The sequence below is a fragment of the Brachyhypopomus gauderio genome, unplaced genomic scaffold (assembly GCF_052324685.1).
Source record: "Brachyhypopomus gauderio isolate BG-103 unplaced genomic scaffold, BGAUD_0.2 sc97, whole genome shotgun sequence".
Taxonomy (NCBI): Eukaryota; Metazoa; Chordata; class Actinopteri; order Gymnotiformes; family Hypopomidae; genus Brachyhypopomus; species Brachyhypopomus gauderio.
This window is the reverse complement of record NW_027506918.1, coordinates 547,530-619,060: the sequence shown is the minus strand read 5'-3', so window position 1 is coordinate 619,060 and position 71,531 is coordinate 547,530. Positions and strand designations below refer to the sequence as shown.

Genomic DNA, 71,531 nt, shown 5'->3' with positions numbered 1-71,531 from the left:
ACGGTAGCTCGCGAAATCACTGCAGCGCACACAAGCGGCGAGGGTCTGCGCGGCGAAAATGACGTAATCGCAGTGGCTGCGTCCGTGCGCGAGGGTGTCGCATGCTGTCGATTCGCAAGGTCGTGCACCTCTCGAATTTTGTAACTTCGCGCACCAGTTAAACTTAATTAAGTTAAATATTTATACATATAGTCGAAATAATTCGCTTTTTTATTCACATTATTTAATGGTTGTTTATTTTCAAAACGCCCAATCTTAACGTCTTCACATTCTCTCATGTTTCGTCCTGGAATTACAAGAGGCTCGTATTTGTTAACGTAATACAAGAGAACTGTTCAGTCAGACAGATATTTGTTGTGAAACGAAGTAGTTACAATTTCAAGCATTTTCAAGTACATTAGCCTAAATTCCAGCACTTTTCAAACCTTTATTACTTTATTCATTTAATATCCAGGACATGTTTTCTTTGAAGGAAGTTTGTTTTTATCTGTTTGCTTGTTGAAAAATGTTTTGACTTGAAATTACTGACAGATCCATAAGAAAATATTGCTTTATTCATTTAAGCATTAAATAATATACACTGTATTAGGTCTTGGTTCAATAGGCTATGTGCAATCATTTCAATATGTTTTAATAAACATTGAACCAGTCCGGCCCTCGGCTTGTAGCAAATTTGGTTTTTTGGCCCTCGGTGTATTTGACTTTGACATCCCTGTCCTACACAAACAGCTCCACCCCCCCCCCCCCCCCCTTACCCATCTGTACAAGGAAATTAACTCTGGTATTTACTTCTTTCTGCTTTATTTCTGAAAGGAGTCTAAACTCCCTCTGCTGGATCAAGGTCTATATTGACTGATTCTCTCCTGTGCTACTGTGTTTATGACAGAAGACCTAAATATGAAAGTGATGTTTGGGCAAAAGGAGACATTACAGACTGTAACTAAACTGTAAAAACTAAGGCAGTGTTAGCTGATGTTGCCCTGATTCAATAATGTTTGTGAACTGGCGCCATCTGGTGGAATTATCGTAAAGGTTTTCATCTTTTTGACTTCTTTACACAGTCCCCTCCTCCCTGTAAACAGCTGCCCGTTTAAGCAAGTAAACCTTGGACTACCACACCTGTCTTGACTCACGTCTGTCATAAATGTTTAGATAATCTCTAAACTCTGGCATCAACTCCTTATACTCGCTAACCTGGATGAAGAACTACACTTAGCCTACGGAATTGACGTTTGGGCAGAACGATCTATTACAGCAGCTGTTGGAGGAAATGGCTGCTACAAACCTTCTGTCAGAAGAAGAGTTTTCATGTCCTGTGTCCTGTGACATCTTCAGGGATCCTGTTATACTGTCATGTAGCCACAGTGTGTGTAAAACCTGTCTGCAGCAGTTCTGGGAAACCAAGGGATCTCGAGAATGTCCAGTTTGTAGGAGAAGATCTTCTAAATCCAACCCTCCCCTTAATCGTGCACTAAAGAACCTGTGTGAGTCTTTTCTAGAGAGCAGGAGTCAGAGATCTTCAGCAGGGTTTGAGGTTCTCTGCAGTCTGCACAATGAGAAACTCAAAGTCTTCTGTCTGGAGGACCAACAGCCTGTGTGTGTGGTGTGTCAGATTTCAAAGGCACATAAAACTCACGACTGCTGTCCAGTAGATGAAGCTGTGTGTGACTTTAAGGTATGAAACATACTATATATATATTTATCTGTATTATCTGTGTTCCTCCATGGTTTAGATCAGGGGTGGCCAACCTTTCAGACACAAAGAGCCAGAAAAAAAAACTCATTACGACCAGGAGCCACAGGTTATGAATTTAAACAAATATGTGCAAACAAATATCAGTACAACAGCAACCACAACTGATAATGACCATTTCATACCTGTCTTGTAGATAAATTTAGTGAGACTTTTGGCATTCTATGTTTTCCACAATCCTTTTCAAATCTGGTTTGTATTCAGTTGATGCTACTCGAAGCAGTTCTTTCACATGTGTATCAGTAAGAACAGAGCGGTGCTTTGATTTCACATGTTTCAGGGTAGAAAATACTGTTTCACAAACATATGTTGAGCCAAACATTGACAGTAGCTTCAGTGCAGCTTGTTTTACATTGGGATACTTCTCCATAGGAACAATTTTCCAAAAATCCAGGGTTCCTTCACTCAGAACAGACCGGAGTCTGTCATCTTCAAAGAGTTCAATCATCTCCATTTGAGATGCAGCTTCATCTGTCACCAGTGGGGGTTTCAAACAATCAGAATCAGCAGCAAAGGGGTTAACAAGGAATGTAATTTGTGGCCTTTTCACTTGTAGCTCATGGAATCTGTCCTCAAAGCTCTGCTGCAGATTTTCAAGTAGAGTTGCATAGTGTGCAGTTCTCCGTTTTAGGACCTCAGCTGCTTGGGCACTTGCATTTGACACAGACGGGAAATGTGTTAGTTCTCCCTTTTTAAGATGAGTTTTAAACAGCTTGAATTGTTAACAAATGCAAATACTGACTGCACTAGATCAGGTATCATCTTTAATTTCCCTTGGAGATCAAGGTTCAGTCTGTCCAAGTGGTGCAGCATGTCCACCAGATAAGCCAGATCTAAAATCCACTGGGGATCAGAGAGCTCAGGATAGTCTTTGTGTTTTTCTTCAAGGAACAACTTGACTTGGTTCAAAAGTCCAAAAAAACGAGATATCACCTTACCTCTCGAAAGCCACCTTACGTTGCAGTGAAGTGGCAAATCACTAGGAAGGTTTTCATCAAGGTCTGCAATGAGATTTCTGAACTGTCTGTGATTAAGGGCATGAGTACGGATAAAGTTGACAATTTCCAGTACGGGTTTCATGACGTGGTCCAAGCTTAGCTTTTTGGACACTAGCTGCTCTTGGTGGATGATGCAGTGAAATGTCCAAAAATCTGGAAAGCGGTCATCAGACTTGCACAGCCCAACAAGACCATTTACAGATCCCATCATGGATGGTGCTCCATCTGTGGCTATGGCTGCGAGTTTTGATAATGGCAAATTTGCCTTTTCAACAACAGTCATCAGGGTCTCTTTCATGTCAATACTACGAGTCCTGTCCTTTAATGGTACAATATCAAGCAGCTCTTCTTTTATTGTACAGTTCTCTGTTACTGACCGTACAAAAACTGCAAATTGTGGCTTGTCTTGTACGTCACAAGACTCATCCAGAGCAATGCTGTAGTACTGGCATTTCTCAAGATCAGAGTATAACTGTGTCTCAATTGCTTTGTTAATGTCTGATATTCTGTGTTGGACTGTATGTCGTGACAACTGGAGCTCTGATACCATTCGTTTCATGTTCATTTTGTGGAGACAAGATTGCAATGGCGTCGCTGAGGCAGCTTTTTATAAATTCTCCCTCACTGTATGGCTTTTTAGCACGAGCAATATTCCATGCCAGCTGATAGGATGCGAGCGTAACCGTTTCTGGCTGTTTTGTTAATTGCTGAAACAACTGAGTCTGTTTGTCTGACTGGCGTTTTAAAGTGTTCAGCTTGTGCTGGTGCAGTTCAGTACCTTTTGGAAACTCATGGTCCACGTTGGCGTGCAGTGTGGTAAAGTGGCGCTGGAGATTGGAAGCTTTGAAATTGGATAATGACGTTTGGCATATCAAACAGAACGGTTTCCCTTTCCGCTCAATAAAAAAATACAAATCCTCCCACTCTGGTAAGAAGGTTCTGTGTTCATCTTCATATTTACGCTTGGCTTTACATTTCCCGGACGCTGCCATATTTCAGCGGTCAATTAGCGGTCAATTAGCTAGTAGCCTGGCTCCTGGGTCACGCCAGCACGTTGTGACGTTGGGACGTACTACTTGCTGCGGGGGGGGGGGGGGGTAGGGGGGGGGGGGGTGTAGCGTCACCGTGGCAACAGACTTTGGCTTTGTCTAGCAGGCCCGTAGCCAGCATTGTGATGGGGGGGATCTTTTTCCCCCAAAAGTGGAGTGAGAGGGGGGGGGGGGGGGGGGGGGGGGTTATGTCTTATATGTTTCCTCTATGCTGCGCCTATAGCGATCGATCGCCAGTGGTTGGCACCAGAGCGAACTAGTAACTCAGTGGGTTTTCCATCCACCGAGTTTTTGCGCATTTTGAAAATGCGCATGAAAAAAGCTGGATGGAAAAAGACCAAAATTCGAAAAAAGCCACAAATATCGCAAAAGATGTTTACGCTAGAAGGAGGTGGAAAAGTTAGACTATCGCATCGCCAAAATTCGGAAAAACTGGATGGAAAAGGGTTTTTCGCATAAACGATGACGTATCATGCCTCAAGTCAAGTGGTTCTGTACATGATCGCGATGTAAAGATGGCAAATGCATACAAAAACAGTTCTGGAGAGAGCAAAAATTGAATTTAACTTCTCCATGTAAAAAAAAGAAAAAGAAAAAAATGTTTCACAACCTCAACGTAACTGTAATGAATGGAAAGAAGGCTTAATTCACATTTTTTTCTGCCGAAACTTGGAAATTGCGCATAATTTTTTCGAAAGGTTTGGATGGAAACCCGAATCATAGATGTAGATCGAAGATAAATAAACTAGATTTTTTTCAGAGTGAGAAATCGGATGTATGGCGTGAGAGCGTGCGAAAACGGTCAAATGCGCGTGTCTCACGCTCATTGCGTGAGAGTTGGCAACACTGTTATAAGTTTGTTGTGAGTTTGTTGTTGCTGTCCTTATTTGTTTGTCTGTATATTCACCGGAGATTAACAATTCATTCATTGAATAGCCTACCTATCTTGAGGGGCATGTGTGTACGGAGGGAGGGTGCGGGGGAGGGGGGGGGGGGATCGAACGAACCCCTCGATCCCCCCGGCTACGGGCCTGTCTAGTCACAAGTCTTGTAGCGCGAATTAAGCAGTGACTCAAATACTCAACTTATACTACATATGTGCAACAAAAATAAATAAATAAATGTATATAAATATATATTTTAATGACTAATGGAAGAGCCGCATATGAACGGACAAAGAGCCGCATGTGGCTCGCGAGCCTCGGGTTGGCCACCCCTGGTTTAGATTATTTTGAAATGAATGTTAAATAGGCTAGATTAAACCTGTCAAGGGATGGGATTGGAGAGAATTAAATCAAACCTTCACAGTTATTATATTCAAAGTTTATTTATTCAAAATTAAAATATTAATAACATTTTTAGACACATACTGTAAATATATAGTATTACTATTTTGCAGTAAATGAAACTTGGTCAAAGAGTAAACGTGGCATACTTTTCATTCTTGACATTATTTTGTAATCTTTGTAATCTCCAGTACAGATACAGACACTGAGATTAAATCCTGTAAGACTCGTACTGTCCTCTGCCATTTTTACAGAACAAACTCAAGACCTCACTGGAGCATCTACAGCAGCATCTGAAGGTCTTAAAGGAAGATAAACAAATCTGTGAGAAAACAGCAGCACACATTAAGGTGAAAGGTCACTCTGAGTTCTGAATGGTGCTGTGATCACTGTCCACGTACACCATAATGAAACACACACATTTGGATAGTTTATATTTCCTCATCATCTCCCATTCCAGTATCAGGCCCAGCACACAGAGAGGCAGATAAAGGAGGAGTTTGAGAAGATCCACCAGTTTCTAAGAGATGAAGAAGCAGCAAGAATAGCTGCACTGAAGGAGGAAGAGGAGCAGAAGAGTCACATGATGAGGAGGAAGATTGAGGAGATGAGTGGAGAAATAGCATCTCTTTCAGAGCAAATCAGAAACACAGAGAAGGAGATGGAAGCTGAGAACATCCCGTTCTTACTAGTAAGAATCACTCAATCTGTCTCTCTCTCACTTAAATACATGTACAAAACATGATAAATGCACCAATGTAAGTGAAAAATAATCACTCACTGGCCATCTTGACACTACTTCACACACATACACACACACACACACACACACACACACACACACACATAAATGCATAAGTAAAAGGTTTTAACATTTGTTTTGTTGTGTGTGTATGTGTCAGGGTCTTTAGACACATTGATTTTATATCATATAAGGAAAAAGCATATTTGACAGTCATAAAAAAAAATTATAGTTGCATTTCAATTTCTGTCCACAATTGTCACTTTGTTTCCTTCTCAGAATGTGTCATCCACATTGAAACAGTAAGTGATTATTTCTGTTTGATCTCCATATTTTTACACATTGTGATTGTTCTGATAAATTCAGATCTTCAGTATGTGGTCTGTTATTTCAGAAACATGATATATGAAGAAGGAATAAAAATATTATATATTTAGGAATAAAAAACAAATTGATATTGACAGTAACGGGGTGACAGAAGCAGCAGACGTGGATTATGGTGCCATGGAATCTTTAATGTCAATCACATTACAGTGAAATAAAATGTCAATCACAATCGCAGTGAAATAAAACTCAGCCACACACACACAGTGAAATAAAACACAGCCACACACACACAGGGATAGTCAGAGGAAGATAAACACTTAAGGTGTAAAGTTCCTGACTTGGCAGTCAAAGGGCAGCAACAGAAGAAAATACTCGCAGGTTCACTCCCCTACGCTCAAGGAATACACAGAGATGACTGGCAGAACCTGTGGGCTGAAGTAGGAAGTGAGGTGATGACAGACAGGTGTCAGTGATGATGGAGTATGTGGGTGACTTAGAAAGGGGGAGGGGCTGTGTAGAGAAATGTGTGGAATGTGAAGTGGGCGGCTCCCCTGTGGGTCTGACCCCGCCTACCGTGACACTGACCACGTGCAGACATTTAAATACATATTGATGGATTTGATGATTGATGAAAGATTTCACATTACTTTTAATGTTAAATACTTTGAATAAGATAAATAATAATATATTATATATTTAAATAATATAATCTTTTATCACAGTTAAAATATAGTGAAATTTTGATTGTTGGGGATTTAAATAATTGGCTTACACCTGCTTCTGATGCACTGAAAAGTCATTGTCATCTTTTAAATCTTACTCAGTAGATTGAATCTCATACAAGAATTAATTTAAAGATTGTGGAAAAATCATCACTCATTGATTTGGTTCTAACAAATATGCCTTCAGTCGGAGTTTTAAAAAAAACATAGTACTACTACAGCCACCACAAAAGTCTTAAATGATATTATTGAAGCTCTTGACCATAAGCACTGCTGTTTTGCAATTTTTATTGATTTTACAAAGGCATTTGATACTGTTGACTACTCTATTTTAACTGACCAACTCTCGGAAATTGGCTTTTCAGAACGGACTGTAGGTTGTTTCAAAAACTACTCAAAGAGTTCAGTTAGAGGATAATGCTTCTGAAGAGCTCCAGCTCTACAAAGGAGTTCCACAGGGATCCATCCTTGGTCCTTTACATTTCACCCTCTATATAAGTAACATTGACCAAAATATTCAAAATGCCAAATTACATTTGTATGCAGATGATAGTTATTTACTGTTCAGCACCAAACTCTGCAAAGTCTTTTCAATATCTGCAGTCAGCTTTTGATCAAATACAAGATCAATTATATCACATGCGTTTTGTATTAAATGCTGGAAAAACTAAACTTGTGCTTTTCTTTAAGTCAAAAGCACAAAAGCACATTTTGTATTAAATGCTGGAAAAACTAAACTTGTGTTTTTCTTTAAGTCAAAAGCACAAACAGCTAAGGTGTCTGCACTGTCAGGGCTGACCCCGGAATGGCTCCTCCTGTCGCCACAGGAGGAGACTCACGAGCCAGTGCTCGCTCCCAAGCCAACACTCGTTTGTGGACCAGCGCTCGCGCACAGACCAGCATTAGTTCGCGAATGCGTTCGCAAACACGCAATCAGCAATGATGACCTGCAGCTGTTCGCCTCCCTATTTAAGGAGGACGGCTGCAGAGTCTCATTGCTGAGTTGATTGTTGCCGTCTCTACGTGCTTTCAGCCAGCCTTCTCCTTGCGTTCTATGTTTCCTCATTGCACTTACCTTATTCGCTGTTTTCCCTGTCGTTTCCGAGTTCGCTCACCCATCTGTGTGGTCTCACGCTCCACGTGGCGTTGTTATGGCGTGGAGCTGACGAACACCGGTTGCTCACGTTCGTCGACTCCGGTTTTCTCCCTTGCGGTACCCGAGTGGAAGGCTATGGAGGCCTACATGAAGGAGTCCCTGGCTGCAGGACTCATTCAGCCGTCTACCTCCCCTGCCGGTGCAGGGTTTTTCTTCGTTGGTAAGAAAGATGGGGGCCTAAGGCCCTGTATAGATTACAGGGGCCTAAATAAAATAATGGTAAAAGACCATCATCCTTTGCCTCTAATGGCCACTGCCTTCGAGGCTTTGCAGCAGGCTACTATATTCACCAAGTTAGACTTACGTAGTGCCTATAACTTGGTCCGAGTACGGGAAGGCGACGAATAGAAAACCGCCTTTATCACGTCATCAGGGCATTATGAATACCTCGTTATGCCGTTCGGCCTCATGAACGCCCTGGCAGTTTTTCAGAGGTTCATAAATGAAGTACTGCGGGAAGCGCTAGACCGTTATACGTTCGTCTATTTGGATGACATATTGATTTATAGCCGGTCTCGCCAGGAACATACTAAACATGTATGTTGGATTCTCAAACTGCTATTGGAGAACCACTTGTATGTCAAGTTGGAGAAGTCTGTTTTCCATGTAGAAGAAGTGTCATTCTTGGGGTTCAGGGTAGCCCAGAATAGGTTGGCCATGGACCCTACCAAAACCCGGGCAGTGGCTCAATGGCCTAACCCCACATCGCTGCGTCAGGTCCAGCATTTCTTGGGGTTTTTTAAAGAATTACAGTGTGGTGGGCGGGCCGCTCATTGAACTGACAAAACGGTCCGTTCAACTGGTCTCCCGAAGCACAGCCCGCCTTCGACGCTCTCAAAGCGCTTTTTGTCTCTGCCCCCGTTCTCAGTATACCTGACCCTGATCTCACGTTCGTGGTGGAGGTTGACGCCTCCGACGAGGGAGTCGGGCGGTGTTGTCACAGAGGACAGGAACCCCGTCCAAACTCCATCCCTGTGCCTACTATTCCCACTGACTAATGCCTGCCGAGCGGAACTATGATAAGGAGCTTCTGGCCATAAAGATGGCCTTAGAGGAATGGCGGCACTGGTTGGAGGGGGCCAAACATCCTTTTCTGGTTTGGACCGACCACAATAACCTGGCCTACCTCCAACAGGCCAGACGGCTGAACCCCAGACAGACCAGGTGGTCCCTGTTCTTTGGCCGGTTTGACTTCACCCTCTCCTACCGGCCAGGGTCAAAAAACATCAAACCGGATGCCCTGTCCCGTCAATGTGAGCCGCAGGTATATTGGTATAAGCGCTAATTGATAATCTGCCTAATTATTTATCCTGTCTTTTGAATAAAAAGGCAGGGTTTGCTCAGTCTTCGTACCTAGAGCTGGAACAGAACTGGGATAGACTGCCTTTAGCTTTGCTGCTCCATACACATGGAACGTGTTACAGATGGATATAAAAATCAAGGACATTGTTTCTTTGAGTGGATTTAAGACCCCGATAAGAGAAGTCGGGTCTAGATCATCTGTGTGTGTGTGTGTGTGTGTGTGTGTGTGTGTGTGTTACGACTACTCTAGGCAATAGCCCTAACAGACAAAGGATATGGAGAGACAGTGATAGGGATAGTGAAAAGATTAGTGTTTTATTTACAATTGCCCAGGGATGTAGCTTCAGGACACAACCCGATGCTCAAAATAATAAGCAATACATCTATAACCAAAACAATATCGACTACCTTACCCAAAGCCTGTTCAATGAAAAGTAAATAAAATACAATAACCTACCCTAACTTCCTATAACAAAACAAAGAGAACGGGATAAACAAAAAGAGCGCCGTAGTCCTTTCTTCCCGTTTGGGCTGTATTAACAGGCTTAAACTGTTTACACGAATATTTATACATATATACACACACATATATACACATACAACATATTATATATATAATATATATATATATATATATATATTAGTGGTGGGACTTTAACGTGTTAATTTCGATTAATTAATTACAGGAAAATTAACGAACTAAAAAAATTATTTTACGCATTTAACGCATGAGACACTTTTGCACCGTGGAATATTTCTCAGATTATATGGACGCACAATAAGATCATGATGGAGATGACTGAAGAGGCTACGCTGGTGGATGGGAAATTTTAATATAAGAAACTTCCAGATGGAAGTACAAACACAAATATTTGCACTTTATTTCCACCATTATTTGCAAATAAATTCTTTAAAAGTCAGACAAAATTATTTTCTCAATTTTTTTTCACATTTTGTCTCTCATAGTTGAGGTCTACCTATGATGTCAATTACAGGCCTCTCTCATCTTTTTAAGTGGGAGAACTTGCACAATTGGTGACTGACTAAATACTTATTTTCCCCACTGTACATCAGCGACTCGAGATTGGGATACAACATTGCTCAAACAAACCGGGAGGTCAGATCACAGATATTAGCAACTACACACGCAACTACACACGCAACTACACCAGACACCAAAATGGAGAAAGATTCTCCTCGTCTCGCTGCTTTGTGGGTCTTTTAAAGGCGGAACTGTGGGTCTTGGGCAGAAAACAGCCAATCCACATCAACCAGGAAGAGAGAGTGACATGGTGGGAGGAGAGACACGAGCGTCAGACACGAACAACGACCAACATTGGTCATAATGTGTGTGTGTGTGTGTGTGTGTGTGTGTGTGTGTGTGTGTGTGTGTGTGTGTGTGTGTGTGTGTGTGTGTTTTTAATTGATTTTATGTAAGATTGTTTGAAATTCTGGAATGTACTTTGCAATGTTGTAATTTGTGCTGCTGCTCGTTCTGTCATGGCCAGGTCTCTCTTGTAAAAGAGATCTTGTATCTCAAGGGACTAACCTGGTTAAATAAAGGCAAATAAATAAAAATAACAGCTTTATACATTTCCAGAGTTCATCACACACCAAAGGAACATGAGAAGGTGTCAGGATCTCTGATCAATGTAGCAAAACATCTTTCCAACCTGAAGTTCAGAGTCTGGGAGAGAATGCAGAAGATTCTCCAGTACTGTGAGTTTTGGTGTTCTTTGATTAATTAGAGTAATTCTGTTCTCACAATTAGAACTCTATAGAGAGAGAAACATTAACATTGTGTGTTTGGTAAATGAACTATTCCAGTATTAAAGGCTGTATTAGTATAAACAGTGAGGGGGACGACCAGTTAACTGCTGGTCTGAGGAGAGATAGTCAGTCCATGAGGAGATCTACACCACCCACTCTCCACCTCTACACACTACCCACTCTCCACCTCTACACACCACCCACTCTCCACCTCTACACACCACCCACTCTCCACCTCTACACACCACCCACTCTCTCCACCTCTACACACCACCCACTCTCCACCTCTACACATCACACACTCTCCCCTCTACACACCACCCACTCTCCACCTCTACACACCACCCACTCTCTCCACCTCTACACACCATCCACTCTCTCCACCTCTACACACCACCCACTCTCCACCTCTACACACCACCCACTCTCCACCTCTACACACCACCCACTCTCTCCACCTCTACACACCACCCACTCTCCACCTCTACACATCACACACTCTCCCCGCTACACACCACCCACTCTCCACCTCTAAACACCACCCACTCTCTCCACCTCTACACACCACCCACTCTCTACCTCTACACCACCTACTCTCTACCTCTACACACCACCCACTCTCTCCACCTCTACACACCACCCACTCTCCACCTCTACACACCACCCACTCTCTCCACCTCTACACACCACCCACTCTCCACCTCTACACACCACCCACTCTACACCTCTACACACCACCCACTCTCCACCTCTACACACCACCCACTCTCCACACCACCCACTCTACACCTCTACACACCACCCACTCTCCACCTTTACACACCACCCACTCTTCACCTCTACACCACCCACTCTCCACCTCTACACCACCCACTCTCCACCTCTACACACCACCCACTCTCCACCTCTACACACCACCCACTCTCCCCTCTACACACCACCCACTCTCTACCTCTACACCACCTACTCTCTACCTCTACACACCACCCACTCTCCACCACCCACTCTCCACCTCTACACCACCTACTCTCCACCTCTACACACCACCCACTCTCCACCTCTACACCACCCACTCTCACCTCTACACACCACCCAATCTCCACCTCTACACACCACCCACTCTCCACCTCTACACACCACCCCTCCCCCACCTCTACACACCACCCACTCTCCACCTCCCACTCTCCACCTCTACACATCACACACTCTCCCCTCTACACACCACCCACTCTCCACCTCTACACACCACCCACTCTCCCCTCTACACACCACCCACTCTCTACCTCTACACCACCTACTCTCTACCTCTACACACCACCCACTCTCTCCACCTCTACACACCACCCACTCTCCACCTCTACACCACCTACTCTCTACCTCTACACACCACCCACTCTCCACCTCTACACACCACCCACTCTCCACCTCTACACCACCCACTCTACACCTTTACACACCACCCACTCTCCACCTCTACACCACCCACTCTCCACCTCTACACACCACCCACTCTCCACCTCTACACCACCTACTCTCCACCTCTACACCACCCACTCTCCACCTCTACACACCACCCACTCTCCACACCACCCACTCTCTACCTCTACACCACCCACTCTACACCTTTACACACCACCCACTCTCCACCTCTACACCACCCACTCTCCACCTCTACACACCACCCACTCTCCACCTCTACACCACCTACTCTCCACCTCTACACCACCTACTCTCTACCTCTACACACCACCCACTCTCCACCTCTACACACCACCCACTCTCCACCTCTACACCACCCACTCTACACCTTTACACACCACCCACTCTCCACCTCTACACCACCCACTCTCCACCTCTACACACCACCCACTCTCCACCTCTACACACCACCCACTCTCCACCTCTACACCACCCACTCTCCACCTCTACACACCACCCACTCTCCACACCACCCACTCTCTACCTCTACACCACCCACTCTCTCCACCTCTACACCACCTACTCTCCACCTCTACACACCACCCACTCTCCCACCTCTACACACCACCCACTCTCCACCTCTACACCACCCACTCTCCACCTCTATACACCACCCACTCTCCACCTCTTCACATCACACACTCTCCCCTCTACACACCACCCACTCTCTCCACCTCTACACACCACCCACTTTCCACCTCTACACACTACCCACTCTCCCTGGGACATCACCACCTCCACCTGCTCCTCCATCCTGCCTCCTCCTCCATCCTGTAAATAATGAAGATACTAGGGGTCTATAGGAAGTCCTGTACTCTGAGTCTGAGCTCCATGGATCTCCATCTCTGAGGGACCAAGCGTGTCAGCTGAGACCCTCCCTTATCTTTGTGTGTCTGTGTCCTTTTCATCATATTTGAGTATGTGTCTTTTCCTGTCTGTATCCCTGTGACCGTCTTTGTGTCTGTCCCTGTCTGTATGCCTGTGTCTTTTCCTGTCTGTGACTATATCACTGTCTTTGTGTCTCTATCACCATCTTTGTGTCTGTCTGTCCCTCTCTATGTCCCTGTCACTGTCTTTGTGTCTGTCTCTGTTGTCCTTAGTGTTGTTGCTCCTTCCCATGTCACTGTGTCTTAGTGATGGTAAAAGTGGGGCTTTTGGGAGATCGAATCAAATGAACCAATTGATTCAGAAAATGATTCAATCTTGTGAAATGATTGAATCATCACACGCCACAGTGACATAGGGGCAGTCATGGCCTGGCGGTTAGGGAACTGGTCTTGTGACCGGAGGGTCGTGGGTTCGATTCCCAGACAGGCCATGACTGAGGTGCCCTTGAGCAAGGCACCTAACCCCAACTGCTCCCCGGGCGCAGGGCTACGGCTGCCCACCGCTCTGGGCACGTGTGATCCACAGCCCCCTAGTAATCACTAGTGTGTGTATGTGTGTGTTCTGACTGCACAGATGGGTTAAAAGCGGAGGACAAATTTCGATTGGGGTGTAAAAATCACAATTGACAAAATATGGCACATTTCATTTCTTCTAGTGGACAACCAGGGCATCCACATCCACATCCACATCCTTTTCTTAACAGAAATAGAAGAAATGTGTTTTTTTTTATGAAAAATTACATAAAATATTCCCCCATAGCATGTGTCCCTAAATCAATTTTAGTCATGAAAACATATCATTTTGCAGAGAACAGGGTTGTTTTAATGATGTCATTAAGATGTATTTTTCATTATGATACACTTGTTAGTCAGTGGATTGATATAGCTGACATTATTAATTTTACATTGCAATGTAGGGAAATGCTTGTGTAATCCTTTATTTATTAAATATTGCAAGTAATCAGTTGTAATCACAAGTAATCTGGAAAGATTCTGATATCAGACCAGCTGTTTGAACTTGAGTGCGGACTAAAACGTGCAAAAAGATTCAAAACGTCTCAAAACTGCGTGACATAACGGAACCCGTTTTTGGAAGAGTCACATGGCTTTTCACTTTTGATACAGACTTCGTAACTGTGATTCAAATGAATCCATACAGTTTGATTCCACGTTTCGAGTTTGACATTACAACTGTGTCTGTGTTGTGTGTGTCGCCCCCTGTTGTTCTGGGGAGGGTGTTGTAGTTGTGGCACGTCGGTGGACTCCTCCCTGGAGGATCTGCTCCTGGGGGGTCTGGACACTGTGATCCTCGTCCTCTGGTCCCATCCTTCAGTCTGGGGACAGTCCACTGGTGTTAGTCACTCTGGGAGTAGCGCCCTTTAGTGGGAGAACTGTAACAGTATCCACCCACTAATGAGGGGACACACACACACTTCAGTACACAGACACTAATAATACACACATGCAGTGTGACAGTATAACAGTAGCACTACACTAGTTAAGAGTTTCATGTGATACATAACGAATCCAAGATATGTAGACATGTATTAATGAATAAAACAGACACATGCAACGCACTGTATGCTGCAGAGTGAGGAGGCAGACACAAACTCTGAGGAGAGCGAGATTTAAGGGAAATTCCAAACTCAGGGTTGAAGAGGGGGGCACGGTTCAGATCTTCGAGGGAGTCCGAACATGAAACATGTAGCGACATACTAAACACAAGGAGTACTCACAAAACCAGGCAGAGAAACAGAACAGGCAGGAACAAATGCTAGAACAGACAAGAGAACAAACCGAGTAAACGAGAATCACAAATACCAGAAAAACAGATCGCAAACTACACAAAATAACCGACAAGGGAAACCCAGAGACTATAAATGCAAAGAACTAACAAGACACAGTTGGAAACACTAATGACATGGGTGTGGCAGACAGAGGGAAACCATGGAAACAGACAAGCAGGGAATACAGACACAAGGAACATGGAACCGGAGCGACAGCTAGAAGAGGGGGGCGTAGCCCTACGTTAGGGCTGTCGCGGTGAAAGAATTTCCCCTGCGGTTATTTATGGTGGCTCAACACCGCGATATGCGGTATGACGCGATATGCATCATTTGTCGTCTAAAATCTTAAGTTTAGAGCTATATAATTGTTTTATTGTTTTTATTGTAAAGGGGTTCTTATTGTTTTTAAATTGCAAAGAAGACACAGTTTTAAGAGCAGTTAAATATGTGTTTATTGTCAAATAGAGAACACAGAAGTCAAATGAGATGCAGTAAGAACCCATGCTCTTTCGCTTTCTTAAAAGTGTAGGGTAAATATTTTAAACGAGATTTTAAAGACAAAAAGAGAATTTAATAAATAAATCAATATCTTTCCTTAACCAGAAGAATAACGTCTCAGCTTAAACCGGAGTTGTCACGTCCCTGTGGCGCTAAGAAAACCAACATATTCACCTTATGTGGTTTCAGTGAGGAGCGGAAAGGGCTAACAATATTCCCGGCAGTACTAAAAACTCGCTCTGATGGTGTGCTTGTTGCACAAATGCACATGTACTTGCGGGCGAGTTTGGAGAGCAGAGGAAATCTAGCCTCATTGACGCGCCACCAGGCGAGTGGATCTGCGTGGATTTGGTTTGAACCCGAAATGCTCCCAAACCGGCGAAGTCGCGTTTTGTTTTTTGACCAGAGCATCTGCCGTAGTTTCCATCTTTGAAAAAAGGAGACGGATTGTTGATCAGCTGCACCGGATGATAACAGGGGGTTGATGGGAAAATGACTAACTCTTGCACAGGCACTTTCCCCTCGCATGGGAAAAAACACCAATATTGCGGTTGTTGCGGTTAATTCCCGTACGTTGCGATTTTCTCGTCAATAGCGCGGTATTGCTATACTGCGGTTATCGCGACAGCCCTACCCTACATGACAACACAACTTCAAGCATCAAAACAAGCACACAAGTACTGCAGGGGTGTGTGATTAACACACAACATCACTTCCCTCCAGTGATGTCAGTAACGCGTTACTCCAATCTTACCACTTTTTTTGGTAACGAGTGATATAACGCGCTACTATTTCCAGTCCACTAATCAGATTAAAGTTACTTATCCAAATAACTGTGCGTTACTTTTTATTTTCCCTAGTAAAATATATATTTGCTTTCTTCTTGACTCAGTTCTACTTTTGCGTCTGACCGTAGCGCTCTACTCCGCACGCGACCCTGTGAGAGCGCGAGCACGTTTTACAAGTCATTTTTTGCAGTGTCCTTCCGTAACGATATGTGGTAGTATAAACACCCTCAAAAACAGGGGAAGGAACATTTACCTGACCAATTTAAATGTTGCTTTGTGTTCCACGTTTGAAAAGTGCTGGAATTTTGGCTAACGTAGCCTACTTGAAAATGCTTTAAATTGTAATGGTATTTAGTTTCACAACAAATAGCTGTCCGACTAAACAGTTCGCTTGTATTACGTTACCAAATAAATGTACAAATAATACCGCGCAGCTACACAAACGTAATGTCAGGATATACTGTAGTTGTAACAACTAGGAGAGAGGGCTGAACGCAAGTGCGGACTGAACAATGAATTAAATGACAAAACTGATACATATACACAAAGCACACAAAACATACACCAAGAATAATCAAACACCTAACATGAACCAAACAACACTAACAGAAATAGCTAAGTGGACAAGGCTAAATAAAAGCAAACACATCAACAAGCAAAATCACTAGAGAAACCAAAGTCACACAAAGTACATCTAATAGGGAATACAAAATACAAGGAGTACATACAGACTAGTATTACAGACACAAAGACCAAGATACCAAATAGCATACAAACAAGAGATACTTACAATAACCGACAACACAAGAGACTAAACACAAGACTTAAATACACTAACCAACCAAGGGACTCAACAAGACACAGCAGAAAGCAATAACGAGGGGGCAGGGGAGTGAAGACAGACACAACTAAGAAATTTCAAAATAAAAGACAAACAGAAGACATGACCGACAGGAGGGAGGCAGGACTGACAGTAGCGACTACTACTCGTCACGGTGAATTCCCTAACGGACAGGCACTTGGCCACTCAAAGAGTCTTAGCCCTTTAAGTGACACTGGGGGGCGGAGCCTGCGCGCGCCAGAGTTGCATTATCAATAAAGTTTCCCTCCTCTGGATTTTTGGATTAAGCAGTTTCTGCCTCGGTTACCAAACCTGCTTCAATACGTTGTTACTGTTAAAAATGCACTTCCAATAAACTGAGTATTGGAAAAAATTATTTTGCTGCTGAATGTAACTACTAAAGTAACTTGTAATCTAACGTAGTTACTTTTAAAATCAAGTAATCAGTAACGTAACTAAGTTACTTTTAAAAGGAGTAATCAGTAATCAGTAATTGGATTACTTTTTCAAGGTAACTAAGCCATCACTTCCCTCTTATCAACCTACTGCAGCATTTCACTCAGAGTAAAGGGCCTGCAGTCTGTAGATGTGACCTCATCACATAAACACATGAAGAACATGATTCATTCTGTTCTCTCTCCTCAGACCCTGTTACTCTGGACCCCAACACTGCACATCCACGCCTCCACCTGTCTGATGATCTCACTACCGTAGAATACAGACTACAGAAATCACTGCTTCCTGATAATCCAGAGAGATTTGATGAGTGGGAGTGTGTCCTGGGCTCTGAGCGCTTTAACTCAGGGACACACTGCTGGGATGTTGATGTTGGAGAGTGTGAATACTGGGTACTGGGTGTAATTAGAGAGTCTGAATGGAGAAAGGGAGAGTCTGTCTGTGAATCACTGTGTAGTCTGTGCTACGATATGAGCACTTTTGAATACTGGACACGCTGCCCAGGACAGACAGATCACTTCTTCACACCTACAGAGAAAGTGCAGAGGGTCAGAGTTCAGCTGGACTGGGACAGGGGGAAAGTGACATTCACTGATCTTCTAACCAGTTCACACCTGTGCACTATAACACACACTTTTACTGACACTGTTTTCCCTTTATTCTATAATTACAGTTCTTCTCCTATGAGGATCTTACCAGCAAAGATATCAGTAACAGTGGAACAGCAAAGTTAATGTTGCCTTGAATTAATCTTCATACATATCGTGAAATAATTGTAGACCAGAGACCTATTACAATACTTTATTAGGGTGTTTTTCATCTATCCATTAGACAGTAAAATGCTGATATTAGTTTAAATAACCATGCTGATTGTATTTCTTTATCAGACTCAGCAGTGTTATATCTGCACCTAAAACTGCTCATATTCTCATATACAGTCATTAAGATTTCAAGCTCCAGTGGTGTGTCATATGATGCTCTATTCTTTTTCACTCTTATCTCCATGAAAAATCCAATTTATCTGTGCTCCATTAAGAATGTCTTTTATAGTTATGCGTGAATGCACTTCTGTCAGGGTCAACCTACTCAGAGTTGATCAACCCTGATTACTTTAACTCTGATGAGGAACTGGGTATCAGGGTAAGTCAATGCAGATTTTAGAGTTTGTTAATTTTAAAGTTTGTTAAGCCGCTTCCTGGTATAACCCCTGGGTTCATGTCCTGGGTAGGGGGGCTGCCTACAGCGTTCATTACAATCACACAAATCACTTTAGCACAGGGGTGTCCAAACTTTTTTCATTGAGGGCCACAAAATAGATATACAGCCTTAACGTTAGTGTATTAAAGTTAGAGAAATCAATTAAAAGTGGTCAAATATTTTATATTGTTGAATATAATTCAATAAATGGTTATTTACTGATTTATTAAAACAAAGGTTGGTAGCTTTTTTCTCAGAACAGCAGCCTCAGGATTATTCTTGGAAGGTTTACAGTACAGAGAAAAAACACTAAAGGGGAAAATGTTAAGCTCGTTATTTACTTTATTAACATTCATTTGAAACGATTATCAATATTAACATACTGAACTTGACTTAATAACAGGCGTGCATGTAATTTTTGTAAATTATTCTGGTGAGTATTAGCTGCGGTAGGTATGTAAATCTGTAATGTCTGACTCGGCCCTCCCCCTGGTTCATGCTGTTAGTTACTTTGTTTTGTTTAATCATCTGTGGTCATGCCCTGTTTTGTTTCCCCCGCCCAGTATTAGTCTCATCAGCTGTTTTGGGTTTGTTTGTGTAATGAGTTGGGGTTTTATTCCCTGTGTTCTCATTCCTTCGTTGGAGGTTGTTTTGTGTAACCGTCAGGCTCCTGTTTCACGCCACATAACCCTGTTAGGTCGGAGTTCTCCGCTTCTGATTATGTATCTGTTTTTCCTAGTCATGTTAACTGAGTATCAACATGATCAGAGTTTAGTCATTTAAGTATGGATATCAGCGGTATCGTTTGTTTATGTCCCGGTCTCTAACTGATTTAATCTCCTCAGTGTATGTGTCGGAACAGTTAGTTGTTCCTTGGTTAGCGTGATTTGTGTCCTTCTAGTTCGGTGTGTGTCATCGTCGATTGTAGTGTAGTTCTCGTTTGTTGGTTCTTTTCAACTTTTGGTGTTTCCTTAGTCGAGTGTTCTCTGGGATTGGTTGCTCGTGTTTTTAACGTTTTGTCGATATTTCGTGTCTGGGTATTTGAAGATTCAAATTTGTGTGTGACGTTTATTTAGTTTTTATTGTATTGTCATATTATGTTAAATAGCCTTCACGGCTTCCATTTTGCGTATGATTGCTGTATGTTAACGCTACGAGTTGTTACATCAGTGCAAACGCTACAAGGTCTAGGGGTGCTCCCTATGTGCAATTTGGTACTGGCAGTAGCTCTGGGAATAGTCCCACGGTTTTTGACTTGTTGCGTGTCTTTGATCCTAAATCTTTGCCTTTGTTTCTTGCTCCTGTACCTAACTATGTTTTGGTTCCTGTGTCTGTTGTGGTCCCTTTACCTGTGATTATGTCTGTGCCTTTGGAGATGTGTCCGTCTGTTGGTTCTGTTCCTTTTAGGTTGTCTTTGCCGTGTTCTCTCACCTACTTGGTTCCTGTGCATATGTCTGTGGTTTTGTGTATTTTGACCTCTGTAATCTCCTTGGGTTCGTGTGGTACTGGTTCTGTTTCTTCTGATCTTTTTCCTAGGTCCTCGCCTGTCCCTAATTTGGCTGTTCAGAGTTCTGCGACCTCTGTGTCTGCTGGCGAGGGTCCTGCCCGGTGCCCTGAAACCTGGTGTTTTTGGCCTTCTATTGTATCGACCCGATCGGTTGTTGAGTTGGTTAACGCATCTGTACCCTCTATTTCGCCCCCCATATCCAGTTCGGCATGTTCTGTTTTGCCTGGGGGTTTGTTTGATCCGGTGCCAGTTTCTGGTCCTGTAATACGGTGTGCCCCGTTGCACCTGTTGTCTGGTTCGTTGCCGGATGTTCCCATTCGGGGTTGACCTTGATTGAAACCCTTATGTCCCTGTTAAGTTTGTTGGCCTACCCATTTGGGTTTTGTTTGACCTGGTAGGTGGTGTTTTGTTTTTTGGTTATGTAATATGTATGTGTAATTTTATGTTTTGTGAGATTTTGCGTGCCCCAGAGTGGCACGCTTTGGGAGGGGCTTATGTAATATCTGACTCAGCCCTCCCCCTGGTTCATGCTGTTAGTTACTTTGTTTTGTTTAATCTAGGGGTGGGACGCGGTCAAAAAAATTAATCGAATTAATCGAAAGCTTTGTAATTAATTAATCGAAATTAATCGCATTTTAATCGCATTTCAGTATTTAACATGAGAAATATTAATTTAAGTTTGAATGATGAATGAATCAATGAACATAATCATAAACTTTAACATGTTTATTTTTCCACCAGTCTACAACGTAGACCAATAGATGAGTGCAAAAAACAGTTCAGAACATTGGAAATTCTGACCAAAAATGTTGTTTAATTTTGGAAGTTTTGCTCAGGATATTGGAAGAATTGAAGTAAATCAGAAGATGTTTTTTAATACCATTTTAGATGGTATATTTTTCTTTAATTTCCCAGGCCTCTGCCACAGGGATCTCCATAGTGCCTATAAGTGGTCTTCTGCATGCTCAAAGCAAATGACTGGATCTTCATCATCTATAATATGAGCTGTCACAGACACCAAGATAATTCTTGTTGCTAACAGAGGTCCAGTGATCCCCAGTCAGAGCCACATTTGTTTCTTCACAATAACCTGTTTTACTTCCCTTTCCTCATCATACAGCTGCTGGATTTTCTTCGACATTGTCTTTCTGGACGGCAGTTCTTAACTTGCATCAGTTGACACAATTTGCAGTGCTTCTTGTAAGCCTTTAGCTTCGACCACAGAGAGCGAACAACACTGTAAATAATATGACGCGTCACGTATAAACGCGTGCGGAGTCGCGCGCGACGGTCACTCGCGAAAGTTTAATCCAGTCTTAATGGTCCAATGAAGGTAATTTAAAAACCAGGGGTGAGTTTCCCAAAACGTTCTTAGCGCTAAGTACATCTTAACCTCGTACGTAAGAACGAGGTTACGAAGTACTTAGCGCTAAGAACGTTTGGGGAAACTCACCCCAGGACATTTCCTCACTTAAAAAAACCCGCGACGCCCGGGACAGGATGTGAAATACGGACATGTCCCGGAAAATACGGACGTTTGTTCACCATATCGTACTAGGAATACAATTAGCAGCTAAGTGGCTAAGTGATCATTACTGACCTGCGCGTTAGCCCCAACATGGTTTGCGTTGGTGTGGTAACGAAGGGTGGAAGTGCTCCTGTGATAAGCGAACTCCTTCCTACATAAAGTGTAAATAACACTATTTTTGTTTGTACTTCCATCTGGAAGTTTCTTATATTTAAATTTCCCATCCACCCGCGTAGCCTCTTCAGTCATCTGCATCATGCTCATCTTATTGTGCGTCCATATACTCTGTATGTCTGGAACTCGTGCACGGAGAAACATTCCACGGTGCAAAAGTGTCTCATGCGTAAAAATGCGTTAATATTTTTAGTGCGTTCATTTTCCTGTAATTAATTAATCGAAATTAATGCGTTAACCCTGTTAGGTCAGAGTTCTCCGCTTCTGATTATGTATCTGTTTTTCCTAGTCATGTTAACTGAGTATCTACATGGTCAGAGTTTAGTCATTTAAGTATGGATATCAGCGGTATCGTTTGTTTATGTCCCGGTCTCTAACTGATTTAATCTCCTCGGTGTATGTGTCGGAACAGTTAGTTGTTCCTTGGTTAGCGTGATTTGTGTCCTTCTAGTTCGGTGTGTGTCATCGTCGATTGTAGTGTAGTTCTCGTTTGTTGGTTCTTTTCAACTTTTGGTGTTTCCTTAGTCGAATGTGCTCTGGGATTGGTTGCTCGTGTTTTTAACGTTTTGTCGATATTTCGTGTCTGGGTATTTGAAGATTCAAATTTGTGTGTGACGTTTATTTAGTTTTCATTGTATTGTCATATTATGTAAAATAGCCTTCATGGCTTCCATTCTGCGCATGATTGCTGTATGTTAACGCGACGAGTTGTTACATCAGTGCAAACGCGACGAGTTGTTACATCAGTGCAAACGCGACGAGTTGTTACATCAGTGCAAACGCTGCGAGTTGTTGTATGCATTATATCATCGTTGTGTGTTAAAGTAATGTGAGTCGTTATGCCTCACCGGTCTCGCACCGTCCGCGTTGGCGCAGTTAGACTGCGAGCTAGTTCCGTCAATAAATCAGCCTCTCTCCAGCAATTGTGTCCGTCTCCTGATTCACACTCGTTACAAAATCGGACCATCCAGCTGCGGGGCTGATCCGTACATTATCCCAGAAGCGATTGCTCTAAGACTGCAAGGGAAGCTCAGATTCCCCTAAATTGTCAAAAAATAAGTGATCAAATATATAGGGGAGACCAGGGACAGTTGTAACACTTTTTGTGATTTTTCCAATGAATCAAAAACCATTTACACTGGAATAGCCAATTTGCTGTATTATGAACTTCAATGTGTCAACTACTGAAACAATGTATTTAAGTGGGTTTATGAAATATGTACAGGTTGCAAAATTGATTTAAATACAGTCACTCCAATGTTACAACAAGGTTGTAACATTTAAAATGTACTTAATTAGACAATCAAAGACTCAAAATGAAAAATATTATTTATCATTCATGTTATTGTGACTATTCATTTATTTTGTTTAAATAGGCCTAATGATTACTTTCACACCACATGACAAAAACAGAGGGGAAGGTTCAGACACCACACATGGTGTGATGGGAGGATGAAGGTTCAGGCACCACACATGGTGTGATGGGAGGATGAAGGTTCAGGCACCACACATGGTGTGATGGGAGGATGAAGGTTCAGGCACCACACATGGTGTGATGGGAGGATGAAGGTTCAGGCACCACACATGGTGTGATGGGAGGATGAAGGTTCAGACACCACACATGGTGTGATGGGAGGATGAAGGCTCAGACACCACACATGGTGTGATGGGAGGATGAAGGCTCAGACACCACACATGGTGTGATGGGAGGATGAAGGTTCAGGCACCACACATGGTGTGATGGGAGGATGAAGGTTCAGGCACCACACATGGTGTGATGGGAGGATGAAGGTTCAGGCACCACACATGGTGTGATGGGAGGATGAAGGTTCAGGCACCACACATGGTGTGATGGGAGGATGAAGGTTCAGGCACCACACATGGTGTGATGGGAGGATGAAGGTTCAGGCACCACTCATGGTGTGATCGGAGGATGAAGGTTCAGACACCACACATGGTGTGATGGGAGGATGAAGGTTCAGGCACCACACATGGTGTGATGGGAGGATGAAGGTTCAGACACCACACATGGTGTGATGGGAGGATGAAGGATCAGACACCACACATGGTGTGATGGGAGGATGAAGGTTCAGGCACCACACATGGTGTGATGGGAGGATGAAGACACCACACATGGTGTGATGGGGAGGATGAAGACACCACACATGGTGTGATGGGAGGATGAAGGATCAGACACCACACATGGTGTGATGGGCGGATGAAGGTTCAGACACCACACATGGTGTGATGGGAGGATGAAGGTTCAGACACCACACATGGTGTGATGGGGAGGATGCTGCAGGTGGTGTGTAGGATGCGACTGTTGCCACAGTGGGTGTTGGGGCTGTAATACATGCAACTGCATTCACTGCAGCTGCAGTGGAAGATCAAACCTGTGGTGTCACTGCAGGCGGTGGGCGATCTGTGACCAGGGATAGTTCAAAGTCACTGTCATTTAAAATATCTCTTTTAAAAAGCCAAATTCCAGTGCAAAAGTTGAAGTGCGGGCCATATTCTATTGTGTTTATAAAATGTCTTGCTGGTCCCCTCACACACTGCTCTCTCAAATACTGATACATGAACTACAATAAATGAACTACTTTTTTAAAGAACTTATCATTGCTTAACTAACTTATTTTATTATTTACAAGTACAATGAAAATTAAAATCATGATCTCAAAATTATGTAAATATTTACTTCAAATGTTTTGCTCCACTCCTATTTAATGAATAAATATTAAAACCTGAAGTTCAGTTAGCGGATGTTTCCCTGATTCAAGTACTTGATAGTAACCTGTCGCCATCTGGTGGAGACATCACACTTTTTCAACTCCTTTATTTCTTTACAAAAGCTCCTCCTCCCTGTGAACGCCTGCCTGTTTGAGGAAGTAATCTGGGAGTGACACACTAGTCTTTATTAATTCTGCATTCAGGTGATTCATAAATATTATGAGAACCTCTTAAATCTGGTATTTACTTCTTTCTGCTTTATTTATGAAAGGAATTTAAACTAAAATCTGGATAAAGGACTACAGTAACTGATTCTCTCCTGTGCTGCGGTGTTTTTGCAGACAATCTAAAAGTGAAAGGGAAGTTTGTACAGAAGGAGACATTACAGAGAAACAGCACAGCACCTGTTGGAGGAAATGGCTGCTACAAACACTGTCAGAAGAACAGTTTTCATGTCCTGTGTGCTGTGACATCTTCAGGGATCCTGTTCTACTGTCATGTAGCCACAGTGTGTGTAAAACCTGTCTGCAGAAGTTCTGGGAAGCCAAGGGATCTCAAGAATGTCCAGTTTGTAGGAGAAGATCTTCAAGAGATTATCCTCCTTGTAATCGTGCACTAAAGGACCTGTGTGAGGCTTTTCTAGCGAGCAGGAGTCAGAGATCTTCTGAGGTGCTCTTCATTTTAACTGTAATGTTTTTCCAATGTTTACAATTATCTTGAAATATATGTTAGACAGTCTAGATTACATTTGTCAAATGATGACATTTCAGACAACTAAATCAGACCTTCATTCATAATGAAACATAATATAATTAAACCATTGATATACCACCTGCTACAATATAGCAAACATCTCCATTTGATAGTAAAAGGATGATAAGGAATCATAGTAATCACACCATTGTGTTGTCGTTATAATCTCTGTAATCTCCAGGACATCTATACAGATACAGTGATGAGTCCTGTAAGACTCACACTGTCCTCTACTAAACCTGTGTTTTACAGGACAAACTCAAGACCTCACTGGAGTCTCTACAGCAGCATCTGAAGTTCTTAGAGGAACATAAACAAGTCTGTGAGAAAACAGCAGCACACATTAAGGTGAAAGGTCACTCTGAGTTCAGAATGGTGCTGTCCATGTACACCATAATGAAACACACACATTTAGACAGTTTATATTTCCTCATCATCTCCCATTGCAGTATCAGGCCCAGCACACAGAGAGGCAGATAAAGGAGGAGTTTGAGAAGATCCACCAGTTTCTAAGATATGAAGAAGCAGCAAGACTAGCTGCACTGAAGGAGGAAGAGGAGCAGAAGAGTCACATGATGAGGAGGAAGATTGAGGAGATGAGTGGAGAAATAGCAACTCTTTCAGATCAAATCAGAAACACAGAGAAGAAGATGGAAGCTGAGAACATCCCGTTCTTACTAGTAAGAATCACTCAGTCTGTCTCTCTCTCACTTAAACACACGTACAAAACATGTTAAATACACCAATGTAGATGAAAAAGAATCACTCACTGGCCATCTTGGCCATTTGACATTTGTTTTAGTGTGTGTGTGTTTGTGTAAAGGTCTTTAGACCCATAGATTTTATTATCATATAAGGAAAAGCCACAATTGTCCCTCTGTTTCCTTCTCAGAACGTGTTGTCCACATTGAAACAGTAAGTGATTATTTCTGTTTGATCTCCACATTTTTACACATTGTGATTGTTCTGATACAATCAGACGACTGGCAGAACTTGTGGGCTGAAGTAGGAAGTGAGGAGATGACAGACAGGTGTCAGTGATGATGGAGTATGTGGGTGAATTAGAAAGGGGGAGGGGCTGTGTGGAGGAATGTATGGAATGTGAAGTGGGCGGCTCCCCTGTGGGTCTGACCCCGCCTACCGTGACACTGACCATGTGCAGACATTTCAATACATATTGATGGATTTTATGAAAGATTTCACATGTTACTTTTAACGTTAAATACTTTGAATAAGATAAATAATTATAATATATTTTAATAATATAATAGCTTTCTACATTTCCAGAGTTCATCACACCCCAAAACAACACGAGAAGGTGTCAGGAGCTCTGATCAATGTAGCAAAACATCTTTCCAACCTGAAGTTCAGAGTCTGGGAGAGAATGCAGAAAATTCTCCAGTACTGTGAGTTTTGGTGTTCTTTGATTAATTAGAGTAATTCTGTTCTCCTCACAATTAGAACTCTATAGAGAGAGAAACATTAACATTGTGTGTTTGGTAAATGAACTATTCCAGTATTAAAGGCTGTATTAGTATAAACAGTGAGGGGGACGACCAGTTGACTGCTGGTCTGAGGGGAGACAGTCAGTCCATGAGGAGATCTACACCACCCACTCTCCACCTCTACACCACCCACTCTCCACCTCTACACACCACCCACTCTACACCTCTACACACCACCCACTCTCCCCTCTACACCACCCACTCTCCACCTCTACACACCACCCACTCTCCACCTCTACACCACCCACTCTCCCCAGGACACCACCACCTCCACCTGCTCCTCCATCCTGCCTCCTCCCCCATCCCTAACAAAGGAGAATCAGTGTAAGAGGTTCCTGTGCTGTATGTTGGGTTTGGTCTCCTCTACCAGGAGGAGGACTCATCTCACAGATGAGAGGAAGACCATCACTCTGAGTCTGACCCTATAGGGCTGTATGAAGTGGGACATGGGTCCTTGAGACTCCAGGCTAAGGGGCTTCCCACAATCCTCCATCCTATTAAGAGAAGTCATAGTGCTCAGAGGAGTGTGGTTGTGAAGTTGGGGAGACCCTAGCAAACACCCCAGAGACAATGTGCACTGTTCCAGGAACAGGACACACCACTCCAAACACCCAGACACAACTCCACCTCCCCACAGCCTGGAGTCCAGCTGAGCCCAAGCAGACACCCCCTGCTCCAGGGCTATATGGAATGGTGTGACCCTGGTAGGGTCTCCCAAGGCAAATTGGTCCTAGGTGATGGGCCAGACAAAGAGTGATCCAAAAACCCCTATGGAACTCATAAATAACAGTTACCCTCACCCGGATCAGGGTTATCGGGGCCTCACCCTGGAGCCAGGCCTGGGGGAGGGGCCCCTTGGTGAGCGCCTGGTGGCCTGGTTTCTACCCATGGGGCCTGGCCGGGGACAGTCAGAAAGAGATACTTGGGTTCACTCTCCCATGGGCCCACCACCTGTGGGAGAGGTAGTAGTAGGGGTTCAGTGCATTGTGGATTGGGCGGTGGCCGAATGTGGGGGCATTGGCGTACTGATCCTCTGTTACTGAACCTGGCTCTTGGGACATGGAAGGTAACCTCTCTGGTTGGGAAGGAGCCTGAGCTGGTGTGCAAGTCTTAGAGATATCAACTAGATATAGTTGGACTCACCTCAACACACATTTGGGTCCTGGAAACAATCCTCTCGAGAGAGGCTGGACTTTATTCTTTTCTGGAGTTGCCCAGGGTGAAAGGCGGAGGGCAGGAGTGGGCTTACTCATAGCTCCCCAGCTCGCTGCCTGTGTGTTGGGGTTTTCCCCCTTAGACAAGAGTGTTGCTTTCCTACGCCTTCGGGTTGGGGAATGGGCTCTGTTGTTTGTCCTTATGCACCAAATGGCAGTTCCAACCTTCTTGGAGTCCTTGGAGGGGATACTAGAAGGTGCCCATTCTGGGCATTCTGGGGTGACTTCAATGCTTATGTGGGCAGCGACAGTAAGACCTGGAAGGACGTGATTGGGAGGAATTGCCTTTCCGATCTGAACCCGAATGGTGTTTTGTTATTGGACTTCTGTGCTCGTCAGAGTCTGTCCATAACAAACACCATGTTCAAGCACAGAAGTGTCTATAAGTGCATGGCAGAGGAACCTGTCAGAAAGGTCTTTAACTCCCACTTCCAGCAGAGCTTTGACCGCATCCCAAGGGAGGCCAGAGACATTGAGTCTGAATGGGCCTTGTTTCACGCCTCTGTTGTCTATGCGGTGGACCAGAGCTGTGGCCGCAAGGTTGTCGGTGCCTGTCATGGCGGCAATCGCCAAACCCAATGTATTCTGAAGAAAGAGTCCTATCAGGCCTGGTTGACTCGTGGGACTCCGGAGGCGGCAGATGGGTACAGGAGGCAAAAACTCGGGTGTGGGAAGAGTTTGGTGAGACCATGGAAAGTGACTTTCGATTGGCGATTCTGGAAAACCGTCAGGCAACTCAGGAGGAGAAAGCGGTTCCCGACCAACAGTGTATACAGTGGGGCTGGGGATCTGCTGACCTCAACTGGGGATGTCATTAGGTGGTGGACGGAATACTTTGAGGATCTTCTCAATGCCATCATCACGTCTTCCATGGAGGAAGCAGAGCTCGGGGACTTGGACGGGAGTTTGCCCATCACTCAGGCTGAGGTGACCAGGGTAGTTGTGAAACTCCTTGGTGGCAAGGCTCCAGGGGGACCGGAGATTGTGCTCCAACTATCGGGGGATCACACTCCTCAGCCTCCCTGGTAAGGTCTATGTAGTGGTACTGGAGAAGAGAGTCCAGTCGATAGTCGAGTTTCAATTACAAGAGGAACAATGTTGGTTCCGTCCTGGTCATGGAACACTGGACCAGCTTTTCACCCTTGCGAGGGTCCTAGAGGGTGCATGGGAGTTTGCTCAACCAGTCCACATGTGTTTTGTGGATTTGGAGAAGGCATTCGACCGTGTCCTTCGGGATTCCTCTTGGAGGTGCTCCCGGAGTATGGACTACGAGGCCTGCTGCCACAGGCTATCCAGTCCCTGTACAAACAGAGCAGGAGCTTGGTTTGCATGGCCGGAAGTAAGTCAGACTGGTTCCCGGTGGGAGTTGGACTCAGCCAGGGCTGCCCTTTGTCACCGATTCTGTTCATAACTTTTATAGACAGAAATTCTCTGCGTAGCCAAGTGGTGGAGGGGGTTCGGTTTGGTGGCCTCAGGATTCCGCGTCTCCCATTTGTGGATGATGTGGTCCTGTTGGCATCATTGGGCCAGGACCTACGGCTCTCGCTGGATCAGATTGCAACCGAGTGCGAGGCAGTCGGGGTGAGAATCAGCACCTCTAAAACTTGGACCATGGTACTCAGTCGGACAAGGGTGGAGTGACCTCTCTGGGTCGGGAATGAGTCCTTGCCTCGAGTGGAGGAGTTCAAGTATCTCAGGTTCTTTTTCACGAGTGATGGAAGGATGGGTCGAGAGATTGACAGGCGGATCGGTGCTGCGGCTGCAGTATTGCAGACGCTGTACTGGACCGTTGTGGTGAAGAGGGAGCTGAGCCAAAAGGCAAAGCTCTCAATTTACTGGTCAATCTACATTCCGACATTGAAATTGTCAATGAAGTTTACCTTCTGATGTGCATAGGCTGTAGCGAACCAGCTGTTTAGAGCCAGCAGTCTGGTAATGTGACCACTGCCTCGACGTGCAGTTGGTATTGGTCCAGAAATGAAAACTTCATACTGGGAAAACTCCAGAATGTCGAGCAGATGGTTAAAATCTTGTTGTTTGTAAACATCACTAGAGACAACATGTAAACATATTATAATTAATCAAATAGACACAATTTCAATCTTCAAAACAACAAGCACACAAGTACTGCAGGGGTGTGTGGTGAACACACAACATCACCATCACTTCCCTCTTATCAACCTACTGCAGCATTTCACTCAGAGTAAAGGGCCTGCAGTCTGTAGACGTGACCTCATCACATAAACACATGAAGAACATGATGATTCATTCTGTTCTCTCTCCTCAGACCCTGTTACTCTGGACCCCAACACTGCACATCCACGCCTCCACCTGTCTGATGATCTCACTACTGTAGAACAGAGACCATACAAATTACTGCTTCCTGATAATCCAGAGAGATTTAATCAGCATGTGTGTGTCCTGGGCTCTGAGGGCTTTAACTCAGGGACACACTGCTGGGATGTTGATGTTGGAGACAGTGAAATATGGGAACTGGGTGTAATTGGAGAGTCTGAATGGAGAAAGGGAAAGTCTTACTGGAATTCAGTGTGGGGTCTATGCTACATTATGAGCACTGATAAATACTGGACACAGTGGCCAGGACAGAAATATTACCCCCTCCAACCTTCTGAGAAAGTGCAGAGGGTCAGAGTTCAGCTGGACTGGGACAGGGGGAAAGTAACATTCACTGATCTTCTAACCAGTTCACACCTGTGCACTGTAACACACACTTTTACTCACACTGTTTTCCCATTATTCTATAATGAAAGTTCCTCTTCTATGAGGATCTTACCAGCAAAGATATCAGTAACAGTGGAACAGCAAAATTAATGTTGCCTTGGATTCATTTAATCTTCAAACATATTTTAATGAAAATGTTATATATATATATATATATATATATATATATATATATATATATATATATATATATATATATATACTGATATATACAGTATGACTGATTCATTTATATGAACGAAAACTGTTTTGAACTTTAGTTCTCATGTTGAACCATTAAATAATGCTGTAATGTGCAACAAAACCAAGAATTTAGATTTAATAAGACTTATGGGGTTGGTGTAATGTGTGGCAGTTTACAGTTAACCCATGATGATCTGAGGCAGTGGCGTGCACACATAGACATCAGGTGGTGCTAAAGCACCACCAACTCTGCCCTTTATCAACGAAAGTGTCCTTTTGAAACTTCGGTTTTCATTTTACTGAGGTCGGTTTGAAATGATCTTTAGAAAACCTGAGCGATTAAAAACAATGACCTGAAATGAGCCACCACCTCGCACACACCCGACCTCTCTCTTCCTTTAACACCAGATGCGCTGCAGCAGCAATTCAGTTCAGCAAAAGGAAGGAAGCGTCTTCAGCACAGCACACACGCTCACAGATAGACTTCTTCTCCCGTCCCCACCAGCCAGGTCACATACACATCAAGTAAAATCGTACCGTTTGCCCTCTAAGCCCAACGTGAAATCATTTTCTTGTGCAGTAAAATGTCTCATACAGCACCAAACTACTAAGCATTTTTAGCCGACTGGTCACCTGATAAACTAGTCGCTCTAGCCCAAATCAATGATAGATAACATGAGGATGACCACATACAATTAATTAAGGTAGAGTTTGCAAATCTATGTGTTAAGCTGAACGTTTTCTGTTGTATAGGTTTTGTTAGGCAACATAAATTAACACATTCGTTTGTGAAAGAAACAGGAAGTTCCCCATTACCTGTGGAAAAATACCCATTTGCATTCATGTAATGACAACACTCAGTAGCCTATAACTCCTTCTCGTACTTTTTGGACTTTTTACTGTCTTAATTGTAGGCCTATATTGATTTACTAATTGCAAAATATATGCAACAAGGCCTGCAGACAGTGGAGGGTAAACAGAAGTTAACTGAAGGACATGACTGTATATAGTTAATATTGGATATGAATTTTATCAGTTGGCTGTGTGACTTTTCTCCATTGAAAACTCACTTTAGAGAATGTTACAAATAAAATGTCAAATTTCATTCAACATGTGCTTGTAATTTTTATTATAATTAAGTTCTCCACGTGCGCTAAAAAGTGCCCTTCAACCCCCCCGAGCACTTGCCCCCCAAAATGTCTGTGCACGCCACTGATCTGAGGACAGTGTGATGAGTATGACCTTGCTAATACGTCAGGTTTTTTGAGGAGCCTGGAAGAATTCACGGGCCAGGAAGTGATTCAGATTGGACTTGATGGCGAACCAGGACCTCTGAGAGACAATAAGAAAAGATAACCAAGGATATATACACGTACCTCTTGCACCTACAACAATTTCGCTTTTTTAAGGGCCCCAACGGACGTTTTACTTTATTTTATGTGTACACATTGTTCGTTTTGCATTAATTGGGTAGTCTCATTGTGGAGTTTTATACAGATCTGAATATTTTCCCAGTGTTGTAACAATACAAGGGTGACTACTCAACATTTGTTTTCCCAGCCGTCTGCTTTGTCACTGTTGCTCATCTTATCGACTCCTGACGAACTTGGTATCTTCTGATTCTGGCCAAGGTCTTATTACTAGTTCGTACTCTGTGTACTATACTTTTACCCTGTGATCCACTTTAGCATTGCCGAGGTGGGTTACACATGGACTGCCCAGTGGACAGTACCCCGGAGGGTGCCAGCATGGAGAGCTACTTCTCCTCACAGGAGGAGGAGGAGGAGATGGAGGCGCAAGAGGAGGAACCACCTGGCCCGTCTCCTGATGGTCTCACCAGAGCGCCTCCTACAGAGCCCAGCACTTGTGGCCCTCCAGTGGTGAGTGAGGGAAGTGCACGCTCACCGAATGCGAGCAATACTGTTGCACGCCTCCCAGTGGCACTTAGAGGGACTGCGAGCTCTGCTACTGAGCCTGAGGCCAGTGCGTGCTCCCCAGTGACGCCAAAGAGGACTGCACGCGCTCCCAAGGAGGAGAAGGCCAGTAGTTCCGGTAACTCCAGAGATTCTGTCAAGAGATCAAAGGGGAAGCCACCGGCTCCAGCGCTTGTAACACCAGGACTGCCGGCCCAGTTTTGAGAAAATGAGTTTATTGCTTAGCAATAATGTCAGCAACAGTATATTTTGTTCATCAGTTAAAGTGATTTTAAAATGAGATATAATTGCTACCTTAAATGCTTTAAGTTATAAATCTTAAGAAGGGCCTCACAAGGGCTGTTCAGCATATTGTTGCAACAGAAAACGATTTGGTCTACAGGAAGTGTCAGACTCTTGCGAAGTATGTTCTATACTGATAAACTCCACAGAAGGTGACTTGCAACAACTGCCTGTAATGACACCCTGTCAGGTTGAGACACCGTGAACATGAAATAACGTAAAGTCATGCATGTATGTACGAGAACTCTATGTATGGGATGGAAGATGACTGTAGGAGTGGAGCAGTAGCATATAAAACATGCCTGTTACCAGTAACTTTCTGATCTCTCTGATGTACATGTTTTGTATGTATGAGATCCCCAGAGATATCTCTGTTCAAATAAAGGCTTTTTGGCATTGCAATAATTTTGGTCTGCTGTTCCTGCTATTTCCTTTTGCATCAAATGAACGCAGTGGGCTGAAGTGTTGAAGAGAAGTTCAGAGCCCAACACCAGCCCATCGTGGGGCTTCAGGCATGGAGGCCTGGGAATCTGTTCCCCTTCGTGCCTGCGCCTGTGTTTCTGTCTGTCTCTGTGTTTCTGTCAGGGCTGGCTCGGATGCCACTCCCTCCACCACCAGGAGGGGCACCCCAGTCAGTCCTAGACTTGCGGAGCGTAATCAGCAATGATCTGTTTCAGCTGTCTGAAGCCTTCTTAAGGAAGCTGTGGGAAACGGATCATTGCTGATTCGTTCGGTTTTGCCCTCGCACTATCAGCCTGCTCCTTCATTCCCCGAAGTTGCACTCTCCAAGTTTGTGATGGGGTCAGAGACTTGACCCATCACCTGGACTGTGTGTATGTATATGTATGGGTATGCAGATTAATAGCTCACCGGATGTCCTATGTTCTCAGGGGGGGGAGGACCGTCTTCCAGGGCTTCCCTGGTGCTGGCCGGTAGAGCCCACGGTCGGCAGTAGAGGGGGGGAGACGGGTCCTACTGATCCTGTAGGAGGAGGACAAGGGAAAGACAGGAAATCATAACCATGCAGGATGTGATTAACAAACAATGGTGTATTATCATGTTCATGTGTATTGTATAGATGTTCCAACAGGCGGCACGTGTGGTCCCGCTCCAAGATGTTGGTTTAGTCTAACAAGGTTGGGGGCGGGGCTACTCGTTTAAAAGGCCGAACAGAAGATCTATCGGGGGAACGACCTTCCTGGAGGGGTAGCGAGTGTGCCCCGACATATCGCCAGAGCCATTTATTGTACGAGGTTTTACTATTGTTTTATCTGATCCGAGGGACTACGTTCACGTCTGTTGCACTGATTAAAATCTGGGTGAAGTTTACTTCGGAGTCCGGCCTGATCTTTTCGGGGAGAACCCTGGTCTCTCAGAGTGTGAACCGTGGAGTCGCGCCTACCCCAAGGCACATCCCCACAAATGGTGGCAGCGGAGAAGTCTTGTAAGTTTGTAGAAGTAAGGCGCAGGAGACGGCTTGTACAAGTAACAAATTCAAGACAAACCCGTTATTGAAAGGATGGCTCCAAAGAGACCCCCCGTCGTGCACAGCACAGACCAAAGTGACCCAAGGACGGAGGAGGACGATATGTCGAGTCGACAAGTGGAGATAACGCCAAGCGACTCGGGCAAAGACATTGAGCACGTATGCAGTATGCTACAAAGTTTTATCACGGAGCAGAGGGCTAAAGATGAGCACATGCGAAGTGAAACAGCAAAAAATGAACAACGGTGGCGCACAATGCAGCATCAGTTCAATTTAATACAAGAAGAAGTGCAAAGAAGGCACACGGAAAGCGGATATGAAGCCGGGGAAGGTGGTGAGTTGTATGAAGCGACACAGTCCCAAATTCTCCGGAGTTCTTATACCGCCGGTGGAAGACGGAAAGGCGTTTCAGAATCCCCGCACCAGCATCAACCCTGCACGAGCGCGATATGGCCAACTCCTAGAATGCCAATGCTCAAAGATACTGACGATATAGAACATTTTATGACGACGTTTGAGCGGATGGCTCAGGTAGCTAAATGGCCGATAGGAAGCTGGGCCATACACCTAGTCCCACTGTTAGACGGCAAGGCCCGAGCAGCCTATGTCGCCATGGACGCCGACGACACAGGCGACTATAGTAAAATCAAACAGGCAATCCTACAGAAGTACGAGATAAACAAGGAGACCTACCGCCAAAGGTTTAGAGATTGTACGGTCCAGGATGACGAAACTCCGAGGGAACTATTCACCAGGCTTAAGTCGCTATATGAAAAGTGGATGATGCCAAATGAAAAAACTAAAGGAGAGATCGGAGAAACGATTATCTTGGAACAATACCTGAGCATGGTGAGTACCGAGTTAAGACGCTGGATTGTCGAGAGAAGCCCATCGTTGGCCGAAGAGGCGGTGGAAATGGCGGAAGCATTCGCGGCGGCGAGACTGGCCGACGGAGAGTTCAAGTTGGGGAATCCCAACAAACAACGTTACCGCGTTGAGCCAGGTAGGCCTGAAGGTATGGCTAGGGGTGGTCCAAATGGGCAAAATAGTAAGGCTGCTGCGCAAAGGCATTGGCGTGATACTAATAGGAAACCAGAGAGGGATAGAAACGCGATTGTAAACCGTGTGGACAGAGTTTTTAAATGTTTCAATTGCAACCAACTCGGACATAAGATAAACGTATGCCCGTTATTGCAGAGTTCAGCTCGGTTGTGTTATTCCCCTAGAAGAGAGCATAGCTTTAAACCGGTAGCGGATACGAAGGAGAGTCTGGTGGATGTAAAAATAAACAACAAAACGGTTAAAGCCCTGATAGATACAGGCGCTAGTCAGACATTAGTTTCGGCGAAATGTGTGCCAAACCTTCACGTAAAACAAGAGCTTAAGCTCAGAGTGAAATGTATACATGGGGAGGAACAAACCTACCCGACAGCGGCGGTTGACATTGAAATAAATGGGCAAATGTACCGATTGAATGTCGGCATCCTAGATCAAATTCCGTATACTGTGGTTCTGGGGAGAGACTTACCAATTCTGATAGACTTATTAACATCGAGTCAAAAAACGGCAGAAGCGTTTGCGGTTACCAGAAGCCAAGCAAAACAAAATGAGGCAGATAGTATTAAGTTAATGCAGGAAATGCCATTTAATATAGTTCCTAAAATTAAGAAGTCTCGCAGGGAACGAAGATATGATAAAGTGAAGGGCACAGTCGTTTCAGAACCGTTAACAGTTCCAGAAACTAATGCAGGAGAACTACCAGGGAATATAAGGGAACTTCAAATGCAGGATGTGTCTCTTAAACCCCTATATCTGAAATGTAATCAGGGGAACACTCTGGGTAAGAACGAGCTCCAGTTTAAATTGAGAGATAACATTTTGTACAGAGTAAAGGGTGAGGTGGAGCAGTTGGTGGTACCCACATGCATGAGACAAACAGTGCTTAAAATGGCACATTCTGAGCCATGGGCAGGCCACTTAGGACAGGCTAAGACACTGTCTAGAATTGCAAGCCGGTTTTTTTGGCCTAGGGTACATTTGGATGTGGCAGAGTGGTGTAGAACATGTCCAGAGTGTCAGTTATCAGCACCTCAGCAGAGTGCGGATAGAGTTCCTATGATTAACATGCCCATCATAGAGGAACCATTTGCTCGCATAGCCATGGATGTGGTCGGACCCCTGCCGAGAAGTCGGGGGGGGAACCGGTACATTTTGGTGGTTTGTGATTACGCAACACGGTATCCTGAATGTTTTGCACTCAGGAAAGTTAAAACGCGCCAAATAGTTAACGCATTGATCCAGTTAATATCTAGGGTGGGTATCCCAAGAGAGGTCTTGACAGACCAGGGAACAAATTTTACATCTAAATTGCTCAGAGAGGTTTTTACGCTATTAGGAATTAAGGGTATAACGACCACCCCATACCATCCTCAGACCGACGGGCTCGTTGAGCGCTTTAATAAAACACTTAAAAGCATGCTCAAGAAGTTTGTTTCAGAGACGGGTGCAGATTGGGACCAGTGGTTGCCATATCTCCTCTTTGCCTATAGAGAGGTTCCCCAAGCCTCTACAGGATTTTCACCATTTCAGCTTTTATATTCTAGAGAAGTGAGGGGCCCAATGGATGTCCTAAAAGAAGCTTGGGAAGGACAAGATGGAGAGCGGAAGATCAATGTGCTCTCACATGTGCTTAAGATGAGAGACAAGATGGCTCAGCTGACAGAGATGGCCAGAGACAACATGGAGGGAGCTCAGCGACACCAAAAACAGTGGTATGATATGGTCGCAAAAGATAGAGAATTGCAACCAGGCAATAAAGCACTTGTTCTTCTCCCCACATCTGACACAGGTCTGTTGGCTAAATGGCAGGGACCATACGAAGTACTACAGAAGATAGGTAAGACCACGTATGAACTACTTCTCCCTGACAGGAAGAAATCAAGACAAACCTTCCATATTAACATGCTAAGAGCGTGGCGAGAGGGCCAGCTGAATCCAGCAGAACAGTTATGGGTGAGAGCAGTTGGAGAGGAGGAAGAGCGTGAAGAACAGTATTTTCCTAGTATAGGAGAGACCAGTACCCCTCTTGATCTGTCACACCTCAATACTCAACAACAAGAAGAGCTTAGGAGCATAATTCCACCAAACCTCTTTAAAGACGAGCCGGGCAGAACAAGCATCATGCAACATAACATCCGTTTGCTGAAACCGGATCCACTCAGACAGACGAACTGCAGAGTGCCAGCACGCCTGATTCCAGACTTGATGAGGGAAGTACAAAGTATGCTAGAGCTGGGGGTGATAGAACCGTCAAAGAGTGAGTGGTGTAGCCCTGTGGTGCTGGTGCCCAAGAAAGACGGGGGCCTGCGATTTTGCGTAGATCTCTCTAAGCTCAACGCCGTGTCTGCTTTCGATCCGTACCCTATGCCAAGGGCAGATGAGCTGGTTGAAAGACTAGGAAGAGCAAAATTTCTTACAACACTGGACTTGTGCAAGGGATACTGGCAAGTGCCACTCAGCGATACAGCCCGTGAACTGACTGCCTTTCGAGTGCCGTCTGGTCTGTACCACTTCGTGGTGATGCCATTCGGTCTACATGGGGCGGGCGCTACATTTCAACGCCTCATGGACGAAGTGCTGAAGGGCACTGAAGGGTTTGCGGCTGCCTACATTGATGATGTGGTAATATATAGTACTAGCTGGGATGAACATGTGCAACATATGCAAGTGGTCCTACAGAAGATTGCTGAGGCAGGTCTGACGGTCAATCCATCTAAGTGCTGTTTAGCAAAAGACTCTGTTTCATACCTGGGTTATATCCTAGGAGGTGGTGTAATACGTCCACAGGTTGACAAGGTGGAGGCGGTCAGGAGAACACCGGTTCCAACCACAAAGAGGCGGGTGAGATCATTTCTAGGTCTGGTTGGCTGGTACCGGAGATTCATTCCGGACTTCTCCAATAGAGCGGCGCCACTGACTAATTTGACCAAAAAGGACAAGCCTCAAAAGGTAAAATGGACAGAAGAATGTGATGTTGCCTTTAATGATCTTAAACAGTGTTTGTGTGCAGAGCCAGTTCTGTGTAGCCCAGACTTCGAGAAGCAGTTCGTGGTCCAGACAGATGCGTCGGGTCATGGCCTGGGGGCAGTGCTGCTTCAAGGGGATGCTGATGCACGGAGACCAATTCTGTTCATTAGTAGGAAGCTGTTTCCGAGGGAGATGAACTACTCAACAGTGGAGAAGGAGGCTCTAGCCGTGAAGTGGGCCCTTGATTCTCTGAAATACTATCTGATGGGGTCTGATTTCATCTTAGAGACTGATCATCGTGCACTGCAGTGGATGCAGAGGATGAAAGACACCAATGCACGGATTACCCGTTGGTATTTGTCTTTACAACCTTTTAAGTTTCAGGTGCGGTACCGGAAGGGAACTCAAAATGTGCCTGCGGACTTCCTCTCACGTCCCTCTACCGAGTGACTAGCTGAAGGGGGGGGTGTGTGATGGGGTCAGAGACTTGACCCATCACCTGGACTGTGTGTATGTATATGTATGGGTATGCAGATTAATAGCTCACCGGATGTCCTATGTTCTCAGGGGGGGGAGGACCGTCTTCCAGGGCTTCCCTGGTGCTGGCCGGTAGAGCCCACGGTCGGCAGTAGAGGGGGGGAGACGGGTCCTACTGATCCTGTAGGAGGAGGACAAGGGAAAGACAGGAAATCATAACCATGCAGGATGTGATTAACAAACAATGGTGTATTATCATGTTCATGTGTATTGTATAGATGTTCCAACAGGCGGCACGTGTGGTCCCGCTCCAAGATGTTGGTTTAGTCTAACAAGGTTGGGGGCGGGGCTACTCGTTTAAAAGGCCGAACAGAAGATCTATCGGGGGAACGACCTTCCTGGAGGGGTAGCGAGTGTGCCCCGACATATCGCCAGAGCCATTTATTGTACGAGGTTTTACTATTGTTTTATCTGATCCGAGGGACTACGTTCACGTCTGTTGCACTGATTAAAATCTGGGTGAAGTTTACTTCGGAGTCCGGCCTGATCTTTTCGGGGAGAACCCTGGTCTCTCAGAGTGTGAACCGTGGAGTCGCGCCTACCCCAAGGCACATCCCCACAAAGTTACAAGGTGTCTCGTCGCCGCTCTCTCTCTGTCTCTCCTTCTCTTCTTCGAGATTCTATCTCCTGCGTCGCTCTGACCTACCTCAAGTTTTCCCAAGTCTGTTTTTTTTCTTCCTGTCTTTATTCTGACTTTATATTTTAGGAAGGGGTTTTGTTTTGCTGCGGCGTTTTTCTGCCTGCTGGCCAGCCACCTTCTCTGGCATCTTTAGTTTCGTTTTCACGTTGCCTGTGTCTGCGCTGTTTAAGTAACGTTTGTTGTTTTGTTTATTTCTCCCGTCTCCTTACGGTTGAGCTTTATTTTTCACGCGTTGAGTTTTCCGCGTTGGGTTTTGTTTATCGTTTTACCGTGCTTCCACGACTTTCCTTTTATTTTCTCGCGTTGACTTTTCCGCGTTGCTTTCGTTTATTCATTTGGGTTGTGTTTCGTGTTTTAACTCTCGCACTCGCGTTCTGTTCTGACAAACGCTGTTGTGCTGTTAAATGGCACTTGGATCCACCTTTCTTCTATCACTATACGCGGTGAGTACCTCCCAGTACTCCCACGTTACAGAACGAATCAGCCTGAACATGGATCCAGCCGCTAAGCACGAAACAGCAGAGTTAAGAGCTGCCCTCACTAACCAAGGGCAGTTGCTTGGCAGCCACAAACAGGTATTGCGACAGATTACGGCGCAACTTAATGACGTTACAGTCACCATACAGACCCTAGCAGGTTCTGCTGCAGTTTCACCTACACCTCCCGCTAGACCTGTTGAACTCCCTGTTTTAGCTCCACACCTTGAACCTGTTCTTCCGTGTCCACCCCGCTACTCAGGGGATCCTGAGGGGTGCAGAGGATTTTTGCTGCAGTGTTCATTAATATTTGAGCAGCAGCCCTCCAGGTTTCCCTCTGAGCATGCTAAAGTGGCTTATGTGGTAGCACTGTTGACAGAAAGAGCTCTGGCTTGGGCTACCCCTCTATGGGAAGCACAAGCAGAAGTATGCACTACACACGAGCGTTTTGCCGCGGCTATGAGGAGCGCATTTTACCATCCATTCTCAGGGGGTGTAGTCGGGTCTCGTCTCTTGCGCCTAAGACAAGGTAAAATGTCTGTTGCTGATTATTCCCTGGCGTTTAGAACACTAGCCTCAGAAAGCGGATGGGAAGTTGACGCACTCACGGCAAATTATCAGGAAGGGTTAACTGATGAGCTCAAAGATGAGCTGGCACTTCGGGATCCTCCCTCTGATCTCGACGCATTGATCGCTTTCACTGTGCGTCTTGATAATCGTTACCGCGAACGTAGACATGCTAGACGGTTGCAACATCAGGCAGTTACACCTAAGCCTGACACCACATGCATTGTAGAGCCACGTGAGGCTGTTAACGAGCCGCAGCCTATGCAGCTAGCTCACACACGTCTTTCTAGGCAAGAAAGACAAGCGCGCCTTCAGGAGGGTAGATGCTTGTACTGCGGTAGCGAAGGGCATAAACTCCAAAAATGCCCCGAGCTACAGGGAAAAGGAGCGGTCCGCCAGTAACTGAGGAGGTCCTGGCGGGCCCGGTCTCAAACCCTCCTAGCAATGGTTTATTCATACACGTTTCATACACGTTTCGCTTACCTGTTGACCTAGACAAGCCTTTGTCTGTAGCGGCCGTTGATGGACGTGCCTTGACTTCAGGCGAAGTCAATAAGCAGACTATCCCGCTTGACATGAGTATTGGGGGTCACAAAGAACAGCTCGCCCTTTATGTCATTAGCGTGCCCCAGATGCGTCTTATTCTGGGTTTTCCTTGGCTCCAACGCCACAACCCAGAAGTAGATTGGCTTTCCCGTTCAGTCCGTAGTTGGGGAGCCATCTGCAAGGAAACATGTCTAAAGAGCAACCCCGAAACCACTACCAGTCACTCCCCGGACCCTGTTGACCTAACTCAGGTTTCTGCTGTTTACCACGACCTCAGAGAGGTATTCAGCAAGAAAAAGGCTGGCTTCCTTCCTCCTCATAGGGCTCATGACATAGCCATTGAGCTACTGCCAGGCACTAGTCCCCCTAGAGGCCGTCTTTTCTCCCTGGCCGTACCTGAACGTAGAGCCATGGAGACTTATATACAGGAGGCCCTGGCAGCCGGATTCATCCGGCCATCAACCTCTCCCGCTGGAGCAGGGTTTTTCTTTGTGGGGAAAAAAGACGGGGGATTCAGACCTTGTATCGATTACCGGGGGCTTAATAAGATCACGGTCAAGGATCGTCACCCTCTACCCCTCATGGCTACTGCCTTTGAGGCCCTCCTGCAGGCAACAATCTTCACTAAGCTTGATCTGAGAAGTGCCTACAACTTAGTCAGGGTAAGAGAGGGTGACGAGTGGAAGACCGCGTTTATCACACCCTCAGGCCATTATGAGTATCTTGTCATGCCCTTCGGTTTAATGAATGCCCCGGCCGTGTTCCAGCGCTTCATTAACGAAGTACTAAGGGAGGCTCTGGACAGATACGTCTTTGTTTATCTGGATGACATCCTCATCTACAGTAAATCCGAGACTGAACATAGAAAACACGTCCGGCGGGTGCTCCAACTACTCCTCGAAAACCACTTGTTTATTAAACTAGAAAAATCTCTGTTTCATGTCCAGGAAATAGGTTTTCTAGGTTACCGTATCGCCCAGAACACTCTGGCCATGGACCCCTCCAAGGTCCGGGCCGTTGCTCATTGGCCCACTCCTACCTCACTCCGTCTGGTACAGCGTTTTTTAGGGTTCGCCAATTTCTACCGCCGCTTCATTAAGGGTTTCAGTACCCTTGCGGCTCCCCTGATTACTCTCACCAAAAAGAGCCCCGGTCCCTTCGTCTGGACTCCCGAAGCCCAGCGAGCATTCGAAGACCTGAAAATTCAGTTCACTTCTGAACCAGTGTTATGCATGCCGGATCCCGACCTACCATTCATAGTTAAGGTCGATGCCTCTGACTACGGGGTAGGTGCTGTTCTCTCCCAGAGAACCGGGTCCCCTCCTAAGCTCCATCCGTGTGCGTATTACTCCCATCGCATGTCCCCAGCTGAGCGCAATTATGACGTGGGGGACAAGGAACTCTTGGACCCCAGACAAGCCAGGTGGTCCTTGTTTTTTGGACGCTTTGACTTCACGCTCTCCTACCGTCCGGGCACAAAAAATGCCAAACCTGATGCTCTGTCCCGCCAGTGGGAGTCGCCTCCTGCCACCTCTGGGCCTAGCACCGTGCTGCCAGCTTCCAAAATTGTGGCACCCCTGCAGTGGGCCATAGAGACAGAAGTCAAACAAGCGCTCACCAGTGACCCGGGGCCTGGTGGTGGCCCCTCCGGTCGTCTCTACGTCCACCCTAGGTTGCGTAAGAAGGTCATGGAGTGGGGTCACACTTCACCTTTTGCTGCTCATCCCGGGTCACGACGTACATTGAAACTCCTCCAGGGTAGATTCTGGTGGCCCGGGATGGATCAAAAGGTGACTCGTTTCGTCACCGCCTGCAAGACGTGTACCAGAAACAAGGTGACCCATACCAAACCGGCCGGTTTGTTACGTCCACTGCCTATTCCGTTGAGACCTTGGACGCACGTCGCCTTAGATTTCGTGACCGGGTTGCCTCCCTCTCGAGGTAACACCGCCATTCTGGTCATCGTAGACCGGTTTTCCAAAACCGCAAGGTTTCTGGCCTTGCCTCAGCTCCCCTCGGCCCGGGAGACCGCTTCTCTCTTCCTACACCACATAGTCCGGCACCACGGTTTTCCTACCGACGTGGTGTCCGACAGGGGACCCCAATTCACCAGTCGCTTTTGGGGTTCTTTCCTGAGGCTCTTGGGGGCCAGGGCTAGTTTGTCCTCTGGGTTTCACCCCCAGACTAATGGGCAGACTGAGCGCACCAACCAGGACCTCGAGCAGACGCTTCAGTGTCTGGCTTCCTCCAACCCCTCCTCCTGGTCTGACCAGCTTCTGTGGGCCGAGTATGCCCATAACACCTTGTGGCACTCGGCCCTCGGGATGTCCCCCTTCGAATGCCTCTACGGGTATGCCCCTCCTATGTTCGCTAACCAGGAGGAGGAGGCAGCCGTTCCGGGTGCCCGGGCTTTGGTGCGGCGATGTAGCGTGGCTTGGCGTAAGGCCCGTAAGGCCTTGATGTCTGCCTTCTCCGGCTACTGTCGGAGTGCCGATAAGCACCGCCTTCCTGCCTTGTCGTTTCGCCCGGGTCAGCGCGTCTGGTTGTCCGCCAAGGACCTGCCTGTCCGCGGCGGAACCAAGAAGCTGGCTCCTCGCTACCTGGGCCCCTTCAAGGTGGACAGGCGCATCAACCCGGTCGCTTACCGGTTGGTGCTCCCGCCGTCTATGAAGGTCCACCCGGTTTTTCACGCTTCTCGTCTCCGTCCTGTCTTGTGTAACATGCCCCGTGCTCCTGCCCCGCCGGCTCCCCGCATGGTTGATGGTGGTCCTGTGTACACGGTCAACCGGTTGTTGGACCACCGCCGTGTTCGGGGTCGGGACCAATACCTGGTTGACTGGACGGGTTATGGCCCCGAGGAACGCTCCTGGGTCCCCGCCTCCCGCATCGTTGATCGGTCCCTTATCCGGGATTTCCGCCGTGACAGGGCTGTCGCGTTGGGCCCGTGTGGTCTCGGGCCTAGTGGTGCCCCTCCACCACCAGGAGGGGCACCAGAGTCAGTCCTAGACTTGCAGAGCGTAATCAGCAATGATCTGTTTCAGCTGTCTGAAGCCTTCTTAAGGAAGCTGTGGGAAACGGATCATTGCTGATTCGTTCGGTTTTGCCCTCGCGCTATCAGCCTGCTCCTTCATTCCCCGAAGTTGCACTCTCCAAGTTACAAGGTGTCTCGTCGCCGCTCTCTCTCTGTCTCTCCTTCTCTTCTTCGAGATTCTATCTCCTGCATCGCTCTGACCTACCTCAAGTTTTCCCAAGTCTGTTTTTTTTCTTCCTGTCTTTATTCTGACTTTATATTTTAGGAAGGGGTTTTGTTTTGCTGCGGCGTTTTTCTGCCTGCTGGCCAGCCACCTTCTCTGGCATCTTTAGTTTCGTTTTCACGTTGCCTGTGTCTGCGCTGTTTAAGTTACGTTTGTTGTTTTGTTTATTTCTCCGGTCTCCTTAAGGTTGAGCTTTATTTTTCACTCGTTGAGTTTTCCGCGTTGGGTTTTGTTTATCGTTTTACCGTGCTTCCACGACTTTCCTTTTATTTTCTCGCGTTGACTTTTCCGCGTTGCTTTCGTTTATTCATTTGGGTTGTGTTTCGTGTTTTAACTCTCGCACTCGCGTTCTGTTCTGACAAACGCTGTTGTGCTGTTAAACGGCACTTGGATCCACCTTTCTTCAATCACTATACGCGGTGAGTACCTCCCAGTACTCCCACGTTACAGTTTCTCCTCAATCCCTTTTTCCCCTTTTGTGCCGTTCGTGTTCAGTGTTCCTCTGTGTGTGTTTGTGAATGTCCCTGTTCTGTATAACGTGTTTTTCCCTGTCTTCCCAGGGAGGTGATCTAGGCTGCTTCATGGGGACTCCCACATCTGGGGGCGGCGACTCCCAGACGTGTGTGAATCTGGCGGCCCCAGGCCTGCCCGTCAGTGTGGGTCCGGGGCTTCGCTGGGCGCACTGGAAGGACCTGCCCCTGGTGGGGGAGTGTTTCATATTATTAGTAATTTTATTATTAACAATAATTAAAAAAAATAATTTTGTTAATTGTAAATGAATTTAGCATTATCTCAGTGCTGGCAGTGCCGTGGCCTTCACAGACATGATACAGTCCCTCCCTCCTCTCTCATAAAATGGACCTCAGAAACATCGCTAAGGTCTGAGATATGCTCTCTCCTGCTGATAGTGAAAAACTTGTCCATGCATTTATCACATCAAGGCTAGATTATTGTAACGCTGTTCTATCTGCTCTTCCAAAGAGCTCTATTTTTCACCTACAGCGAGTTCAGAATGCTGCTGCAAGGGTTCTGACCCTCAGGAGAAAGAGAGATCATATTACACCTGCACTCCACTCACTACACTGGTTACCTGTCAGCTTTAGAATGGATTTTAAGGTTCTAGTCATGGTTTTTAAATATCTTCATGGTCTTGCTCCTCTTTACCTCAGTGAAATGATGGTTAGATATGTTCCTGTCAGGTCTCTCAGGTCTTCAAACAGTAATCTACTGGTGATTCCTAAAAGCCGATTAAAGATTGGCGAGGGTGCTTTTAGCCACTATGACCCAAAGCTCTGGAACTCTCTCAGAGGCATTTCATCCCTAAACAGCTTTAAGAAGAGTCTCAAAACCTGTTTAGATCTGCTTTTAGTTAAGAAGAAGACATTACAGACTGTAACTAAACTGTAAAAACTAAGGCAGTGTTAGCTGACGTTCCCCTGATTCAATAATGTTTGTGAACTGGCGCTATCTGGTGGAAATATCATAAAGGTTTTCATCTTTTTGACTTCTTTATACAGTCCCCTCCTCCCTGTACACAGCTGCCCGTTTAAGCAAGTAAACCTTGGACTACCACACCTGTCTTGACTCACGTCTGTCATAAATGTTTAGATAATCTCTATGCTCTGGCATCAACTCCTTATACTCGCTAACCTGGATGAAGAACTACACTTAGCCTACGGATTTGACGTTCAGGCAAAACTATCTATTACAGCAGCTGTTGGAGGAAATGGCTGCTACAAACCCTCTGTCAGAAGAAGAGTTTTCATGTCCTGTGTGCTGTGACATCTTCAGGGATCCTGTTCTACTGTCATGTAGCCACAGTGTGTGTAAAACCTGTCTGCAGCAGTTCTGGGAAACCAAGGGATCTCGAGAATGTCCAATTTGTAGAAGAAGATCTTCTAAATCCAACCCTCCTCTTAATCGTGCACTAAAGAACCTGTGTGAGTCTTTTCTAGCGAGCAGGAGTCAGAGATTTTCTGCTGGGTCTGAGGTTCTCTGCAGTCTGCACAATGAGAAACTCAAAGTCTTCTGTCTGGAGGACCAACAGCCTGTGTGTGTGGTGTGTCAGATTTCAAAGGCACATAAAACTCACGACTGCTGTCCAGTAGATGAAGCTGTGTGTGACTTTAAGGTATGAAACATACTATATATATATTTATCTGTAATATCTGTTTTCCTCCATGGTTTAGATTATTTTGAAATGAATGTTAAATAGGCTAGATTAAACCTGTCAAGGGATGGGATTTGAGAGAATTAAAACAAACCTTCACAATTATTATATTCAAAGTTTATTTATTCAAATACTGTAAATATATAGTATTACTATTCTACAGTAAATGAAACTTGGTCAAAGAGTAAATGTGGCTTTCTTTTCATTCTTGACATTATTTTGTAATCTTTGTAATCTCCAGTACAGATACAGACACTGAGATTAAATCCTGTAAGACTCGTACTGTCCTCTGCCATTTTTACAGAACAAACTCAAGACCTCACTGGAGTCTCTACAGCAGCATCTGAAGGTCTTAGAGAAAGATAAACAAGTCTGTGATAAAACAGCAGCACACATTAAGGTGAAAGGTCACTCTGAGTTCTGAATGGTGCTGTGATCACTGTCCACGTACACCATAATGAAACACACACATTTGGACAGTTAATATTTCCTCATCATCTCCCATTCCAGTATCAGGCCCAGCACACAGAGAGGCAGATAAAGGAGGAGTTTGAGAAGATCCACCAGTTTCTAAGAGATGAAGAAGCAGCAAGAATAGCTGCACTGAAGGAGGAAGAGGAGCAGAAGAGTCACATGATGAGGAGGAAGATTGAGGAGATGAGTGGAGAAATAGCATCTCTTTCAGATCAAATTAGAAACACAGAGAAGGAGATGGAAGCTGAGAACATCCCGTTCTTACTAGTAAGAATCACTCAGTCTGTCTCTCTCTCACTTAAATACACATACAAAACATGATAAATGCACCAATGTAAGTGACAAAGAATCACTCATTGGCCATCTTGACACTACTTCACACACACACACACACACACACACACACACACACACACACATAAATGCATAAGTAAAAGGTTTTGACATTTGTTGTGTGTGTATGTGTCAGGGTCTTTAGACACATTGATTTTATATCATATAAGGAAAAGAGATATTTGACAGAATATAATTTGAAGAAAATTATAATTGCATTTTAATTTCTGTGTACAATTGTCACTTTGTTTCCTTCTCAGAACGTGTCGTCCACATTGAAACAGTAAGTGATTATTTCTGTTTGATCTCCATATTTTTACACATTGTGATTGTTCTGATACATTCAGATCTTCAGTCTGTGGTCTCTGTTATTTCAGAAACATGATATATGAAGAAGGAATAAAAATGTTATATATTTAGGAATAAAAAACAAACTGATATTGACAGTAACGGGGTGACAGAAACATCAGACATGGAATCTTTAATGTCAATCACACACAGTGTAATAAAACACAGCCACACACACACACAGTGTAATAAAACACAGCCACACACACACACAGTGAAATAAAACACAAAACACAGCCACACACACACAGCAATGACAATCACACACAGTGAAATAAAACACAGCCACACACACACAGAGATAGTCAGAGCAAGATAAACACTTAAGGTGTAAATTTCCTGACTTGGCAGTCAAAGGGCAGCAACAGAAGAAAACACACGCAGGTTCACTCCCCTACACTCAAGGAATACACAGAGACTGGCAGAACCAGTGGGCTGAAGTAGGAAGTGAGGTGATGACAGACAGGTGTCAGTGATGATGGAGTATGTGGGTGAATTAGAAAAGGGGAGGGGCTATGTAGAGGAATGTGTGGAATGTGAAGTGGGCGGCTCCCCTTTGGGGAGATTGCTGCGGTTTGCGGGAGTATATTTATATTATCTACGTCGATACCCAACGTTAAGATTAAATCTAGGGTATGATTTTGATAATGTGTAGGTCCTACTATGTTTTGTGTAATGCCAACAGAGTTCAATATAGAAGTAAAAGCCCTTGTCAGTGGATCCTCCGCATTATCAAAATGTATGTTAAAGTCTCCTACCATTATTATTTTGTCACTACTTACTGCTAAATTTGCTGCAAAATCGGTGAAATCGTTTAAGAAATCTGAGTAAGGCCCTGGTGGTCTGTATACATTAGTTAGGGAAAATGCACTTTTATTTTCAGATGGACTAATTACATTAATAGACAGCATCTCAAATTAATTTGAGATATCTAGGTATTTCTGATGAATTTCTAAACAATCACGATAGATTATACATATTCCACCTCCTCTGCCTGACAATCTAGGTCTATGTAGGCTATATACCTATATCCCACAGGAGTGGCTTCGTTTAGAGTTAAATAGTCACCAGATTGAATCCACGTTTCAGTTAGACATAAAATATCAATTTTCATCCAGTGGTATAAGTAACATTGGCCAAAACATTCAAAATGCCAAATTACATTTGTATGCAGATGATACAGTTATTTACTGTTCAGCACCAAACTCTGCAAAGTCTTTTCAATATCTTCAGTCAGCTTTAGATCAAATAGAAGATCAATTATATCACATGAATCTTGTATTAAATGCTGGAAAAACTAAACTTGTGTTTTTCTCTAAGTCAAAAGCACAAACAGCTAAAGTGTCTGCACTGTCAGGGCTGACCCCGGAGTCGCTCCTCCTGTCGCCACAGGAGGAGACTCACGAGCCAGTGCTCGCTCCCGAGCCAACACTCGTTTGCGGACTGCGCTCGCGCACAGACCAACATTAGTTCACGAACGCGTTCACAAACATGAAATCAGCAGTGATGACCTGCAGCTGTTCACCTCCCTATTTAAGGAGGACGACTGCAGAGTCTCATTGCTGAGTTGTTTGTTGCCGTCTCCACACGCTTTCAGCCAGCCTTCTCTTGATGATCAATGTGTCTTTGTTGCACTTACTGTATTCGCTGTTTTCCCTGTCGTTTCCGAGTTCGCTCACCACTTCGCTACTTCTGGCCAATCTCAAGTCCAGCCCTGTTGTTTCTCTATCCAGTTTCGTTTGTTATTTTGTGAAGAGTTTTTTGTTTGCTCCCCGTTGTGGTTTGAGAGCCAGCTACTTCCCCTGGCGTCTTCAGTTTGTTTATTTTGTTTTGGTTTTCTCGCGTCGAGTATTCAGCAATCTTTTGGTTTCTCTTTCTGTTTCGAGTTTCCCTCCGTTCTTCCCTTTCACGGAGGTATTTTCTTTTGGCGCTTTTCCCGCATTCCATTTGGCGGAGGTTTCAGTTCACTGTTTTATTTTGTGATCGGCATTTGGGTCTTCCCGGTTTAACATTACACGCGTCGTGTGCGGGTTCCCATTCCAACACGTAACATGCACCAAACTTGGTCAACAGATTCAACTAGTGTCAAGTTTTAAATATCTGGGTTTCTTAATTGATGAGAAGTTATCTTTTAAACCTCATATCCAGCATTTAATTTAATTTAAAAGCTGAGATTAGATTTTTATTACAGAAATAAATCTTGTTTTTCTTTTACTGTAAAAAAAGAGGTTAGTTGAATCAACGTTTATGCCTATAATAGATTATGGAGATACATTGAATATGCATGCTCCTGTGCGCTGTTTGAGCATACTGGACAGTGTGTATCACAGTGCTTTGCATTTTATAACAAACTGCTGACCACTTAACCATCATTGTTTGTTGTATACAAAAGTGAATTGGACTTTGTTGCAGGTACAACGCTTTCTACATTGGTATATTTTTATTTATAAAGTGCTAATTGATAATCTACCTTATTATTTATCCTGTCTTTTGAATGGAAAGGCAGGGTTTGCTCAGTCTTCGCTCGAGTGAGTTTTTGCAACTTGTTGTACCTAGAGCTGGGATAGACTGCCTTTAGCTTTGCTGTTCCATACACATGGAACCTGTTACAGATGGATATAAAAATCAAGGACATTGTTTCTTTGAGTAGATTTAAGACCCCGATAAGAGTAGTCGGGTCCAGATCATCTGTGTGTGTGTGTGTGTGTTATGACTACTCTAGGCAGTAGCCCTAACAGAGAAAGGATATGGAGAGACTGTGATGGGGATAGTGAAAAGATTTGTGTTTTATTTACAATTGCCCAGGGATGTAGCTTCAGGACACGACCCGATGCTCAAAATAATAAACTATACATCTATAACCAAAACAATATCGACTACCTTACCCAAAGCCTGTTCAACAAAAGTAAACAAAATACAATATCCTACCCTAACTTCCTATAACAAAACAAAGAGAACGGGATAAACAAAAAGTGTTGTAGTCCTTTCTTCCCGTTTGGGCCGTATTAACAGGCTTAAACTATTTACACAAATATTTATACATATATACACACTATATTAGTGGTGGGACTTTAACGCGTTAATTTCGATTAATTAATTACATGGAAAACAACGAACTAAAAAAATGTACGCATTTTAACGCATTTAACGCATGAGACACTTTTGCACCGTGGAATATTTCTCAGATTATATGGACGCACAATAAGATGAGCATTATGGAGATGACTGAAGAGGCTACGCTGGTGGATGGGAAATTTAAATATAAGAAACTTCCAGATGGAAGTACAAACACAAATAGTGTTATTTGCACTTTATGTAGGAAGGAGTTCACTTATCACAGGAGCACCTTCGTTACCACCTCAACGCAAAACATGTTGGGGCTAACCAGAGACCGTATATATAAGTGGACTGGACGACACGAGTGAAAAGTGAAGCCTCCGTGTGTCAGCTGCCCTCTAGTGGCAGCTGACTTTTACAACTTTTAACCCCGCCCATTTAAACAACTTTTAACCCCACCCATTCCCATGTAAGTGAACGGGCCGGACGAGAAACTTTGAATTTTTATTACACGTAAAATAAGTTTTTTGAGCAATTATATTTTGTCAATTCTATAACACCCCATTGCGTTAGTGTCTCTCCCAGTGTTTTTCTCTACGATAATCTACGATTTTATAGAAGTTATTAAGTGTTATTTAAAGGGGTGTGGAGTTAAGGTGATTGACAATTAATAGCTGCGTTGGTTGACATTTAATACCAGACGCTCAAATGTGAACGCGCTCAACAGCAAAACTCTATCAAAACTCTCGACAGCAGTACTAAAACCTTTTACCTTTGTTTATTTTGTAAAACGTCAAAAGTGTCTATACTGGTGGGCGTATCTCAAAGAATGTGATCAGAGTTGGGGCGGAGATACGGTCTCTGGCGGAGATACTGTCCTGCCTACCGGTTCTAATGCGCATGCTCTGGCTCCAATTTTCATCTACTGCGCAACCGCATCCAAGATGGCAGCGTCCAGGACGCCATCTTGGTGGCTTCAAAAATTCAAACGGGAGTCAACGGTGACGTACCGTCCATTATATATACGGTCTCTGGGGCTAACGCGCAGGTCAGTAATGATAACTTAGCTGCTAAATGTATTCCTAGTGCGAACAAACAGTGTCGTCAGTCAACACTCGACCACATGTCGGGGTTCAAATTAAGAAACAAAATGTCAAAGTCCACATCAGACAAATTGACCAATTCACTGGCGAGATGGATTGCTGTGGACTGTAGACCGCTCTCTGTGGTCGAAGGCTTAAGTAAGACGCGGCAAGTTTAAACGCCTCCGCCGTTCGTGGAGGTTCGCGCGAGGTGGGTGGAGTCGCTCGCTACGGTCACTCGCGAAAGTATAATGCAGGCTTTACAAGAAGTGCTGCAAATTGCGGCAGCTGATGCAGGTTACGAACTGCAATCCAGCAGCTGTATGATGAGGAAAGGGAAGTAAAACAGGTTATTGTGAAGAGCGCCACAAATGTGGCTCTGACTCGGGATCACTGGACCTCTGTTAGCAACAAGAATTATCTTGGTGTGACAGCTCATATTATAGATGATGAATGGAAGATGCAATCATTTGCTTTGAGCATGCAGAAGACCACTTCTAGGCACTATGGAGATGCCTGTGGCAGAGGCCTGGGAAATTAAAAGAAAGTCTACCATCTAAAATGGTATTAAAAAACATATTCTGATTTACTTCAGTTATTCGTATTCTTCCAGTATTCTGAGCAAAACTCCCAAAATTAAACAACAGTTTTTGTGAGAATTTTCAGTGTTCTGAAAACTGTTTGCTCAGTTTTCTGCACTCATCTATTGGTCTGTGTAGTAGACTGGTGGAAAAATAAACAAGATGTTGATGTTTATGATTATGTTCATTGATTCATTCATCATTCAAACTTAAATTAATATTTCTTATGTTAAATACGATTAAAATGCGACTAATTTCGATTAATTAATTGCAAGGCTTCTAATTAATTCGATTAAATTTTTTTTATTGCGTCCCACCCCTAATATATATATATATATATATATATATATATATATATATATATATATATATATATATATATATATATCATATACATCAGCGACTCGAGATTGGGATACAACATTGCTCAAACAAACCGGGAGGTCAGATCACAGATATTAGCAACTACACACGCAACTACACACGTAACTACACCAGACACCAAAATGGAGAAAGATTCTCCTCGTCTCGCTGCTTTGTGGGTCTTTGAAAGGCGGAACTGTGGGTCTTGGGCAGAAAACAGCCAATCCGCATCAACCAGGAAGAGAGAGTGACATGGTGGGAGGAGAGACACTTCTGGACCTGGAGCGTCAGACACGAACAACGACCAACATTGGTCATAATGTGTGTGTGTGTGTGTGTGTGTGTGTGTGTGTGTGTGTGTGTGTGTGTGTGTGTGTGTGTGTGTTTTAATTGATTTTAAGTAAGATTGTTTGAAATTCTGGAATGTACTTTGCAATGTTGTAATTTGTGCTGCTGCTCGTTCTGTCATGGCCAGGTCTCCCTTGTAAAAGAGATCTTGTATCTCAAGGGACTAACCTGGTTAAATAAAGGCAAAGAAATAAAAATAATAGCTTTATACATTTCCAGAGTTCATCACACACCAAATTGTGAAATTGTTCTCATACATTCAAATCTTCAGTATGTGGTCTCTGTTATTTCAGAAACATGATATATGAAGACGGTATTTAAGAAAATATAAATACATTTTTGATACTGATTATGTGCAAAACGTGGTTAGATACACTGATATGTTTAATGAAAGATAATAATACAGCTTTGTATATTTCATGTGAAATTTTTTTCATGTGTTAATTTAAATGTTAAATAATTAGAATATGATATATGCTAAAATATTATGATAATACAGCTTTATACACTTCCAGAGTTCATCACACCCCAAAACAACATGAGAAGGTGTCAGGAGCTCTGATCAATGTAGCAAAACATCTTTCCAACCTGAAGTTCAGAGTCTGGGAGAGAATGCAGAAGATTCTCCAGTACTGTGAGTTTTGGTGTTCTTTGATTATTTAGAGTAATTCTGTTCTCCTCACAATTAGAACTCTATAGAGAGAGAAACATTAACATTGTGTGTTTGGTACATGAACTATTCCAGTATTAAAGGCTGTATTAGTATAAACAGTGAGGGGGACGACCAGTTGACTGCTGGTCTGAGGAGAGACAGTCAGTCCATGAGGAGATCTACACCACCCACTCTCCACCACCCACTCTCCACCTCTACACACCACCCACACTCCACCTCTACACATAACCCACTCTCCACCTCTACACACCACCCACTCTCCACCTCTACACCACCCACTCTCCACCTCTACACACCACCCACTCTCCACCTCTACACACCACCCACTCTCTCCACCTCTACACACCACCCACTCTCCACCTCTACACACCACCCACTCTCCACCTCTACACCACCCACTCTCCACCTCTACACACCACCCACTCTCCACCTCTACACACCACCCACTCTCCACCTCTACATCACCCATTCTCCACCTCTACACACCACCCACACTCCACCTCTACACATAACCCACTCTCCACCTCTACACACCACCCACTCCCCATCACTCTGAGTCTGACCCTATAGGGCTGTATGAAGTGAGACGTGGGTCCTTAAGACTCCAGGCTAAGGGGCTCCCCACAATCCTCCATCAATCCTCCATCCTATTAAGAGGAGTCGTAGTGTTTAGAGGAGTGTGGTTGTGAAGGTGGAGATCCTAGCAGTGCTGACAGATGGAGGTGGAGAAGGTTCTACACCCACACTGTTCCAGGAACAGGACACACCGCTCCAAACACCCAGACACATCTCCACCTCCCCACAGCCCAGAGTCCAGCTGAGCCCAAGCAGACACCCCTGCTCCAGCCTCTGTGGGTCGGCGCCCCTCCAGGGACCAGCAGGTTCCCTGCATGTCAGCCAGGACCCTCCCTTGTCTGTTTGTCTGTCCCTGTCGGTGTGTGTCCCTGTCGCCATCTTAGTGTCTGTCCATGTCCCTGTCGGTGTGTATCCGTCACCATCTTAGTGTCTGTCCATGTCCCTGTCTGTGTCTCTGACATCATGTTTGTGTCAGTACCTGAGTTTTCCCTGGTGTTGTTGTCTCCACATCACTGTGTCTGTCTTTCTGTGTCACTGTGTCTGTGTTGTGTGTGTCGCCCCCTGTTGTCCTGGGGAGGGTGTTGTAGTTGTGGCACGTCGGTGGACTCCTCCCTGGAGGATTTGCTCCTGGGGGTTCTGGACACTGTGGTCCTCGTCCTCTGGTCCCGTCCTTCAGTCTGGGGACTGTCCACTGGTGTTAGTCTCTCTGGGAGTAGCGCCCTTTAGTGGGGGAACTGTAACATTATCCACCCAATAATGAGGACACACACACACTTCAGTACACAGACACTAATAATACACACATACAGTGTGACACTCAGTGTAACATGTGATACTCACATAATGAATCCAAGATATGTAGAAATATATTAATGAATAAAACAGACACAATTTCAAGCGTCAAAACAAGCACACAAGTACTGCAGGGGTGTGTGGTGAACACACAACATCACCATGACTTCCCTCTTATCAACCTACTGCAGCATTTCACTCAGAGTAAAGGGCCTGCAGTCTGTAGATGTGACCTCATCACATAAACACATGAAGAACATGATGATTCATTCTGTTCTCTCTCCTCAGACCCTGTTACTCTGGACCCCAACACTGCACATCCAAAACTCCACCTGTCTGATGATCTCACTACTGTAGAACTCAGACCACAGAAATCACTGCTTCCTGATAATACAGAGAGATTTGATGCGTGTGTGTGTGTCCTGGGCTCTGAGGGCTTTAACTCAGGGACACACTTCTGGGATGTTGATGTTGGAGACAGTGATGACTGGGTACTGGGTGTAATTAGAGAGTCTGAATGTAGAAAGGGAGGGAAGGTCTGGGAGTCAATGTGGAGTCTGGGCTACTATAAAAACACTGGTAAATACTGGACACGCTGCCCAGGACAGAAACATCACTACTTCACACCTAGAGAGAAAGTGCAGAGGGTCAGAGTTCAGCTGGACTGGGACAGGGGGAAAGTGACATTCACTGATCTTCTAACCAGTTCACACCTTCACACTTTAACACACACTTTTACTGACACTGTTTTCCCATTATTCTATAATTACAGTTCATTTCCTATGAGGATCTTACCAGCAAAGATATCAGTAACAGTGGAACAGCAAAGTTAATGTTGCCTTGAATTAATCTGCATACATGTAATAATGAACTATATATATATATTGGTGGTGGGCCGTTATCTGCGTTAACGGCATTCGATAATGTGATACTCTTATCGGGCGATATAAAAAATATCGCCGTTAATCTATTCTTAAAGTTGGGTTGGGAACTGGGTCAAAATAGGTAAACAAACTGATGACCTTGATAGTTTAGCTCGGCTGTATTCCTAACCAAAGTGTACAGTAGGGGGCGAGAACGAGTTTTCAAACCTGTGAATTACAAATCGCACGAGTGCTTACATGGATGCAGCCACTAAGCCGCCAGGTTTGCTTCATGGAAAATTCATTTTTAAGAAGCTTCCTAATGGAGACATTGACAAGACTAAAGTTGTTTGCACCTTATACAACATGGAATTATTTTATTGTAGGAGTTCTACCAGTCTGAAGTAGCATTTAAACGCAAAGCACCCGTTTGCTAATGCTGCTGTAAGTTGTTGAGCGCTTGGGTGGCGGCGTGTGACGATTGTCGAGCGGGCGCCATGCAGCGATTGTAGTAAAATAAATGGGTCTTATTATTTATGTTGAGGGGGCGGGACACCTCGCAACGCCCCCTTTACCCCCCCCCCCCCCCCCCCCCCCCCGTGGCGACGGCTCTGGTCAAGCACTGATGCAGCCCAGGGTCGCCGCCGCCGAAAACAGGTTAAATGTACTAAATGTTGGCTTACATTTCAAATATCATGTTTAGCTGAATAAACATGTTATCAACCCCTTTTAATGTACAGTATGTAGGCTTACAATTTCATGTTTGACTGAATATGCCCTCTTAAAGTATGTAGGCATACAGTACTATTTTCATGTTTAACTGAATAAACCGTTGAACACGAGTAGCCTACATTTTATTGAGCATGTTTTTTTTCTTCAAGTATCAAAGTAGAACAGCTTTCTCAAGCAGTCATTGATGCATTTTGGAAACAGGAGATGAACCCCTGGTCTAATGCACCCTCTGTGTTAAGAAACCCTATCTCAAAATCTGACTTTTAGTCATTACTTGGGTAGCACGCATATTCTGAATGAGCCATTTTAATCTAGATTTATTTCAAGATTTCAGTGAGATTAATCTAGTTAAAAAAATTAATCTATGGGGGATGAGCCCGCCTCCTCAACGTGACAATGACCTTGATTGCTGACTATTGACTTAGAACCAGGGGCGCAGATGGCACTGGGGACGGGGGGGACATGTCCCCTCCAGATTTATATTGACCCCATCCGAAATCTAGCATCTACAAGCATAAACGCATATATTGTACAGCTTGGTCCCCCTCACTTCAGAATTTCCATCTGCGCCGATGCTTAGAACATATTATTTTTTTAATTCTCTTTGTCAATACATGTTTATAACCTGAATCAGAAAGATTGAGTCCACTGAATGTGAATGTATTACATGTGAGAAATATGGATCTGATGTCCTGACTGGAATCTCTTACCATAATGATACTATAATAAATAATGTTCACCAGACCAAATGTATGAGTGATGATCATTCTGCTGTATTGTCCCTGAATAAGTGTTTGATCTGTAAGTGTTTTCCTGATCACCTCCTCTGCTGTATTGTCCCTGATTAAGTGTTTGATCTGTAAGTGTTTTCCTGATCTCCTCCTCTGCTGTATTGTCTCTGATTAAGTGTTTGATCTGTAAGTGTTTTCCTGATCTCCTCCTCTGCTGTATTGTCCCTGATTAAGTGTTTGATCTGTAAGTGTTTTCCTGATCTCCTCCTCTGCTGTATTGTCCCTGATTAAGTGTTTGATCTGTAAGTGTTTTCCTGATCTCCTCCTCTGCTGTTAAATCCTCCTGCTGGACTCTCTGCTCTTCTCCATCTGCAGTTGATGAAATGTTTATTGATACTTTATTCTTATTAATAATCTCCCTTATGGAGTTGAGATGTGTAATTTTATACAGTGTACTGGGGGGACACTGGGGCCCTGGGGACACTGAACCCAACTGCAACCCAAGGCATCACTGAGGGGATAGATGTAGCCTTGAATGAGTCCCCGACTACCCCACCTCCACCTGCATCCACTGTGCAACCTACCCCACCTCCACCGGCATCCCCTGTGCAACCTACCCCACCTCCACCTCCATCCCCTGTGTCACCTACCCCACCTCCACCTGCACCCCCTGTGTAACCTACCCCACCTCCACCTGTATCCCCTGTTTAACCTACCCCACCTCCACCTGTATCCCCTGTGTAACCTACCCCACCTCCACCTGCATCCCCTGTGCAACCTAGCCCACCTCCACCTACATCCCCTGTGTAACCTACCCCACCTCCACCTCCATCCCCTGTGTAACCTTCTTCTCCCTCCAACAGTCCTGTCTCATCTCCTGGTCCTTCCTCTGCTCCACGTACTGAAAGATCTTCACCTGCTCCTGATAATGAATGTAGATGCAGTGAGGAGATAATTTCTATTGAAAGCCAAAGGCTGCAGATAGAACAAGAGCGTCTGCAGCTGAAACAGGAACAGGTGCAACAGAGGGAGAGGCACCATATGGAACTGGTGGAACTGAAGAGGGCCAAACTTGAGATAATGTCCAAACAACTCTCAATGGCCGAGTTTCAGTTATCCAGACCCTCAATTTCTGTGCCAATCATATTGCCCACTGAACAAGGTAACATACTTTGCCATTTAACCATAGTGAATGTAAATGGAAGTTACTGATCTCTGATGTATAAAGAAAAAGTTAATCAAACTCATTCATTTTTTATATCTAATTTTTCAAATTCTTTACAGTTTTGTGGCAGCTTCATTAACATTAATATTTTTCTTCCAGACTCCAGTTCTACTCACACAGTGTATAGAAGGTGCACGGACAAGGATTTTCAAATATTTTATTGAATTCCTCCTTCCTTATTCCTCCCTCTAATTATTGTTGCATTTAATTAGTGAAGTCAAATAAAACACATTGAAAAGCATAACTTGTACCCAATTAATTCATTAGTGTCTGTTAATTCCCTAAGAAACAACACACACAAACATGGGTTACACGTAAAAACTGTATCCCGTATTTTATTTTCAGTAAAACAGCCCTAATCATTTGCATTCGTGTTTCCAAGCCAGCCTAATAATGTCCTTCTCTCCCCATTCCTGGTAAGATTGCAGGAATGTGAACTTCTCCTCTCTCATCATCTTCCTCAATGTCCTCACCAGGAACGTGTATGCCAGCCTGCACTGTAATGTTATAAATCATAGCACATACACTATTATGACACAGCTTTGTGCTGGTGAATACAGAAGCCCCCCTGATGACTTTTGAAGGAACCGAAAACTCATTTTCCAAATGCCCAACGCTCGCTCCACAACACTGCGTGTTCTCCGGTGTGCCATGTTGTAGTTCTCTTCAGCCTCTGTCTGGAGGTTCAAGACAGGAGTAAGTAAATAGGTCCAGAGTGGATAACCACTGTCACCCAGGACGTGTCCACCAGCAAATGCACCCTCAGTTGCCATCTGACACACTCCTGAATTTGTCCAAATTAAAGAGTCATGAGTACTTCCAGGCCACTTGACACCCATCACCACCACCAGTAGTTAGGGCTCAAGAGGCTGGGAGTGTGTGTGGGGATGAGTGTGTGGGGGGATGAGTGTGTGTGTGTGGATGAGTGTGTGTGTGGGGATGGGTGTGTGTGTGGGGATGAGTGTGTGTGTGGGGATGAGTGTGTGTGGGGATGGGTGTGTGTGTGGGGATGAGTGTGTGTGGGGATGGGTGTGTGTGGGGATAGGTGTGTGTGGGGATGGGTGTGTGTGTGGGGATGGGTGTGTGTGTGGGGATGAGTGTGTGTGTGGGGATAGGTGTGTGTGTGGGGATGAGTGTGTGTCTGGGGATAGGTGTGTGTGGGGATGGGTGTGTGTGTGGGGATGGGTGTGTGTGTGGGGATGGGTGTGTGTGTGGGGATAGGTGTGTGTGGGGATGGGTGTGTGTGTGGGGATGGGTGTGTGTGGGGATGAGTGTGTGTGGGGATGGGTGTGTGTGTGGGGATGAGTGTGTGTGTGGGGATGAGTGTGTGTGTGGGGATGAGTGTGTGTGGGGATGAGTGTGTGTGGGGATGAGTGTGTGTGGGGATGGGTGTGTGTGGGGATGAGTGTTGTTTGTGGAAATCCCTTGTCCCTTGTTTGTGGAAATGTGATGTATGTTGGTGCAGGTCACAGAAGAGCTTTAGTCACAGCACACACACATTTACACACAGCAGCTTTGCTTAGACTGTAGACATCACCAAGAGTGCTGCCATCCACCACTGGTATAAAAACAAAGTGCTGTCAGTAGCTGAATGGTGGAACTGAGGCAACATTTCTTCTGGTGCCTCTTGTTAACTCCTCCTGTATGAGACCAAGGAGAGCCATGATCTCCTCCCTAGGCAGGCGGTATCTGTCACACAGTTCATCATCACGAAGGTCAAGTTGACCCACACTTAGACGCCGAACTGAGTTAAGACGAGCTGCCTGTTCATGTTGATTACGGCATCTTCTTTAACGATGTCTTTGGTTGAGAACCAGTATTCTTTATGCAGCTGCCATGTTCACCACATAACCACCATTGTCAGCATTCATCTTGATTACTTATATGTATAAGTAATTAATGAATTAATTTGATTGGTTAAGAGTTAACAAGCTTAGTAGGCCAATTTGTAACCATTGCTCGGGGCACAATATATTATTTGAATTCTACAACTGTTCCACTGGAAAAAAAAATGCATATACTGTAAATTAATAAATACTATGTTGTAGTTTAACCAATTTCAATAGTTTGTTTTGTGAAAACAATAATTTCAGTTTAGTATGTATATTTATGTGCAGTATTGAACTAAAAACATTGGATCTAATTTACTTGACGCAATTACCCTTTCAAAAGTACATTTAACTGTTAATGGATTTGTGTTTGTACACACATGCATGTGCAGTTCGGAGCGTTTTTAAAGGGATAATCAGCAGCCTCTTTTGTTTTTCAGACAGAACTGCACGTAAACTTCAGGTTAAGAACAACTTAGCGAGTTACAACAGGGTCAGACCACTCGTAGGTTCACAAACAAGTTTAAGTACGACGTGGGTTATGAAGGCATTTGGGAAACCAGTGTAAATTTAAGAATGTTCTTAAGTACGAGGTTACAAAGTAGGCCTACTTAGCATTAAGAACGTTACGGGAAACTCACCCCTGTTCAGTTAGAAAGCAACAATGATTGTGAATCAATTTCACCTGCTGTTGTGCAAATGGAACAGACAACAGGTAGAAATGACAATTAGCAAGCCCCTCCTTATATAGGAGTGGTTCTTCAGGTGGTGACCACAGACCTTTTCTCTGTTCTCATCCTTTCTAGCTGATGTTTTGGTCACTTTTGTATTTTGTCAGTTCTCTCACCATAGAGGTAGCATGATGTGGTGTCTACAAACCACAGAAGTTGTTCAGGTAGGTCAGCTCATCCAGGATGGCACATCAATGTGAGCTGTGGCAAGAAGGTTTGCTGTGTCTGTCATCACAGTGTCCAGAACATGGAGCAGATACCAGGAGACATGGAGGGGGCCGTAGGAGGGCAACAACCCAACAGCAGGACCACTAACTCCTCCTTTGTGTAAGTGTAGCGCACATTTCATGTGGTGTTAACAGCAGTCATAATAAAATAACCGCCCGATTGGCGAAGGGCTAACTTTTGCCTAATGTATGCGTGGCATCCTCCAATCTCAACCAATTCGAATTTAGAAGCAAAATTTTGTCCTGCACGCTCAGCACAACGCCGTTTCCTATAGGAGCTGCTTCAGCGAATCACAGCTGGGGATCGAGTGGTTCTGCCTACTGCTTTGTGCAGTCTACCAAGACCGCCACTCTTTCTTTCTTTTGTTCTTTCTGTTGATTCCCCTCGTGTTAAGGATAGGTGTAGTAGCAAATAGTAGAAATCCTGCTATTAAAATTTATGAGAAATTAATGAGATTCATGAAATTAATCTCTCTCTCTCTCTCTCTCATCAGCTTTCTTTTTCATCTCCATCTCTCCCTGTATGTAGCTGTTGAAGCTGTTCCTCCACTCTCTGCTCCTCATGGTTTCTGCTCTTTTACAGTGTGAACACGGTTCTGTGAACACAGTTACTCCAGCGCCCTCTCTGGTCGTATGTGGGTCCTGCATGCTCTCTGCTGTATTCTATTCTCTGAACACCGAGGTCTTATTTGTGAATAAGAAATCAACAACTTTGCAATGCTAGTCCAGTGTCAGGAGTCTTAGCTTTTAACAATATATGTATTCATATATGAGACAGCTGAGGGTCGCTTGATTCACTTAGTCATAGTGCTCTGTCGCCATCTGGTGGAAAAATCATGTATGTTTACCAGCTTATTAACTCTTAGACCAAAGCCCCTCCTCCCTGTACACGTCGGCCTTGTTGAGGAAGTAAATCTTGGAACGCCACACTAGTCTTTATTAATTATACGTTCAAGTGAGTTATAAATATTATAAAAACCTCTTAACTCTGGTATTTACTTCTTTCTGCCTTATTTCTGAAAGGAGTCTAAACTCCCTCAGCTGGATAAAGGACTACAGTGACTGATTCTCTCCTGTGCTACTGTGTTTATTACAGAAGATCTAAAAGTGAAAGTGAAGTTTGTACAGAAGGAGACATTACAGAGAAACAGCACAGCAGCTGTTGGAGGAAATGGCTGCTACAAACCCTCTGTCAGAAGAAGAGTTTTCATGTCCTGTGTGCTGTGACATCTTCAGGGATCCTGTTCTACTGTCATGTAGCCACAGTGTGTGTAAAACCTGTCTGCAGCAGTTCTGGGAAACCAAGGGATCTCAAGAATGTCCAGTTTGTAGGAGAAGATCTTCAAAAGGCCAACCTCCCTGTAATCTTGTCCTAAAGAACTTGTGTGAGGCATTTCAAGCCAGCAGGATTCAGAGATCTTCAGCAGGGTCTGAGGTTCTCTGCAGTCTGCACAATGAGAAACTCAAAGTCTTCTGTCTGGAGGACCAACAGCCTGTGTGTTTGGTGTGTCAGATTTCAAAGGCACATAAAACTCATGACTGCTGTCCAGTAGAGGAAGCTGTGTGTGAATTTAAGGTATGAAATGTACACTTCTTATTTAATTGTTTTTAAATGTTTTTCCAGTGTTCACAATTATCTTGAAATTCTAGATAGAATTTCTCAGATGATGAGATTTCCGACAACTAAATCAGACCTTCATTCACATTGAAAAATAATAGAATTAAAACATTGGTTATACAACCGGCTACAATATATCAAACATCTCCATTTGACGGTAAAAGGATGAAAAGGAATCATAGTAATCACACCATTGTGTCCAGTTGTTATAATCTCGGAAATCTCCAGCACATCTATACAGACACAGTGATGAGTCCTGTAAGACTCACACTGTCCTCTACTAAACCCGTATTTTACAGAACAAACTCAAGACCTCACTGAAGTCTCTACAGCAGCATCTGAAGGTCTTAGAGGAAAATAAACAAGACTGTGAGAAAACAGCAGCACACATTAAGGTGAAAGGTCACTCTGAGTTCTGAATGGTGCTGTGATCACAGTCCACGTACACCATAATGAAACACACACATTTGGACAGTTTATATTTCCTCATCATCTCCCATTCCAGTATCAGGCCCAGCACACAGAGAGGCAGATAAAGGAGGAGTTTGAGAAGATCCACCAGTTTCTAAGAGATGAAGAAGCAGCAAGAATAGCTGCACTGAAGGAGGAAGAGGAGCAGAAGAGTCACATGATGAGGAGGAAGATTGAGGAGATGAGTGGAGAAATAGCATCTCTTTCAGATCAAATCAGAAACACAGAGAAGGAGATGGAAGCTGAGAACATCCCGTTCTTACTAGTAAGAACCACTCAGTCTGTATCTTTCTCTCTCTCTCTCTCTCTCTCTCTCTCTCTCTCTCTCTCTCTCTCTCTTTCTCTCTCTCTCTCTCTCTCACACACACACACACACACACACAAATGCATAAGTAAAATGTTTTGACATTTGTTTTAGTTTGTGTGTGTGTGTGTGTGTGTGTGTGTGTGAGGGTCTTTAGACACATTGATGTTATCATATAAGGAAGATGCATGTTTGACCCTTATATAAACAAAATGACTAAAATTTGATTTCACTTTCTGTGTTTGTTCCTCTGTTTCCTTCACAGAACGTGTCGTCCACACTGAAACAGTAAGTGATTATTATTTCTGTTTGATATATTGTGTTACACATTGTGTTTGTGAAATTGTTCTCATACATTCAAATCTTCAGTATGTGGTCTCTGTTATTTCAGAAACATGATATATGAAGACGGTATTTAAGAAAATATAAATACATTTTTGATACTGATTATGTGCAAAACGTGGTTAGATACACTGATAAGTTTAATGAAAGATAATAATACAGCTTTGTACATTTCATGTGAAATTTTTTTCATGTGTTAATTTAAATGTTAAATAATTAGAATATGATATATGCTAAAATATTATGATAATACAGCTTTATACACTTCCAGAGTTCATCACACCCCAAAACAACATAAGAAGGTGTCAGGAGCTCTGATCAATGTAGCAAAACATCTTTCCAACCTGAAGTTCAGAGTCTGGGAGAGAATGCAGAAGATTCTCCAGTACTGTGAGTTTTGGTGTTCTTTGATTAATTAGAGTAATTCTGTTCTCCTCACAATTAGAACTCTATAGAGAGAGAAACATTAACATTGTGTGTTTGGTACATGAACTATTCCAGTATTAAAGGCTGTATTAGTATAAACAGTGAGGGGGACGACCAGTTGACTGCTGGTCTGAGGAGAGACAGTCAGTCCATGAGGAGATCTACACCACCCACTCTCCACCTCTACACACCACCCACTCTCCACCTCTACACCACCCACTCTCCCCCTCTACACACCACCCACTCCCCCCTCTACACACCACCCACTCCCCCCTCTACACACCACCCACTCTCCACCTCTACACCACCCACTCTCCACCTCTACACACCACCCACTCTCCCCTCTACACACCACCCACTCTCTCCACCTCTACACACCACCCACTCTCCACCTCTACACACCACCCACTCTCCACCTCTACACACCACCCACTCTCCACCTCTACACACCACCCACTCTCCCCTCTACACACCACCCACTCTCCACCTCTACACACCACCCACTCTCCCCTCTACACACCACCCACTCTCCACCTCTACACACCACCCACTCCCCCCTCTACACACCACCCACTCCCCCCTCTACACACCACCCACTCTCCACCTCTACACACCACCCACTCTCCACCTCTACACCACCCACTCTCCACCTCTACACACCACCCACTCTCCACCTCTACACACCACCCACTCTCCACCTCTACACACCACCCACTCTCCACCTCTACACCACCCACTCTCCACCTCTACACACCACCCACTCTCCCCTCTACACACCACCCACTCTCTCCACCTCTACACACCACCCACTCTCCCCTCTACACACCACCCACTCTCCACCTCTACACACCACCCACTCTCCACCTCTACACACCACCCACTCTCCACCTCTACACCACCCACTCTCCACCTCTACACACCACCCACTCTCCACCTCTACACACCACCCACTCTCCACCTCTACACACCACCCTCTCTCCACCTCTACACACCACCCACTCTCTCCACCTCTACACACCACCCACTCTCCACCTCTACACCACCCACTCTCCACCTCTACACACCACCCACTCTCCACCTCTACACCACCCACTCTCCACCTCTACACACCACCACTCTCCACCTCTACACACCACCCACTCTCCCCTCTCCACACCACCCACTCTCCACCTCTACACACCACCCACTCTCCCCCTCTACACACCACCCACTCTCCCCCTCTACACACCACCCACTCTCCACCTCTACACCACCCACTCTCCACCTCTACACACCACCCACTCTCCCCTCTACACACCACCCACTCTCCACCTCTACACACCACCCACTCTCCACCTCTACACACCACCCACTCTCCCCCTCTACACACCACCCACTCTCCCCCTCTACACCACCCACTCCACCTCTACACACCACCCACTCTCTACCTCTACACACCACCCACTCTCCACCTCTACACACCCCCCACTGTCCACCTCTACACACCACCCACTCTCCCCCTCTACACACCACCCACTCTCCCCCTCTACACCACCCACTCCACCTCTACACACCACCCACTCTCTACCTCTACACACCACCCACTCTCCACCTCTACACACCACCCACTCTCCACCTCTACATCACCACCCACTCTCCACCTCTACACACCACCCACTCTCCACCTCTACATCACCACCCACTCTCCCCCTCTACACCACCCACTCTCCACCTCTACACACCACCCACTCTCCCTGGGACATCCCCACCTCCACCTGCTCCCCCATCCTGTAAATAATGAAGATACTAGGGGTCTATAGGAAGTCTTTGTCTTTGTATCTGTCCCTGCCACCATCTTTGTTTCTGTCTTTCGGGCGTCAGCGGCAGTTTTGGGCATGCACAGTTCATGTGCAGTGTGGACGTGGAGCGGTGAGGGTCTGCTCTGAGTGTGAGACTGCACTGAGTGTTGTGGGCGGGGCTCACGGCAGCACCCGCCCCAGAGGACAGCAACTGAAGAGCGTGTGTGTTCAGAGTCTCCAAAAGTCTCCAATAACACCACAAAAAGTTGCTAGATTTGTCGCTAGTCGCTTTTTACTACAAAAAGTCTCTACAGAGTCTGAAAAGTCGCTAAATATAGCGACAAAGTCGCTAAGTTGGCAACACTGTTCTCAACTACTCGCTTCTCCCCCTAAACCAACATGAGCTTCACGCCCCGTCGCCATTTAGCTCTTAAAGAGACCGTGACCTAATTTCTTCACATAAACAAATGGTCCTGTAGACATTTATATTTACATAATCAGTACCAGTATCACCTCTGGCATCTTAATACTATATTAAACAGCAATATATACACATATGCACCTCTTCATAAAAAAGTAAATTAACTAAATACATTTACATACAATGCAAAGAAGGTCCTTATGTTTTGTCTCCTAGACCACCGGTGTTAGTCACTCTGGGAGTAGCGCCCTTTAGTAGGGGAACTAACGGTATCTACCCACTAATGAGGACACACACACACACTTCAGTACACAGACACTAATAATACACACATGCAGTGTGACACTCAGTGTAACAGTAACACTGCACTAGTTACAGTTGTGATCAAATTTATTCAACCCCCAATGCTGCGAAGGGTTTTATGGAATTCAGTGCACATTTGTAATTGTGTTCATAATGAAATCTTACAAGGACTTGTTAAAGAACTAAATGCAACTAAGATAGCATCAATTTTTTTTGTCATAAAGTATTAAATGGCCTTTTTGTGATTTCTTCATTGACACAATTATTCAACCCCTTTACGACTACCACTCCTAAGAACAGAGGTTCATTCCAGTGTTTTCCATCAGGTATTGAAAACATCTGTGGATGTCAACGAGCAGCAATCAAGCATGATAAGCACCAATTAGGCAGATTTAAAAGGACTGTGATACTCAGCTCCTTCTAGACATCTACTGGTGTGTTTCCAAGCATGGTGAAGGCAAGAGAATGGTCCCAGAAGACAAGAGAAGAGGTTATTGCTCTTCACAAGAATGGCAATGGATATAAAAAGATTGCGAAGTTGTTAAATATTCCAAGAGACACTATCAGAAGTATCATTCGCAAGTTCAAGTTAAAGGGCACAGTGGAAACGTTACCTGGTCGTGGCAGAAAGAAGATCCTGACCGCGACTGCTGTGCGCTACCTGAAGCGTAATGTGGAGAAAAATCCCCGCGTGACTGCTAAGGAACTGAAAAAAGACCTGTCAGATGTGGGCACTGAAGTTTCAGCTCAGACAATAAGGCGCGCACTGCATAACCAAGACCTCCATGCCAGAACGCCCAGACGCACCCCCTTGCTGACTCCAAAGAACAAGAAAAGTCGACTGCAGTATGCCAAAAGTCATGTGGACAAGCCACAAAGGTTTTGGAACAGGTTTTGGAAACTAAATTAGAACTGTTTGGGACAATGGACCAGCGCTATGTTTGGAGAAGGAAGAACCAGGCTTATGAACAAAAGAACACCTTGCCTACTGTGAAGCATGGCGGGGGGTCAATTATGCTTTGGGGCTGTTTTGCTTCTAATGGTACAGGAAAGCTTCAACGTGTGCAGGGTACCATGAATTCCCTTCAGTACCAGGAGATCTTGGAGGAAAATGTGATGGAGTCAGTCACAAACCTGCGGCTTGGGAGACGTTGGACCTTCCAACAGGACAATGATCCGAAGCACACATCCAAGTCCACTAGAGCATGGTTGAACATGAAAGGCTGGAACATTCTAGAGTGGCCATCGCAATCACCAGACTTAAATCCAATTGAGAACCTCTGGTGGGACCTAAAGAAGGCAGTTGCAGTGCGCAAGCCTAAGAATGTGACTTAACTGGAGGCTTTTGCCCATGAAGAATGGGCTAAGATACCCATAGGTCGCTGCAAGACACTTGTGTCAAGCTATGCTTCACGCTTGAAAGCTGTCATAACTGGAAAAGGATGTTGTACTAAGTACTAAAAAATAATGTCACTAGGGGGTTGAATAAAACTGATAATGATGTGAGCACAGTAAAGACATTTGTGGTTATTCCATCATAAATATTATGTTATGTTTGTCTAATTTATAAGTGCCTCTTTGATATAATTGTAAATAAGATGACTGAAATGATCAAAATCAATGTCAAACTGGCCAAAACACTTTATTTCAGTGGGGGTTGAATAAATTTGATCACAACTGTAAGTGTCACATGTGATACTCAAATAATGAATCCAAGATATGTAGAAATATATTAATGAATAAAACAGACACAATTTCAAGTGTCAAAACAACAAGCACACAAGTACTGCAGGGGTGTGTGGTGAACACACATCATCACCATCACTTCCCTCTTATCAACCTACTGCAGCATTTCACTCAGAGTAAAGGGCCTGCAGTCTGTAGATGTGACCTCATCACATTAGCACATGAAGAACATGATGATTCATTCTGTTCTCTCTCCTCAGACCCTGTTACTCTGGACCCCAACACTGCACATCCAGAACTCCACCTGTCTGATGATCTCACTACTGTAGAAGAGAGACCACAGAAATCACTGCTTCCTGATAATCTAGAGAGATTTGATGAGTGGGAGTGTGTCCTGGGCTCTGAGGGCTTTAACTCAGGGACACACTGCTGGGATGTTGATGTTGGAGACTGTGAATTATGGGTACTGGGTGTAATTATAGAGTCTGAAAGGAGAAGGGGATGGGGGGTCTGGGGTTCAGTGTGTCATATGGGCTACAGTAAAATCACTGGTAAATACTGGACACGCTGCCCAGGACAGACAGATCACTTCTTCACACCTAGAGAGGAACTGCAGAGGGTCAGAGTTCAGCTGGACTGGGACAGGGGGAAAGTGACATTCACTGATCTTCTAACCAGTTCACACCTGCACACTATAACACACACTTTTACTGACACTGTTTTCCCTTTATTCTGTAATAACAGTTCCTCTCCTATGAGGATCTTACCAGCAAAGATATCAGTAACTGTGGAACAGCAAAGTTAACGTTGCCTTGAATTAATCTGCATACATGTAATAATGAACATTATATTTATAAATATATATTTTGACTATATCTTAGAAAATTCAATAAGTTTTTCCTCAAAATATTAGAATCATGACTTTGATTATTAACTATTGACTTAGAAAGTATAATTTTTTAATTTCTCTTTGTCATTACATTTTTATAACCTGAATCATCAGAAAGTTTGAGTCCACTGAATGTGAATGTATTACATGTGAGAAATATGGATCTGATGTCCTGACTGGAATCTCTTACCATAATGATGCCATAATAAATAATGTTCAGCAGTCCAAGTGTATAAGGGTGATGATCATTCTGCTGTATTGTCCCTGATTAAGTGTTTGATCTGTGTTTTCCTGATCTCTGTCACGTTACAGCCCCTGACTCCTCCCCTTTGGGCGTGTATTTATGTCGTCTACGTCTAGTCGTCTGCGTCTGTGGATCTTCGTGGGTGTGGATGTGTCGAAATGTGTTCATTCGTCTCAACTGTGGCTCGTCTCGTGATCACTCTGGGGTTATGTGGTTTGTCTATTTAATGTGCGTTCGCGCAGTGTCCCATGCTCGTCTTTGTCTAAGTCATACACGATAATGTGTGTATAGTTGTGTGTGCGCTATCCGCGCTAAAACTTATATGTTAATAAACGTGGCGTTCATCAAGCAAGGATTCTGTGCCTCGTCCTTCGCCCTCCACCGAGCATCACAGAAAGACGAGCCGACCAATCGAACGCCAGGATACACGACCCGTGCCAAGAAGGGGAAGAGGCCCAGCAGGCACCACCATGCCTCTTCTCCTGCACAGCACCGCGAAGCCCCAGTGACCAGCGAGGAGATGCAGCAGGACCCGTTGTGCGCGCACCTGCTGCGTCAGGCTCGGGACACCAAGGTGGCTTTGATGGCGAAGCGGCGGTGAGGATGTGGAAGGAGCGACACGGCTCTCCCACTAGAGACTGCTCGCCTCTGGCGCTTGGCTCCCTAGAGCTCTGCTCAGCAGAGAAGACCCCCGAGAGCGAGTTCGAGGGAGTAGAGTCGGAGGAGTACTGTGAAAAGGAGGAAAGCCCTCCTCCGTCCGTATACTCGGCCCCCACCGAGTATTATGGTGAG

General features: G+C 44.7%; 4 protein-coding genes across 6 annotated transcripts; all 4 read left to right on the top strand.

Moving 5' to 3' along the window:
* The first annotated feature begins 1,270 nt into the window (after positions 1-1,270).
* On the top strand, positions 1,271-18,957 carry LOC143496609 (E3 ubiquitin-protein ligase TRIM35-like). The gene is made up of 6 exons (XM_076992789.1): positions 1,271-1,675; positions 5,341-5,436; positions 5,547-5,777; positions 6,108-6,130; positions 10,936-11,054; positions 18,031-18,957. The coding sequence occupies exons 1-6, from the start codon at positions 1,271-1,273 to the stop codon at positions 18,573-18,575; spliced, it is 1,419 nt and encodes a 472-aa protein (XP_076848904.1). The 3' UTR covers positions 18,576-18,957.
* A 6,161-nt stretch (positions 18,958-25,118) lies between these two features.
* Positions 25,119-31,302, top strand: LOC143496600 (zinc-binding protein A33-like). 2 transcript variants are annotated; one of them, XM_076992772.1, is made up of 7 exons: positions 25,119-25,180; positions 25,319-25,646; positions 25,983-26,078; positions 26,180-26,410; positions 26,623-26,645; positions 27,018-27,136; positions 30,737-31,302. In XM_076992772.1, the coding sequence occupies exons 4-7, from the start codon at positions 26,303-26,305 to the stop codon at positions 31,279-31,281; spliced, it is 795 nt and encodes a 264-aa protein (XP_076848887.1). In that variant the 5' UTR covers positions 25,119-25,180; positions 25,319-25,646; positions 25,983-26,078; positions 26,180-26,302; the 3' UTR covers positions 31,282-31,302. The 2 variants fall into 2 exon arrangements, with proteins under 2 accessions (XP_076848887.1, XP_076848886.1); XM_076992771.1 differs by having other exon boundaries at positions 25,134-25,216.
* A 14,786-nt stretch (positions 31,303-46,088) lies between these two features.
* LOC143496598 (E3 ubiquitin-protein ligase TRIM39-like) lies at positions 46,089-57,345 on the top strand. The gene is made up of 6 exons (XM_076992770.1): positions 46,089-47,253; positions 47,597-47,692; positions 47,803-48,033; positions 48,360-48,382; positions 54,394-54,512; positions 56,208-57,345. Exons 1-6 carry the CDS (start codon positions 46,849-46,851, stop codon positions 56,750-56,752), a joined length of 1,419 nt encoding a protein of 472 aa, XP_076848885.1. The 5' UTR covers positions 46,089-46,848; the 3' UTR covers positions 56,753-57,345.
* Positions 57,346-62,220: 4,875 nt separating this feature from the next.
* Positions 62,221-71,258, top strand: LOC143496596 (E3 ubiquitin-protein ligase TRIM35-like). 2 transcript variants are annotated; one of them, XM_076992767.1, is made up of 7 exons: positions 62,221-62,357; positions 63,354-63,833; positions 64,175-64,270; positions 64,381-64,611; positions 64,916-64,938; positions 65,264-65,382; positions 69,867-71,258. In XM_076992767.1, exons 2-7 carry the CDS (start codon positions 63,429-63,431, stop codon positions 70,409-70,411), a joined length of 1,419 nt encoding a protein of 472 aa, XP_076848882.1. In that variant the 5' UTR covers positions 62,221-62,357; positions 63,354-63,428; the 3' UTR covers positions 70,412-71,258. The 2 variants fall into 2 exon arrangements, with proteins under 2 accessions (XP_076848882.1, XP_076848883.1); XM_076992768.1 differs by lacking the exon at positions 62,221-62,357 and having other exon boundaries at positions 63,229-63,833.
* Positions 71,259-71,531: the final 273 nt, after the last annotated feature.

Excerpts from the sequence above, each read along its gene's own strand:
- LOC143496600 (XM_076992772.1), top strand. The coding sequence starts at position 26,303 with ATGATGAGGAGGAAGATTGAGGAGATGAGTGGAGAAATAGCAACTCTT. Across the intron at positions 26,411-26,622 it reads AGAACATCCCGTTCTTACTA|AACGTGTTGTCCACATTGAA; the intron begins GTAAGAATCACT and ends TTTCCTTCTCAG. Across the intron at positions 27,137-30,736 it reads GCAGAAAATTCTCCAGTACT|ACCCTGTTACTCTGGACCCC; the intron begins GTGAGTTTTGGT and ends CTCTCTCCTCAG.
- LOC143496598 (XM_076992770.1), top strand. The coding sequence starts at position 46,849 with ATGGCTGCTACAAACCCTCTGTCAGAAGAAGAGTTTTCATGTCCTGTG. Across the intron at positions 48,383-54,393 it reads GTGTCGTCCACATTGAAACA|AGTTCATCACACCCCAAAAC; the intron begins GTAAGTGATTAT and ends ATACACTTCCAG. Across the intron at positions 54,513-56,207 it reads GCAGAAGATTCTCCAGTACT|ACCCTGTTACTCTGGACCCC; the intron begins GTGAGTTTTGGT and ends CTCTCTCCTCAG.
- LOC143496596 (XM_076992767.1), top strand. The coding sequence starts at position 63,429 with ATGGCTGCTACAAACCCTCTGTCAGAAGAAGAGTTTTCATGTCCTGTG. Across the intron at positions 64,612-64,915 it reads AGAACATCCCGTTCTTACTA|AACGTGTCGTCCACACTGAA; the intron begins GTAAGAACCACT and ends TTTCCTTCACAG. Across the intron at positions 65,383-69,866 it reads GCAGAAGATTCTCCAGTACT|ACCCTGTTACTCTGGACCCC; the intron begins GTGAGTTTTGGT and ends CTCTCTCCTCAG.
- LOC143496609 (XM_076992789.1), top strand. The coding sequence starts at position 1,271 with ATGGCTGCTACAAACCTTCTGTCAGAAGAAGAGTTTTCATGTCCTGTG. Across the intron at positions 5,437-5,546 it reads AAACAGCAGCACACATTAAG|TATCAGGCCCAGCACACAGA; the intron begins GTGAAAGGTCAC and ends CTCCCATTCCAG. Across the intron at positions 5,778-6,107 it reads AGAACATCCCGTTCTTACTA|AATGTGTCATCCACATTGAA; the intron begins GTAAGAATCACT and ends TTTCCTTCTCAG.